Source organism: Zalophus californianus, chromosome 16 (assembly GCF_009762305.2).
Source record: "Zalophus californianus isolate mZalCal1 chromosome 16, mZalCal1.pri.v2, whole genome shotgun sequence".
In the NCBI taxonomy this organism is placed as follows: domain Eukaryota; kingdom Metazoa; phylum Chordata; class Mammalia; order Carnivora; family Otariidae; genus Zalophus; species Zalophus californianus.
This window is the reverse complement of record NC_045610.1, coordinates 29,160,500-29,230,909: the sequence shown is the minus strand read 5'-3', so window position 1 is coordinate 29,230,909 and position 70,410 is coordinate 29,160,500. Positions and strand designations below refer to the sequence as shown.

At 47.6% G+C, this 70,410-nt stretch overlaps 2 protein-coding genes across 6 annotated transcripts; both read left to right on the top strand.

The window, feature by feature from the left end:
• Positions 1-6,654: 6,654 nt before the first annotated feature.
• LOC118356383 (60S ribosomal protein L36a) lies at positions 6,655-7,061 on the top strand. Its single transcript, XM_035724680.1, has one exon. It carries the CDS (start codon positions 6,679-6,681, stop codon positions 6,997-6,999), a length of 321 nt encoding a protein of 106 aa, XP_035580573.1. The 5' UTR covers positions 6,655-6,678; the 3' UTR covers positions 7,000-7,061.
• A 25,003-nt stretch (positions 7,062-32,064) lies between these two features.
• AKAP1 (A-kinase anchoring protein 1) lies at positions 32,065-69,274 on the top strand. 5 transcript variants are annotated; one of them, XM_027625452.2, is made up of 12 exons: positions 44,678-44,885; positions 46,157-46,219; positions 51,036-52,659; positions 55,182-55,315; positions 58,038-58,164; positions 58,758-58,885; positions 60,757-60,934; positions 62,374-62,524; positions 62,971-63,038; positions 64,291-64,364; positions 64,600-64,662; positions 65,234-69,274. In XM_027625452.2, exons 3-12 carry the CDS (start codon positions 51,060-51,062, stop codon positions 65,306-65,308), a joined length of 2,598 nt encoding a protein of 865 aa, XP_027481253.1. In that variant the 5' UTR covers positions 44,678-44,885; positions 46,157-46,219; positions 51,036-51,059; the 3' UTR covers positions 65,309-69,274. The 5 variants fall into 5 exon arrangements, with proteins under 5 accessions (XP_027481254.1, XP_027481251.1, XP_027481253.1 ...); XM_027625451.2 differs by having other exon boundaries at positions 46,154-46,219; XM_027625453.2 differs by lacking the exons at positions 44,678-44,885; positions 46,157-46,219 and adding an exon at positions 32,065-32,172.
• Positions 69,275-70,410: the final 1,136 nt, after the last annotated feature.

Below are 70,410 nucleotides of genomic sequence, written 5' to 3'. Positions count from 1 at the left end.
TCTGTCAAACCCTAAACCCGGCATCCCTCATGCCTGGATCAGACCATGCCGCTATTGCATTTGTACATGACTGTGAGGAGGTAATAGAACTAGTCCCTTCCAGCCATCCAGATCTAAAAGATCAAGCCAGGGACACCTGTCATTAAGTGTCCGCCTTTGACTCAGGTCATGATCCCAGGGTCCTGGGATTGAGCCCCGCATTGGGCTCCCTGCTTCGCGGGAAGCCTGCTTCTCCATCTCCCACTCCCCCTGCTTGTGTTCCCTGTCTCGCTGTGTCTCTCTCTGTCAAATCAATAAATGGAATCTTTAAAAAAATAATAAATAAATAAATAAATAAATAGATAAATAAATAAATAAATAAATAAAAGATCAAGCCATAGACAACACTGACGATAGTTGGTTTATGGGCAGTAGTAGTTTTATAGAAGGAGGACAAAGAAAGCCTGGCTACACAATTGTTAGTTTAATGAAAACTATTGAGGCCAACCCATTACCGATCAATGTTTTTTTTTTAATGATTTTATTTTGGGGATGGCTGGGGGCGCAGTTAGTTAAGCATCTGCCTTCGGCTCAGGTCATCATCCCAGAGTTTCAGGATCGAACCCCGCATCAGGCTCCCTGCTCAGCGGAGAGTCTGCTTCTTCCTCTGCCCCTCCCTCTGCTCATGCTCTCTCTCAGATAAATAAGTACTTATTTAGAGAGAGAAAGAGTGTGCAAGTGGGGGGAGGGGCAGAGGGACAGAGAGAAACTCAAGCAGACTCCCTGCTGAGCACGGAGCCCTCCTTGGGGCTCAATCCCATGGCCCTGACATCATGACCTGAGCCAAAATCAAGAGTTGGATGCTTAACTGACTGAGCCACACAGGTGCCCCAAGATTTTATTTTTAAGTAATCTCTACACACAACCCCAAGATCAAGAGTCATATGCTCCACTGACTGAGCCAGCCAGGTGCCCCCTGATCAATATTTCAGCTCAAAAGGCAGAACTGATAGCTCTCCCTCAAGCTCTTCAATTAGCTAAAGGCCTGAGTTAATATATATATAGATTCAAAATACACCTTCCTTGTACTACATGCATCCAGTGTCATCTGGAAAGAAAAGGGGATTATTAACTAGTGATAATTCCCCTATTAGATATGGACCTGAAATTGTAAATCTATTAAAGGCAGTTCATCTCCCTAAAGAAGTTGCTATAATGTATCTTAGAGAGGACATCAAAAGGGAAAACATTTAGAATCTAAAGGAAATAATCTAGCCGATCGGGCAGCCAAACTGACAGTTCACACTAAACTATTTATGAGTCTACCAGTCTCTAATCCCTTAAGCACTGTTGTTCCCATGTAGACTATAGATCTACTAAAACTGCCAAGGGATGGTATAAGAGTGATAAAGGAAAAATCTTTGTCTCTAAGGAAAAACAATGGAAATTAGCAACAGGCCCACACCAGGCTACTCATATGGGAAGAGAAGCTTTATGGGATTTCACCAAATCCTCGTTTGATGGAATAGGATTAAGAGCCCTTTTACAAAAGGCATGTAAATCTTATGCGGTATGCACCCAGGTTAACTGAGAATGTTCATAACAATCACCCCCCCCTTTTTAAGGTTTTTAAAATTGTTTATTTATTTATTTAAAGAGATTTTATTCATTTATTTGAGAGAGAGAGAGAAACAGCATGAGAGGGGAGAGAGTCAGAGGGAGAAGCAGGCTCCCCACTGAGCCGGGAGCCCGATGTGGGACTTGATCCCAGGACTCCGGGATCATGACCTGAGCTGAAGGCAGTCGCTTAACCAACTGAGCCACCCAGGCACCCTTTTTATTTATTTCTTTATAAGTTTCTTTTTTAATTTTTTTAATTTTTAATTTTTTTTAAAGATTTTATTTATTTATTTGACAGAGAGAGACACAGTGAGAGAGGGAACACAAGCAGGGGGAGAGGGAGAAGCAGGCTTCCCGCAGAGCAGGGAGTCCGATGCGGGGCTCAATCCCAGGACCTCGGGACCAGGACCCAAGCCCAGGGCAGATGCCTAACAACTGAGCCACCGAGGCACCCCTATAAGTTTATTTTTTTAAAGATTTTATCATTTATTAGAGAAAGAGTGAGAGAGAGAGCACAAGTGGCAGGAGGGGCAGAGGGAGAAGCAGGCTCCCCTCTGAGTGGGGCTTGGGACGCGGAGCTCCATCCGAGGACCCCGGGATCGTGACCTGAGCCAAGAGTAGATGCTTAACTGACAGAGCCACCCACGTGCCCCTAACATTTTTATTTTTAAGTAACCTCCACACCCAACATGGGGCTCAAACTTGCAGCCCCAAGATCAAGAGTTGCATGCTCTACCAACTGAGCCAGCCAGGTGCCCTGATCAGCACCTCTTTTAATACTTGAACAAAAACATGGAACATATCCTAGAGAAGACTGGCAAATTGATTTCACATAAATGCCACCTTGTAAGGGATATAAGTATTTATTAGTCTATATAGATACCTTTACTGGATGGGTGGAAGCTTTCCCATATAAGACAGAAAAAGCTGCTGATGTAACAAAGACTTTATAAGGAAAATTATCCCTGGTTTGATCTCCCTTGATCTCTTCAAAGTGACATTGGTTGAGCCTTTACAGCCCAAGTAACTCAACAGGTACACCCAAGCCCTTAAAATTAAATATTTTTTGCATTCAACCTGGCATCCATAATCATCAGGCAAAGTTGAAAAGATTAACCATAATTTAAAAAGATACCTTACAGGGCACCGGGGTAGCTCAGTCAGTTAGGCATCCAACTCCTGATTCTGGCTCAGGTTGTGATCTTAGGGTCATGGGATTGAGCCCATGTTGGGCTCCACACTCAGCACAGAGATTTTCTCTCTCCTCCTTCTGCCCCTCCCCCTGCTTGCTCTGTCTCTAAAATAAATAAATAAATAAAATCTAAAAAAAAGAGAGATCTTACTAAGATGAGTCTGGAAAGACAAGAAAACTGGATAACTCCTTTACCAAAAGGTCTCTTAAGAATAAGAACCACCCCATGGGAAGGGTGCCTGGGTGGCCCAGTCAGTTAAGTATCTGACTTTAGCTCAGGTCAGAATCTTAAGAGTCCTGGAATAGAGCCCTGCGTCAGGCTCCATGCTCAGCAGGCAGTCTGCTTGTCCCTCTGCTCCTCCCCCCACTTGGTCTCTCTCTCTCTCTCTCTCTCTCTCTCAAATAAATAAATAAAAAAAAAAACCCAAAACAAAAAACACCCCGTGGGAAAGATTGGGGTTAAGCCCTTTTGAATTAATATATGGTAGACCTTTCCTTACCATTGACTTATCCTTGGACCCAGATTATAATAACCTTTTAAATTTTTCATTAGAAGCTGGATTGATCCATAAAACTCTCAACGGATATAATAATAAGGTACTGCCAAAACCAGACCTAAGGAAACTCAAATTTCTTTGCACGTAAGCCCTGGACAACTAGTCTATTTAAAAGATTGGAAGGCAAACAACTCTGGAGAACTAATTCCTAAATGGAAAGGACCTTACAGGGTCATATTAAGCACTCCCACTGTGGTAAAACTAGAAGACCACTTGACATGGGCTCATATTTCCAGAATTAAACTTATACCCCCCCTTCAATACAAGCTGACAACAAACTGGACAGTGTGCCCTCATATTCTGTGAACCAGTGGAAGACCTCAAACTCTTCTTCAAACAATAAGAAAAAATGAAGGTCTTTTTTCTTCTGCTTGCTGTCTACAAACCATACCTAAATGGTAACTCTTTTTTACAATGGGCACAGCATTACTCTGAGCTCCAAAACCAATCTTCGTGCTGGATTTGTGGCTTACTGCCCATATCAAACACTTCAGGCCTCTCTTGGTTGTGGTAACCTACGTGACAAGGTACAGATCGGCATTATTTACATCAATATGTTGCCAATAGGTTACATCATCCTAATACCAGCACATATAAGGATATTTCTATCAGTAAAAAGATGTTTCTTGCTGGCCTATGTTACATGGCAAATGTTACATGGGACTGTCCAGGCCATAAGAGACCTTTCTCTTATTCTCAAAGTATCAGAATTTCAACTGAATATGCCGATCCACAGATAGGCTCCTGACAACGGATTCCCCGACTACCTAATCCTTCCTATCGATATACTCAGGAAGGATTATATCAGATATAGGATGGATATATGTGGCCTACTCACACAGTAGGACACCTAAGCCAAAAGATCCTTTTATGCTTGGAACAGAAAAACCATACCCTTGATTCATGGTCCAATAATACTTGCCAAATGGCATGGCTCCCTCCAGAAGCCTGTGACCATACCATTATTTTAAGGCAAACATTTGGTTTGCTACTGACTGGACAAGGTGACCAGATATCAGATGGCTAGCCCCTAAAGGAATACAGTGGTTATGTGGGTCAACTTAATGGCCATGGCTGCCACCCGGCTGGAACGGAAGATGTACTGTGTAGATTATGCCTGGACACATGGCTGTAGCAATAAGACTATCGTAAGTCCAGCTAATCTTCCATATCTAAAACAATGATGGACAAGGTCTGCATTCCATGGGTGTGACCATCTGACATCTATTTTTCTTCCATCAGTAGGTCTGTAAGATGTTATATGGCACATGGAGGCCCTTGATAAATACACAATTAAGGCCTTAAATGGCTCTCAAAATAGCATTATATTATTAAATAATAAAATGACCCAACTGAGTAAAGCAGTTACAAAATAAAATGGTATTAGATGTCTTCACAGCAGTACAAGGAGGAATATGTGCCATTATTAGAGCAGAATACTGTGTCTACATTCCAGATGATGACAAAAATATAACAGGGTTACTTCCTGATATGAATAATCAAATGGGTGCTCGTAAAGGCCTCACATTGTCACTTAATGATTGGTCACATTCCTGGTCAGGAGGTGGACTATGGTCTACACTAAAGGCTCTTATTACTCTTCTTATTTTCATCACTGTAATAATCCTAATGTGTTGTCTCTTTCGCTTTGTTCTCTCCTCTTGTTGAGATACATGCAAGCAGTTCCTGGCTCCTTTGCCCAGCCAACAGATGGCCCTTACTACTCTAAACAAATTCACCCTGATGTCTCCTCTGGACTCTACAGCAATGGCCATCCGTTATAGTTACTTGTAAGGACAGACAGTGACCAATTTTGGTCCATAGGTAGGAATTTCTTTCCAACTCCACCAGCTTGAAGAAGTTATAGGAAATGAGCCCTTTGTCCTTCAACAAGCTTAAATATTTTTTTTAAGATTTTTTATTTATTTATTTGACAGAGAAAGACAGTGAGAGAGGGAACACAAGCAGGGGGAGTGGGAGAGGGAGAAGCAGACTCCCCGCTGAGCAGGGAGCCTGATGTGGGGCTTGATCCCAGGACCCTGGGATCACAACCTGAGCCAAAGGCAGGTGCTTAACGACTGAGCCATCCAGGCGCCCCAACCTTAAAGATTTAAGGACTGAAAATTGGTCAGGGGAGAAATGATGAGGGATAGAAGCAGAAAAATGTTCACCTCTAGCCCAGAAGGCTGGCCTAAAGCCTGCATAGTTTTGATAAGGATCAAATACGTGCTGGTTGCTGCATTCTTAAAGGGTCTCATGATCTGCCTGTACATCTTACCTATAGTTAATATCGAACTAAATAATAAGCACCAGAGAAACCTTGAGAAAGTAGTTTTAGTAGAAATTTGAAGACATTTATGATCTAATACTCCCTGCACATCCCTTTCCCCTTGGGCACTAACATCTGGTCACCGACTTCATACAGCGAAAAGTACGGCTGTTTCAGCCCACGGGTCCTGCCCCCGTGCTACTTAAACTTACTAAGTTGCACCATAAAACGTCTCAAGAATTCTTTCTTGACCATCACGCTCAATGATCCCGCAACACATATACTTGAATGTTGCTAAGAGAGTAGATCTTAAATATTCTCACTACAAAAAAGAAGTGGTAATTATGTGATGGGATGAGGGTGGTAGTTAATACTATGGTGTAATCATTTTGCAATTTATAAATGTATGCAGTCAGTATGTTTTATACCTTAAAATTACACAATGTTATGTGTCAATTATTTCTTAATAAAGCTTGGGTGGGGGGGAGGGGGAGGGAGAAATGAGCCACCAAGCCAGGAAAAGACATAGAGGAAACTTAAATGTGTATTTCTAAGTGAAAGAAGCCAGTCTGAAAAGGCGACATATACACGGTATGATTTTAACTATATGACATTCTGGAAAATAGTGGTTGCCAGGGGCCAGAGAGGAGGGATGGAAGGGAGGAATGAATAAGTGGAACACAGGGGATTTTAGAGCACTGAAACTATTTTGATACTGTGAATGATGTTATACATTTGTCAAAACCTCTAGAACTATAAGGGCGCCTGGGTGGCTCAGCCGGTTAAGCATCTGCCTTCAGCTCAGGTCGTGATCCCGGGTCCTGGGATCGAGCCCCACATTGGGCTCCCAGCTGAGCGGGGGGCCTGCTTCTCCCTCTCCCTTTGCCCCTCCCCGCCCTGCTCATGCTCTCTCTCTCTCTGTCTCTCTCAAATAAATAAATAAAATCTTTTTAAAAAACCGTATAGAACTATATAACGCAGGGAATGAGGCTTAAGGTAAACTGTGGGTCTTAGTTAATGATAATGTATCAACTTTCCCTGCCGATAGCGCTCTCGCAAACATGGTGAACGTTCCTAAAACCCGCCGGACTTTCTGCAAGAAGTGTGGCAAGCACCAGCCCCACAAAGTGACACAGTACAAGAAGGGCAAAGATTCTCTTTATGCCCAGGGAAAGCGGCGTTATGACAGGAAGCAGAGTGGCTATGGCGGGCAGACTAAGCCGATTTTCCGGAAAAAGGCTAAAACTACAAAGAAGATTGTGCTGAGGCTTGAATGTGTTGAGCCCAATTGCAGATCTAAGAGAATGCTGGCTATTAAGAGATGCAAGCATTTTGAACTGGGAGGAGATAAGAAGAGAAAGGGCCAAGTGATCCAGTTCTAAGCTTCATATTTTGTTAATATTACGAAGACAATAAAATCATGAGGTTATGTTCAAAAAAAAAATAATGTATCAGTGTTGATTCATTAATTGTAGCAAATATACCACACCAATGCAAGATGTTAATAATAGGGAAACGTGTGTACTTGGGTGAGGGGACATATGGGAACTCTCTATACTTTCCCCACAATTTTTCTATAAATCTAAAACTGCTCTAAAAAAAAAAAATCAAGTTTGTTAATTTTTTAATGTTTTTATTTTTTTTTAAAGATTTTATTTATTTATTTGTCAGAGAGAGAGAGAGAGAGAGCGAGTACAGTCAGGGGGAGAGGCAGAGGGAGAAGCAGGCTCCCCACCGAGCAGAGAGCCCGACATGGGACTCGATCCCAGGACCCCGGGATCATGACCTGAGCCGAAGGCAGCCGTTTAACCGACTGAGCCACCCAGGTGTCCCTCAAGTCTGTTAATTTTTAACAAAATAAGGGAAATAGAAGAACAAAAAACTCAAATTGTATGCTTTGGAATTTCTCAATAAGGGAGAGTTGCTTTTTAAAAAATCATTTAACTTACATTTGGTTGAGATAACTATGAATGACAGGAAGAAAATTATCATCTAGAAGGACTTTACATTCAGATTTCCTCTAAGTGACTCCAAGTTCTTGCTGCACTTTAACAAGGAAAATGGAAATCCTAAAAAAATGTAAAAGACAGGCAGAAACATCCAATCATTCTACTCTGCAAATGTGTCCTCCAATCTCTCTCTTGTTTAGCCCAGCAGTATTATTATATGTAACCACCCCTGTATTTGCTGCCTTTGTTTTCTGGTTCCAGGGGAGGGTGACTCATATCCACAAAGGGTGGGTGTGCAGGGAGGCCCTCCAGAAATCTGGGGAGAGTGAGGAAGAACTTTGAAATATTAATTACAGCCACATTTACAAACACTGCTGATATGGCTGGGAATTGCCTCCAGAGGTTGGGATACGGTGCTGTTGGATGTGGTCTCAGTTTTATGGTTTCTTTCTTTTCTTTTCTTCTCTTTTCTTTCTTTTTTTTTTTTTTTAAGTAGGCTCCATGCCCGACATGGGGTTTGAACTCACAATTCTGAGATCAAGAGTTGCAGGCTCTACCAACTGAGCCAGCCGGGCACCCTGGGGTTTATTGCTTCTTAACTGTTGAAAGCCAGCTTCCCGCCAAGTGTCTGGGAGGACACACCCAGTTCCCCAGCTCTGGCTAGATTGGAAAGTGAAAGGTTCTCACTGAGCTTGCTGGCTGGGAACTGAGCCACCTGTCAGGAGGGAGAACGGGTCGCGCTTAACTCGAGGGTGCTCCCAAGTGGCTGTGGACCAGCAACAGTCCCCTGCAGAGAGAGGCAAGATGTGTGAGCCAAACTGTAAGTATAGAAGTTATCAGTGGGTAGAGAGCTGGAGAAGTCCAGGGTGCAGAATCCTTGACTGTAACTTCCATTAGTGGGTTGGATATGCCAGCATCACAGGGTAAACCAGGAGCTTAGAACGACTCATCAATCACTAATATTTAGTCAGCACTTAATCTGTACCAGGCATTGGGCTAAATGCTTATATGAGATATCTCATGTATTCTTCGCAATGATCCTCGAGGCAGGCACTCTTTGTATCTCCACTTGACCGACGAAGAGTTGAAGGACAGAGAAATTAAGTCACTTGCCCAGGTCACCAAACTATTATGTGGTAGAGCAGGGAATTGAGTCTGGTTTGCTGGACCTGAGACCTTGTCCTCTTGCACGCCACGCTAGTGAGGAGAAGGCAAAAAGATTAGGAAGAGCAAAGATTCCTTAAGTGGCTATGGTGGCTTTCAGCTATAACTGCTGGATATGGGCTACAGATGGGTCTACTGATAAAGCAAGAACCTAAGTGGGGCCGGCAGGGGTAGGGGTGGGCAGGCTAGGATGGCGGAGAGCTGTGATGAGGGCTCTATTGCCGGAAGAAAGCTTTTCAAGGTCAGAAGCATAGTCTTAGTACTACCAGTGCCTAGCATGGTGGTGAGCACATAGTAGGTGCTCAATAAAAGTTTGCCAAATGAATGCAGGAAAGACCTTTTTTGGGCCATCACAGCCATTTACATGGAATTACCCTTAGGGCGCTGGTAAATATCCAATTGCCTGCTGATGACACTCTTTTTTAAAAATTATTATTATCATGGTAAAAATATTGATAGCATGAAATTGACCATTTTAATAATTTTTAAGGTTATAGTTCAGTGGCATTAAGTACATGTTGTGCATGCTGATGATTTTTAAATGATACACAAATTAAGAAAGCAACAATGCCTTTCCTCCCTAAACTAGTCAGCATTTGTATTGGTCAGGATGTCACAGGTTATGCTGTGGTAACAAAAGACTCCAAAATGGGGGCGCCTAGGTGGCTCAGTCGATAGAGCATGCAACTCTTGATGTCAGGGTCAAGAGTTCAAGCAAGCCCCACACTGGGCATGTAGCTTACTTAAAAAAAAAAAAGTAAAGGTTTATTTCTTGCTCATGCTTACATGTCCATTGCAGGTCGCTGGGTGTTCTGTCCCATACCATCCTCACGTTGGGAGCCAGGATGACGGGAGAAGTAATACTTTTTAAGGGTATAGTTCAGGGGCATTAAGTACACGTTGTGCATGATGATGATTTTTAAATGATACACCACTGGGGAAAGCATCTGGAGGGTTGCTGGTTGCTATGGCAGAGAGAAAGTAGTGGCCAATCTTGTACCTGCTCTTAAAATGCCTGCTCACATGTTACTGGTCAAAGCAGATACCATAACCGTACCTAACTTCAAAGAGAATGTGGAAATATGCTCCTATCATGTGTCTGGAAAGAAGGAAACAGAAAATTTGTGAAGAGCCCTGTGAATGAGTACTACTAGTCTCTTTTGGTTGCAAATGACAGAAATTAGATTTGAACTGGGTGATGCACTTGATCCTGACACCTGTTTGTATGTCAACGACTGGCCGGGTAGGTGGAGGAAGAAGCTGGGAATTGGGGTGACCACGACTTGGCAACTGATCCCCATATCTGAGAAAGTCAAGTGGGTGGATAGCAATTGGGCCTACTCCCAACATTTTTTGGGCCCAGGTAAGAATATGAATACTCATGTATTCATGAGTATGAATACCATGTCTTAAATAACTAAAAGCTTAAAATCAAACAAATAAATGGCTCAATAAAATATATTCTCTCTACTTTAACAAATATAGCTTCATCACAATAAAACATACTTTCATGGTGAGAGAATCAGAAAACATCCATAAGGGGCACCAGCTGACTCAATCAGTAGAGCATGCGACTCTTGATCTCAGGGTTGTAAGTTCGAGCTCCATGCTGGGTGTAGAGATTACTTAAAAATAAAATCTTAAAAAAAATCCATAAATCTTTAGTTTTTATATGACTGAAAACCAGCAAAATAGCAAAGATAACTGAATGTAATTATTACTGCAGATGTAAAGCCAATGTATATTAACTTCAATTTCCTTTTTTTTTCTTTTTGGTGATTCATGTATATATAATACACATAAATTGTCTTCTATGGCTTTTGAAATATATTACTTCTAAAATAATAAAGAAAAATATAACTTTTAATTATATTTTGTAATATAATCTAGGTAAATTGAGTAACAAAGATTTACTTCTAATTATGTTGTGTATGATTTCTTCTCTTATGTTGAAACACATTAAATTAATAATCTCATTTTTTAAAAAAGATTTTATCTGTTTATTTGCCAGAGAGAGAGCAAGCACAAGCAGAGGGAGTGGGGGGCAGAGGGAGAAGTGGGCTCCCTGCTGAGCAAGGAGCCTGCCACGAGGCTTGATCCCAGGACCCCGGGATCATGATCTGACCAAAGGCAGAACACTTAACCAACTGAGCCACCTAGGTGTTCCAATAACCTCATTTTGAGTTCTTCATTTTATATAGTGATCATTTGGTGCGTTCTATCTATCATCTATCTATCTATCTATCTATCTACCTACCTACCTACCTATCTATCTAGGAGGCTCCATGTCAAGCATGGAGCCCAGTGTGGGGCTTAAACTCACAACCCTGAGATCAAGACCTGAGCTGATATCAAGAGTCAGATGCTTAACCGACTGAGCGACCCAGGAGCCCCTCATTTGGTGAATTTTATTTATTTTTTATTTTTTTTAAAGATTTCATTTATTTATTTGAGGGAGAGAGAGGATGAGTGGGGGGAGGGGCAGAGGGAGAGAGAGATGCAGACACCCCACTAAGCAGGGAGACCGACATGGGGCTTGATCCCAGCACCCTGGGATCATGACCTGAACCCAAGGCACAGGCCTAACTGACTGAGCCACCCAGGCATCCCCATTTAGTGCATTTTAAAACGTATTACATGCTGAACATTGTATCACATTTTGGAATAGTGTCTATGAAACCTAGAAAATTTCCATTGTTTTCTATACATGTTGAGCTGCCATTGCCACAAGAAGCATCATTATCTTCGATTAAATACTAGACACACATAATTTTATAAGAACATCATACATCACAGAAGAACACCATTTGGTCTTTGTTGAATAGTACTTTTGTTTTGCTGTTTATTCAGTCTCTTAAAAAATTAATTCTAGGGGCGCCTGGGTGGCTCAGTCGTTAAGTCTCTGCTTTCAGTTCAGGTCATGATCCCAGGGTCGTGGGATCGAGCCCCGCATCGGGCTCCCTCCTCCACGGGAAGCCTGCTTCTAACTCTCCCGCTACCCCCTGCTTGTGTTCCCTCTCTTGCTGTGTCTCTCTCTGTCAAATAAATAAATAAAATCTTTAAAAATTAATTTTAATGGTCATATAAGTATTTTTTGTGTCTACATTAAGTTTCACTTTAGTCAAGAACCTGCATGTTTCGAGACAGAAACACCTTAATTGGCCAAGGCTGCTCTTCAGGATCAGTTGTAAACTGTCACAACAGTAGTAACAAAATTTATGTTTTGGGACCTAGCATGTACAGACATAAAAGCTATTTCTACAATTTCTTTCTCCATCTAAAATAATTCTGCCATAAAGTGAAATACTAAATTTTCTGCCATGTTCATGTGATTGAAAATTATAACCATTATTTTTTTTTTAAGATTTTACTTATTTATTTGACAGAGAGAGAGAGAGCACAAGCAGGAGGAGTGGGAGAGGGAGAAGCAGGCTTCCCACTGAGCAGGGACCCAGATGCGGGGCTCGATCCCAGGACCCTGGGATCATGACCTGAGCCGAAGGCAGTTGCTTAACCGACTGAGCCACCCAGGCGCCCCTGTAACCATTAATTTGAATTAGATTGCCCTCTGCTAGGGACGTATTTACACTGTCTGAAAGATGTGACAGGCATTTTTCAGGATCACTACCCAATGAGCATAGTAGAGCTCCAGAGGTTTTTAGTTTTCACATTCAATTGCAGATTTTATAAATGCAATTTTCTTCATGTGCAGATGGACTGCCCAGAATTGCATTTGGCTTTCTGAGTCATGATTTTGTTATGAATAATTCTTTTTTTTCTCATTGTTTTAATCAATAATTAAGTCTTCATTTAATGAAGATTGAGAAGTTGCAGGAACTTCATCTGATCTTTTCAGATTGTGGGTTGCAAGATTTTTTTTGTTTATTTTCATTGTTAGTTTGATTAATAATGAAATCTTTGTTAACTAAAGATTTGTAAAGTCCTGTCTGCAGTTTTTATGTGGGTCATGCTCAGCTCACTTTTACTGTTTCCAGTTTTTAGAAATTTAAACAGATGACTTTCTATTTCCTCTTCTTTCAGGCTTTTTCTTCTCTGAACTCCACTTCTGCATTTTCTGTTTTGATGATAATCTTGACTTGTACTCACTTTCAAAATTATTTCAATAAAGCTGAAATTCATATCCAAACTTTTGGAAAATTTACATTCTTATTAAAATTTTTATAAAAACTCATAATTCTAGCATTCACTATGCATCTAGTTGCTACTGTATTTGTCCATCCAGTTGCCAATTCATATAATGTTTCAAGAACATTGCATCTAGACCTACATATATACACATTCAAGAGTAACATGAATTATTTAGTGTTACAAAATATTCCTTAGCTGTCACTTGCAACTGTTGCAAATACCAAAACCTCTGCACCCCTGGGAAATGATACTTTGTTATGTAAGAAGCCATTGCATTCATGCTAGCTAGGAGGAAGGGTTTGACAAGTTAATTGATTTGTCTTTTGTTTTTTCTTAAATGCTTCCTCCTCCTTGTACTCTGGAGCAGTGTCTAGCTCCGTGTTACCAGCAGCACAACTTCTTGGCATTTGGTCTCAGTCCCTTTTTGTTTCAAGGATATAGGGCTGGAAACGTGACAAAGCAATTTCTTGGGATCTGAACAGTGTTAGTCACGAGAACAAATGTTTAGGGTTTATAGATTGTGTTGTGCCAGCACTGAGTGCTGAATCCCAACTGGTAGGCACCCTTACGTTCCTTAACATACCCATCTGTTGTTTCCTGTTATGTGGTGTCCTCCAAAGTTCAAGGGCTGGGCCTCTTTTGCCTGGGTTAAGGGCAGTGGTGGCCACTTTGTATGTTGTGTTAGGAAGGAGTGAGAGATCTTTGGAAAGTGGGATCCCTGGCAGACTAGAAACTAGGGAGGGACACATGACTGGCTCAGTCAGAGGAGTGTTCGACTCTTGATCTTGGGATTGTGAGTTCGAGCCCCACGTTGGGCATAGAGACTACTAAAAGAAATAAACTTAAGAAAGAAAGAAAGAAAGAAAGAAAGAAAGAAAGAAAGAAAGAAAGAAAGAAAGAAAGAAAGAAAGAAAGAAAAGAAAGAAAGAAAGAAAGAAAGGAAGGAAGGAAGGAAGGAAGGAAGGAAGGAAGGAAGGAAGGAAGGAAGGAAGAAAGAAAGAAAAAGAAAGAAAGAAAGAAAGAAAGAAAGAAAGAAAGAAAGAAAGAAAGAAAGAAAGAAAGAAAGAAAGAAAAAGAAAGAAAGAGATAGAGAAAGAAAGAAAGAAGAAAGAAAAGGCTAGGAGAAAGGAATCAGTCCAGGTGAGATTTGGGAGTGAAGACAGAAGACACGTAGATTCACTGTAAGGCTAATGAAGCTTGGAGGTCCTTCACTTGACACAGAGTACTCCAACACCCATACCTAATTCTGTGTTCTTTTTCTTAAAAAATGGCCTCAGCCCTTAAAACGTAAGTTTGAAAAACTTAAAGCAAGGTACCAAGGCTCAAGTCAGGCAGGTTCAGGGTAGTTCAGGGCATGTCCCTTTCTGGTAGCGTCCTGGAGTACTTACTAGGAACCAGAGGCATACGAGCTGGAAGTGCAAGACCTGGGCCGACTCAATCAGGTTGCACAGTAATGTCAGAAACTGCAGTAGCAAGACTCATCCCAATCTCTGATCAATAGAAATATGATGCAAGTCACACGTGGAATTTCTAATTTTCTAGGGGCTACATTTAAACAAGTAAAAATAAACAAATGAAAGTATTTCTAGTATATTTTATTTACCCTGATGCATCCAAAATAGTAATGAAGTCCTTAAGATATGGTATGTATTTCACACTTGTAGTTCATCTCAATTCAGACTAGCCACATGCCCATTGCTCAACAGCAACCTGTCGCTAGCGGCCACCATGCAAAGCAGTGCTTCTCTCGATAACCTACTGTCTCTGCCTTTCGTCAATGCTGGCTGGGACACTGTATTCTTTTCCTATTGCTGCTGTAACAGATCACCCCAAATTTCATGGAGTAAGATGATACAAATTTATTCTCTTACAGTTCTGGAGGTCAGAAGTCCAAAATGGGTCTTACTGGGCTAAGATACTGATCAGGCTGCCTTCTTTCTGGAGAAACTGTTACCTCACCTTTTTGAGCTTCTAGAAGGCCGTCTGCATTCCTTGGCTCATGGCCCCATCACTCCCACCTCCGCTTCCATATTCACATCTCCTTCCCTGACTCTAACCCTCCCACATTCCTCTCGTAAGGACCCTTGAGGTGATGCTGGGCCCACACAGGTAATCCATGGTAATCTCCCTATCTCAAGATCTGTAACTTAATGACACCCATCAAGTCTCCTTTACCACGTAAGATAGTGAATTCACATGTTCTGGAGATTAAGATGGGACAACTTTTTGAGTCAGTATTTGCCTACCACAGGTGCTTAGGAGAGGCTGAGGCTTCAGGGGAAAGATGCTCGGGCCTTCAGCCAAAGTAGGGTCAGGGAAAGAAAGAATGGCTCCATTTTGTCCAGAGTAAGAGCAAGAATAAGTTGAAATTCCATAGGAGAAATATGGAGGAAGCTGAAGGTGTTGGGTCTTTGGGATAAAACCAAAGGTTCAAGGTTGTCCCAACCAGCAGGCTTCCTGTTTTCTCTCTTCTCCTCTCCTCTCCTCTCCCCTCCCCACCCCTCCCTTCCCCTCCTTCCTCTCTTCTCCTCTTCCCTCCTCCTTCCCCCCTCCCTCCCCCTCCCTCCCTTCTTCCCTCCCTCCCTCCCTTCCTTCCTTTCTTCCTTCTCTCTCTTTCTTTTCTTTCTTTCTTTCTTTCTTTCTTTCTTTCTTTCTTTCTTTCTTTCTTTCTTTCTTTCTTTCTTTCTTTCTTTCTTTCTTTCTTTCCTTCTTTCTTTCTTTCTTTCCTTTTTTCACCTTTTAGGAAACTTGTCATAGTTTCCTAAATGGAGCTTCTCCTCAAGGATCATATCCATTCCACACCACCCCCTTCCTCCCTGTCTGCTACACACATACCCACCCTCAGTGCACAAATCAGGCAGAACTCTCACGATGTGCTCAGTGGCAGAGTGGATCATTCAAAAATTAAAATATTCGGGGCACCTGGCTGTCTCTGTCAGTAGAAGATGTGACTCTTGATCCCAGGGACATGAGTTCAAGCCCCATGTTGGGCATGGAGCCTACTTTTTAAATTTAAAAAAATGTTTAAAGTTAAAAAAATTTTTTTAAGATTTTATTTATTTGAGAGACACACACAGAGAGAGAGAGCATGCACGAGTATGGGGAGGGGCAGAGGGAGGGGGACAAACAGACTCCCCACTGAGCATGGAGCCCTACTGGACATGTGGCTCAATTCTAGGACCCTCAGATCGTGACCTGAACCAAAATCAGATGCTTAACTGACTGAGCCACCAAGGTGCCCCAATTTTTTTAAATTTTAAATTTTTTTAGAGAGACAGAGACAGAGAAAGCATGAGCTGGGGAGAGGGACAGAGGAAGAGGGAGAGAGAGAATCTCAAGTAGGCTCCACCCCCAGTGCAGAGCCCAGCTCTGGGCTCAATCTCACAACTCTAAGATCATGATGTGTGCCAAAACCAAGAGTCGGAGGCTCAAACAGACTGAGCCAGCCACCCAGGCACCCCTGGAGCCTACTTAAAAAAATTAGAACATTCATTGAGTGAAAAAATAAATACGTATTTCATGTTCTCATAGGAATAGTATTACAATAGGACAGTGGACTCCTGACCGAGGACTTGGCACTGAATAAGTCAGAGAGATGGCCAAAAATACATCCTAAAAGATTATAGAATCTGTAATCACCTAGAACAATAGAAGTGTGTGACTCCACAATTTCTATTAAATGGACTTAAATGTACGCTCTGCAATGATTACACAAGGAGTCCAATGAGCTGTGGAGTATATAAAAGTGCCATTGGATCATATATTTGATCTAGAGCCCAACTGGATGGCTAGAATATGGTCAATGAAAGTCTTGCTCAGTTTGTTAGAGTTTAGGATGGCTCATATGAGATGATTTAATGATCCAAAATATCTCGTAGATGCCTTTATTTTCTCTTGGTATTTTTCCCTGGAGCCAGCAAAGGTATTTGAAGCTATTTCCATGAGTCAGTACATCCAGTGCTCAAGTGCTCAATGTGTGATTGGTAACAGTGGTCATCTAGCCAACTAGTCCCAGAGCACTGAAGGAAGACACATGGGAAGGGGTGGGGACCTGGTACTTCATTCACTTGCTCAGTAGTGCCTGCCTGGCTCAGTCGGTAAAGCATATGACTCTTGATCTCAGGGTCATGAGTTTGAGTCCCATGATGGGTGCAGAGATTACTTATAACACACACACACACACACACACACACACACACACACACACACACACTCACTCAGGATATACCCAGGGAAGATGATCCACAGGTGTGGGTTCTGGGAGGCTGTCCAATTTGCAGGCAGGGCATGGAATCTGGGGACCAAGACAATTGATGATGATAAGCATTTTTTTTTAGTAAAGCAGGAGGTATCAGGGTCATCTGATATGACAAGAGGTTAATAGAGGGTAGCAACAGAACAAGTAATAAATTCATACCCTTGGTACTCTTGGATGCCACACTCACGGCTTAAGATGCCTTGGAATGACCCCCAAAGATCTGTGACATGTAGTCATTTGTCATTTTGCCAGAACAATCACCTGACATATGGGAATCAGCTGAATGAATGCCCAGCATCCTATCCCACCATGACTCTGGTTCTTACCTCATGATTGGGCCTGCAGAAACTTTCCTTAGGTGATAAAAAAAAAAATGACAATAACCACAAATTTTTTTCTTTGGAAAAGAAAGTCAGCTGCTGGTGCTGGTATTAAAGTAAAGAGAAATTAGGTCAGAAAATGAAATACAACTGAATGTCGAAATCAGCTGTGCTGGGCTCAAACGGAGGAACGTTCCCATTGAACTCTACACACACACACACACACACACACACACACACACACAAAATCGAAGAAGCTGTTTGAATATGCCACAAAAGCTGGTGATCGAGGGAAAGTTACATCTTAGTGAAAGTTGAAGAGAAGGAAGTGATGAGGCCATGCACAACAGGCAGGTGACTGCTTCTGGAGAAGAAGAACCACTGGTACAAACAATGTAGAGGTTCAGGGTGTCTTGGAGGAGTATTGCTTAAGCATGTCATGAGTTGGCTGCAATCGGAAATCAAACTTGAAGGAGCTGGTATCAGGAAAGCCTGTTTGCAAGGAGTGCCCCTGGCTCCCGGCTGGAGTTCAGAGGACTTGGGTGGGGTTGATGGGTACAGCAAGTCAGGGACTTAGTCCTAGGAGGCCTAGAGAGAATGCTCAGCCGACAGTCAAAAGGGCATTTTCGGCTCCAGGAGCAAGGCAGAAGCCAGCCAACAGAACCTACGACAGGGGCAAGAAGTCAGAGGTGGTCTCTGAGCAAACTTAACTTTGTATTGTGTTCTCAAGCAGCAGACTTAACATCCTTAAACTTCCTTTTCCAAAGTTAGAATTGGTCCTAACAATTATTATGGGCCTTGTTCTCCTCTGCTCCTGACTGGCCTCTTTCTACCAACTGCTGACCCTATTGACTGACGGTGGCCCCAGACTCACTGCCAGACGCTTGACAGTGATCCTCAAAGTAAGTAACTACACAGGGGCACAGCTTCCCACTGACCTCCCGTGAGCTTGCTTTTGCCATCCCATTTCAGTGCTGGTTGTGTTTAGCTTCTCAGATTGACCAAAGAGTGACCTCTTCTCTGATCCCTGACTTCCCGACTGGTCCTAGACTTCCTGAGCTACTCCCACCACTGTGCACGCTCTCCTTCCTGTAATAAATTCCTTATTCCATAACTTGTAGAATTTCTGCTTCCCTGAATAACCTCGGACTATATTACTAGCAACCTGTGTAGACTCCAGGGCAATCGAAGCATGGAAGCTTCCACCTGCTTACTCATTATGAAGATTCTTTGGTTGCAAGAGACAGAAAGCCATATTGAACTAATTTAAGCAAAAAAGGGGGACCTTTCTTGGCTCATATCCTCAACCCATGAAAGTGCAGGGATGATGAGAGCCAGGAGTTCAAAAATGATTGGTCTCTTCTGCTCTTTCCTGTTAGCTTTTTTCTTTCCTCTATCAGGAAAAACTGATCAGCCTAGCCTGGGTCATGTGCTCACCACCTAATCCAGTTACAGGCCAGAGGAATGAGGCATTATAATCAACCCAGCCTGGATCACCTCCTCCCCACGTTTATGATTTACGGTTGAGTCTATTATCAGAGGGAATGTAGCACAAATGTGGCCTCTGTGGATTTTGCTGTGAGCTGGGAAGCCACCTTCATTTACATCGACAGCACCCCATTTAGTAGATTAAATTGGGCAATTGTGAGCACAGATAAAGCCCTTCTTAGCTAAGGTATCCAAAGAGGTATCTAGTAGTTGGAAGACACAAAAAAATTGCATAGGCTGCTCAGAGAATCTGATAGTACACTAAAATGCTTCAGGACCTTTTTATACTGTACTGGAAATCCTACAAACAACCACCAGGATGTTACGGGCATCTTTCTTCCTTGCTTGCTTGCTTTCTTAGATTTTATTTTTTAAAATTATATATATTTTTAAATCAGAGAGAAAGTGAGCACAAGCAGAGGGAGTGGCAGGTGGAGGGATAAGCAGACTCCCTGCTGAGCAAGGAGCCTGATGCGGGGCTCCATTCCAGGACCCTAGGATCATGACCTGAGCCGAAGGCAGCGATTTAACCAGCTGAGCCCCCCAGGCATCCCTTAGATTTTATTTTTTTAAGTAATCTCTACACCCAACGTGGGGCTCGAACTCACAACCCCAAGATCAAGAGTCGCATGCTCTTCCAACTGAGCCAGCCCGGTATTACTGGGCATCTTTAGATGGAGCTCTGAAACATGCCTCATGAGAGGCTCACTAAGACAGGCAGAACACATTCTGACAATGAAAGAGCGGAGACCATCTTTGTTCTTAGACATTACAAGAAACAAGAGAATGAAGGGTAGGAGAGAAATAGAAGTTTTAATCAGGAAATGAAGTGAAAGATGGCGACCATTACACGCTTACCACGTTGACTCTCCCTAATCACAAACATGGTATATAATCTCTCTGTTTGTTTAGGAATTCTTTTATGTCTTTGAATAAAGACTTTAGTTTTCTCTATAGTAGTTCTGACCATATTTTGTTAGACTTCTTCCTAGAGAGTGTATAGATTTTGGCCCTATTATAAATGGTATTTTTAAAATTAAATTTTCTAATCGTTTGCTATTGGTGAATAGGAAAGCAATTTGTGAGTGAGGGCAATGATCTTATGTCTAGAAACTTTAGTGAGCTTTCTCACCAGTTCTAAGAGTTTATCTGGAGAGGCTCTTGAATTTTCTCCTAATATTATCTCTTAATTTTCACATGAAAGTTAATTTTCCTTAGGTGAAAAATCCAAATGAAATAATGCAAATCTAGGACCATAATACCCTGTACTAATTTTCCTTGCTTTAACATTTATACATAAACTAGTATTTATTTACCTCTGACTGGAGTCTTATGGTCTATGGAAGTGTTTTGCAAAGTGTGTTGCATCCACCAACATAGGGTTTGCCTATTTCATACTATATTCTTTCTTAAAGATTCACAAAAGCTCGGAGAAGTCCTGCAAAGAAATCTTTCTAACTTGGTTAAATCCTACATTCCAAACTGATTTTATCATGAAACCCCTTTTCAAGCAAAATCTTCCAGTCCCCTGAGGAACTACTTTTACAAAGGGCACACTTTGGGAAATGATGGTCTTAGGAAACATAGTCACCATGAAAATCCTGGAGATCCAGGATTTTCTCAAAGAATCTACTGTCTCTTTCACTATATTCTCTGGAAGCTGAGTTGGGTAGAACAAGGCTCTACTTGGCTTTTTCAGTTTCTACTCCTCAGTCTTTAACAATAACTCCCTATGGGTTAATGCCAGTATTAGAAAAGAAAGAAAATATGCATATTAAATCTCACGAGACTACCCACTACTTCTATTCCTCAGGAAAGGTCCACAGCTGGTCACAGTGGGAGATCATCCTTCAAATTCCATCAATATATTTTGACTGATATGGAGATGAGATCTTTCTCTGCTTCTATTGCTCTTCCTGCTAAACCCCAGGCCATCAGCTCTTATGCCATTTTTTTCCCCCTTACATTGTACAGAACCACGTGTGTTTATTGAAAGCTGTCCTTTCTGTGTTCTGGATTACATACAAAGTCTACAAATTTATCAGAGTACAAGTAAATAAATGAAAATAGAAAAGGCCCACAAGTAGGAACATATTTTATTAGGGGAAAAATGTTTTAATTATGTAAATCTTTCTTATGTTACTATTTATTTATTTATTTATTTATTTTTTAAAGATTTTATTTATTTATTTGAGAGAGAGAGAATGAGAGATAGAGAGCACAAGAGGGAAGAGGGTCAGAGGGAGAAGCAGACTCCCCGCTGAGCAGGGAGCCCGATGCGGGACTCGATCCCGGGACTCCAGGATCATGACCTGAGCCGAAGGCAGTCGCTTAACCAACTGAGCCACCCAGGCGCCCTGTTACTATTTTTTTTAAGTAAAATCTACACCCAACGTGGGGCTCAAACCCATGACCCTGAGATCAAGAGTCACATGCTGTAGCACTGAGCCAGCCAGGTGCCCCTTGCATTACTCTTTCTGATCAGAGTGTTTATTCTGTCATTTGAAAGGATAATGATGTATCCATCTCAGTGGGTCTCACCCTGGTGTACATCAGAACCATTTGTGGAGCTCCGAAAAAATATAAATAGCTGAGCCCTACCTGAGACCCTCTGAATTAGAATCTGTAGGGAGAAGCTTAGACACTTGTATTTTATTTATTTGAGAGAAAGAGAGTGAGAGTGAGAGAGAGCACGAGCCAGGGGAGGGGCAGAGGGAGAAGCAGACACCCCATGGAGCAGGGAGACTGATGTGGGGCTCAATCCCAGGATCCTGAGATCATGACCTTAGCTGAAGGCAGATGCTTAACCGACAGAGCCATCCAGGCGCCCCTGTATTTTTTTTTTTAAGATTTTATTTATTTATTTATTTACTTACTTACTTACTTACTTACTGGGGGGGGAGGAGCACAGTGAGAGGGAGAGAGATTCTCAAGCAGACTCCCCGCTGAGCAAGGAGCCCAACTCGGGGCTTGATCCCACGACCCTGAGATCGTGACCTGAGCTGAAACTGAATTGGACACAACTGACTGAGCCACCCAGTGCCCCTAGGCAGTTGTATTTTTAAAAGCTTTGCAATTTATTCTTACCATTTACTCTATGGCCTTTCTTTTTAAATAAAACATTTTCCATACGACTTTACCTAAATTTTTCCTCTGATTTTGATTTTAAATAATAAAATTCAAAGAAATAAATCAATTCCAAACCCACTTCCCAAACCCCCGAAAAATTGTTTTCCATGTCTGGCTCTAGTCCTTTTTCATGTAGAGACATTTTTGAATTCTGAATTTGTCACAGCATTTTATTTATAAAAATTTCCATGCTATAGTGTAGTGATAAGAATTGCCATTTTAGAAAATATATAATATTCCAGAAAGTATTTATTTGTATCATATTTTAGCTAACCATTCTCTTACTATTGGATGTTTAAGCTGTTTCTCTATTTTTTTTAAGTGATCTCTATACCCAATATGAGGCTTGAACTCACAACCTTGAGATCAAGAGTCTGATACTCCCCTGATTAAGCCAGCCAGGTACCCCTGTTTCTCCATTTTAGATTGCTCTAGAGAAAATGGCAATGAAGAGTTTGACATGTATGTTGCTTTTCTTTTGAATCAATTCCCTTGAGATAATTTTCTGAAAATCTAGTTATTGGGTCAAAGGATATGAACGTTTTTTATGAGTCTGTTAATGATTACTAAATTGCTTTCCAAAAGGTTGAACAAATTCGCAAAGCCTGCCCCAACTCCATGGCATAATTGCTGAGGTTTTCAGGGAGGGGCAGGCAATACTAGAGGCCTGTTGGGTGTTCCCATAACAGGTGCAAAAAAGTGTTTCCAAATGTAACAGTCATATTACCTTACTTAAGAAGTAAGTCAAGAAAACAAATAACAACAGTATTCTGTCACCCCTCAATTATCTCATCTGCCATGTGCCAGTACTTTCCTTGCATTCTCTCTAATTCTCAAAAACAACAACAACAACAACAAAAAAAACACCTGGCAAGTTAGATCTTACTGCCCCTCATTTTACAGATGAAGAAAAGGTGGAAGAGATTTTGAGTAACTTGCTGCCCAGATCTGGGTCTAGGTCTTAAGACACCTGGCAGCCTCAGCCTTCCTTCTCTTGGAGCCCCCCGCTCCTATGTAGGGAGATCCAGCAAAGCGGGAGGTCTGGAGAGATAACAAAGAGAGAGAAAGAAACACAGGGCCAGCCCAAGCTGTTCCAGCCATGACAGCCGAGGCACTAGACATGTGAGGGGCGCCATCTTGGATCCTCCACCTTAGTCCAGTCATGCAGCCAACAACATATGGAGCAGAAACAAATCATCCCAATGAGCTAACAAGCAGTGGTTGTTTTAAGCCATTTCAGTTTTGGGATGGTTTGGTATGCAACAACAGCTAATGGGAGCAATATATTTTATTCTGGCAAATGTCAAATGCAAAAAGAGTACCGGGGATACATTCAGGCTTCCCTAACTCTAACACAGGCAGAATATAACTCACTGACATTTACCACCTTTCATCCCACCTCTGTACTTACCTCTGTCACAGCACTGACCCCGCTGCACATGGCCTTCATGTATGTTCACGTCTGCCTTCTCACCAGATGGGGGGCATTCACCTTGGTAACCACAACACCTTACACAAGATCTAGCACAAAATAATTGTTAATACATATCTGTTGAGTGAATCTTGACTTGCTCTTGATTGTTTAATAAAAGCACTTGAAATGGAATAATAGCTTTTATTTCTTGGGCTCAGCACTGTGCGAAGTATTTCATATGGATTATCTCACTTAATCTTCACAAAAATCACATGAAGTAGGTCCTGTTATTACCCTCATTTTACAGATGAGGATACTGAGAGGCTAGGTCAAGTTACGTGAGGTTACAAGTGTTTTTTTTTTCTTTAATTAACTAATTAACAAGGAGATAGAAGTTTATTAAATATACTGCAAGGGAGCATGGGCAGGACAACAAAGGAGAGACTGCCTGCCAGGAGGTGGGGGGGGCCTATTGTTATTAGGGGGAGTGAGAAGTTATAGGAACATATGGAATTTTCTGGTCCCTGTTCCTGGTTGTAAGTAGCCCATTGGTCAGCTAGGGCCTGTGGCTATTTTGAGGTGGGTCACCTGCTGGGCCTGTCTGTATTTAGTCTGGTGGTCACTGTGGGCCCTTCTGCCTTACTCAAGCTTCCATTGCTCAAGCCTGTTTGCCTAAAAGCAGCCTCTACATTCCTCCCCGATGGATTGACAATGACAAATCTTTGGCATTTGGGTGGAGGTCTCATCTTCAGTAGCTGCTTCCTGCTGGATGGGGGTGGGGGCTATCCATCAGGGGTTCTGCGCAGTTAGAGACCAGAGCATGGTATTAGATTAACGTGCTGAGAGGAGATCTGAGTGAGATTCTCTGGTGGCCAGGTCCATGGGATTTGGGGCAGGGGATCCTCCGATGGCACAGGCTGGAACCCTTGTGGAATCATCATTTGTGTATGGAATTGTCCGGATTCACTCAGACCCATAGGAACGTGTGGTGCCTGTAGATCAAGGTGGCGGCTGGACCCATGGGAACAAAGGAAAAAAGGGGGTGCAGAAAGAAGCAAGGTGGCTGAGAGTCAGCCGGCTTCGGGAAGGGTCCCAACTGAGTCTGCAATATGTGCGGATTCGCCCTGGACGAACTACCAATTGTGCCACACACTGGGAACAGAGGCCTCAGGAGGACCAAGACAGGGAAGCGAGGACATGGGCAGTCCAACCTGTCCACCCTCAGACCTTCGGACCAACAGCAGAGAGTCGCCCTGGCCAGAGACCATCAGTTGCCCGAGGAGTACGAGGGTTAGGCTGCCAGAGGGCCAAAAGGAGAAAGGAGAGGGAGGGAAGGGGGAAAATCCCCTACCCTTTAGGGCAAGGGTGATCTGGCAGGTTCCCCCTGGGGCTTCGGATCCTCACGGAGGAGTAACCTCAGCTAGAGGTCGTCAGATCCCCGGGGAGTACTAGAGTCAGTCCACCAAGGGAGAGTCCCAAGAAATTCCCAGAAAATCCAGGGAGAGTCCTGGCCCCGCACGGCAGCAGTTCCCTGTGAGGGCCACCGAACAGGGGGTAATCCGGTCGGACGCGCAGTGAAAGGATTCACCCCAGGCAGAACAAAGGAGATAGAAGTTTACTGAATACACTGCAAGGGAGCAGGGGGCGGGCCAGCAAAGTAGAGAATGTCTGCCGCAAGAGCTTTTTAAATACCAGTGCTGAGGGGCTCCTGGCTGGTTCAGTTGGTGGAGCATGTGATTCTTGATCTCAGGGTCGTGAGTTCAAGCCCCATGTTGGGCATAGAGATTACTTAAAAAAAAATCTTAAAAAAACAAAACAAAACCGAAACCAACCAAACAAAAAACCGTGCTGAATAGGGCAATACTTTAGGCTTTGGCAGCAGTTAAGTGAACGAAGCCATCGCAGTGTGGTACACAAAATCCCCGGAGGTCTGGTTGGCTGATTGTTGTCGTAGTAGACAGCACTTGTTCTGTTAGGACTCACTCCCAGCTGCAGGAATGTCATGGAGGGTTCTGCAGGTTATGTCCTGCACAAGGACATCTAGCCCAAGGGCAAGTAGAGGCTGAAATCCAGCCTGTGCTATTGCACTCTGCTCACAGTGGAGCCTGGCACAGATCTGTGTCTGTCTGGGGGAAGGGACACCTGTTACCTAATTTGCACAATGCCACTGTGTGGCCTAATGGCAGTCCTGGGTAGAACGCGTCAGTTTGTAGGAAACTGGAATGTCTCATCAAACGGAAGTCAGAAACTTGCCATGTTTTAGAATAGACAGAGCCGAGAAAACGGTTCCAGAGGACTCGCGGGGGGTGAGTGGAGGTTGGGGACAATGGAAAATGTGGGTGCAGTGTCTGAGCTCCCATATCATTATGTGCTCTACCCCATCACTCCTAGAGGTGGGTCACCTTGGCAAAAGGTCTCATCCCCACGGAAGTTCCCATCCCCGCGACTTATCTGAGACTTCTAGATCTTGCTGTTGCAGACGATCCCAGCTGCAGTGGCGCACAAAAAAGTATGCAAACTAACAAAATAAACACTGCACAACAGATTATAAATCTTAGCAGAGAGGGCTCACTGCAGCGTTCTAGAGTCTAAGCAACTTTCACATCCCTACACAGACACGCAGCATGGTCAGGTGGCCTCCTGGGAGGATCACGACAGTGGGCCCAGAAGGAAATCCCTCCCGTGGAATAAAATGAAGTAGGTAACAATCTCTGATAATTAATCGCTTCTCTATATGCATGAGCTTGGCTACAGGTGAAGGACCTAAATTGCTTTTGTGTACAACTCCACACTGTCTGAAGTAGTTTACAGAGTTTCTTAGGCTCTGCTTCCCAATTACACTGCCATTGGAATGAGCTGAGAAGAGTGGAGAGGGCTCTGGGAAAGAGCCGACTATACCCCCGCAGGACCACAGAACAGAACCCGAATCAAGGTCTTATATATGTAGCCGAAAAATTCCCAGGAAATATATGGTGGCGATGGTTCCAGAGCCTGGTTACTGGCTGAGGTCCCTTCATGATTGCCACTTGGATGGGGCCTCGGCTCTGTGAAGCCAGGACACCTTGGGTCCAGAGGAGAGGAAGGGGACAGGCCCCTTTTGTCACCCACTAAGTAACTTCACATTCCCTTTTACCAACTGGCTCCCATGGGTTCCAGAAAGAAAGGTACTGTATCAGTGTCTTAGGGTTCCTGGAACAAAGTATCACAAACTGGGTGGCTCAAAAACAACAGAAATATGTTGTCTCACAGTTCTGGAGGGAAGAAGTAAAAAATGAAGGGGTTCGAGAAGGGTTGTCTCTTTCCCATTCCTGGTAGCTTGCTGGCAGTCTTTGGCATTCCTGGGCTTACAGATGCATAAATCCAACCCTCTCTTGCCCCATGGTGTCTCTCCCTGTGTTTCTTCTCTTTCTGTGGCTGTCTGTCAGATTGCATTGGGGTCAAAGCTACTCTGGCATGACCTCAGCTTAACTTAAATCTGCAACAGCCCTATTTCCAAATAAAGTCACCTTCTGAGGTACTGGGGTTGGGACTTCAGCATATCTTTTTTAAGGGGACACAATTCAAACACGGAGCAGACATGTTCCTGTATGAAACCGCTTGCTGATTCTCTAGGTCTGCCCCCAGTAGTGCTGTAGGGAGTTGGTTAGTCCGTGGGCTCCAAGCCAGATTTCTGAGGTTAAAACCTTGCCTCTCCGCTGCTGTGTGACTAATGGCAGCAGAATGGGAATGCAGTAGAATGAGAGCGTCTGGTATTTGAGGTTGGTGGAGGACTAGGAGAAAGTACTTTGCACAGTGCTGGGCATTAAGTGCTCATTAAGTAATAGCTATGGTATTATTATTCCCCGTTTTTTTTTTTTAAGATTTTATTTATTTATTTGACAGAGAGAGAGAGAAACAGTGAGAGAGGGAACACAAGCAGGGGAGAGTGGGAGAGGGAGAAGCGGGCTCCCTGCGATGCGGGGCTCGATCCCAGGACCCGGGGATCATGACCTGAGCCGAAGGCAGACGTTTAACGACTGAGCCACCCAGGCGCCCCTCCCTAACTCTATTGACTTCTTTAGGAGTAGATCATTTACTCTTCTCTGTAGACACACATGATCCTGGAGTATAACCAGTGGAGAATGGGAGGGGTTTAGTTTCACTTGTTTATTCAGTGAAACCGAAGGTGCTAGGACACTCCTTCAGTGTATTGCCCATTAAGGAGACAGTTCATATTTGCTAGCACTGAAAACGTTCCTTTTGTAGATGTTTCCGGTAGGAAAGGCAGGACATTTCTCAAATATGTGCCCCCTGAAGTTGAATGTGCTGAGAGAAGACACTGGTTGACTTTGTAATAGCCTCACAGGGGCGCCTAGCTGGCTCCGTTGGTAGAGTTTGTGACTCTTGATCTCAGGATTGTGGTTCAAGCCCCACGTTGGGTGTGGAACCTAATTAAAAAAACAAGAGCCTCACAAGATGACGTATTGGTGATGTTTTGATGAAGGTTGCAGTGGTCCTGTATCAAGCCCTCACTCAGCTTTATGACAGGCTCAGCAACTCCACTGTGTTTGAGTTTCAGAACTGAAACCTAACTCAAACAACAAACCTTCACAAGGTCTATGAGATGGAGAAAACGAGAGGGCCATTTATGGAACTTACAGTGACCAAAATCTACCCATAAGGTGGACCGGCGCCTGCCACAGGTCCAGCCATGGCTTCTCTCCTTGGAGAGAATTATCAGAAGGTTGCTTGGTGGGTATGGAGTCAGAATGAGGAGCAGATTTCTACGATTTAAATGAATAATAGCATTGGGTTTTGCTCTGACCATTTCCACTTACCAGAGAGGACAGTGTCTTGATTAGATTGGATTGAGTACCTCGTCCCTTAGACAGGCACTACTCACTCCCCAGGTTTTCTTTTGGTTTCCTTTGTCACTTCCTCCTTCTGACTGACATATTCCTTTTTTTTTTTTAAGACACAGTGTCCTTTTTATTTTTAAGATACAGCATTACCTTCTGTCTTGTTCCATTTACCAGATTCTTATTCTTTTATTAAAAAAAATTTTTTTTTATTAAGTCATCTCTATGCCCGATGTGGGCCTCGAACTCATGACCCTGAGATCAAGAGTTACATGCTCTACAGACTGAGCCAGCCAGGAGCTCCTGTTATTATTTTTTACATCAGGACTAGAGAATCTGATAGAAGCTATCCATGTCTATTTTCACAGAAAAACATCATACTTAAAAAAACCATGTGAGCAATTTCTGGGGGGGTTGTAAACATCCTTAAAGCTGTTTTATGCATCCTAGCTTAAAATCCCTGCCTTAAGCAGACTTTTGCCCACTTTGAGCTGATGTTAAAGTTTAAGTCCCCTCGTCAGGGCCAAGTTCTTAAGATGGCCTTCCATCCTCACCTCCCTTCTCATTCCTCCACCTTCTCATCTCATACTAGGGCCACCTTGTGACCCGTGCACTGCCCTGACCTTGTGGCCACCTCCTCCTCAGCCACAGCTGCCGGGTTGATCTTGAGCTGTGATTATAGTTAATCCTGTGTGTTCAGCTTCCCCCCTGTGAATTGTGTCTTGCGCTTTCCCTAGTATTCCAGTTACCCCACTTCGCCTCTTCCTTCGCTCATGTGCCCACACCTAGGGTAGGACTAACATATTGATCTCCTTTGCCCTTGCTTTTCTGCCCCGCCTCATAACCATATGCATACTCTCATCTCCCTCTTTCTTCTACTTCCTCCCTCTCGCCATTTTTTCCTACCAATGCTTGGACACCATTTTCCCAGGTTCTCCCCTGTAGACATTCCATCCCTCCTCTACCACCAAGGCATTGTCTTTCTTTAGAATATCCACTTTTTGGGGTACCTGGGTGGCTCAGTCGTTAAGCATCTGCCTTCGGCTCAGGTCATGATTCCAGGGTCCTGGGATCGAGCCCCTCATCGGGCTCCCTGCTCAGCGGGAAGCCTGCTTCTCCCTCTCCCACTCCCCCTGCTTGTGTTCCCTTTCTCGCTGTCTCTCTCTCTGTCAAATAAATAAATAAAATCTTAAAAAAAATAAAATAAAATATCCACTTTTTATATGATTTTCAATACACATTTGTATCTCCAACGTGGGCCACTTCTCTGACCTCCAGACTTGCACATACAACTTAACTACTTATTTGCACTCGAATGTCACAAAACTCTATATATGTAGGGGGTCCCAAATGAAACTAATGATTCACTGCCCCATCTTCCTTCATCTCAATAAATTGTACCCCATTTAACAGTGATTCAAGCCAGAGGAAGCATTGTTCATTGTTCCCTTTTTCTTGCCCGCAACAACATTGAGTGAAGTAGTCTTTTTTTTTTTTTTAAGATTTTATTTATTTATTTGACAGAGAGAGAGAGAGAGAGACAGTGAGAGAGGGAACACAAGCAGGGGGAGTGGGAGAGGGAGAAGCAGGCTTCCCGCCGAGCAGGGAGCCCGATGCGGGGCTCGATCCTAGGACTCTTGGATCATGACCTGAGCTGAAGGCAGATGCTTAACGACTGAGCCACCCAGGCGCCCCTGAGTGAAGTAGTCTTGTTGGTACTTCTTCCAAAATATATCTTGTGTCCAAAGCAGTCTCTGCATACCCACTGCCATGACTCTTAGCTCAGGCCAGTACCATTTCTCATCTGGCCCATTGTAGCAGTCTCTCTTCTGGTCTCCCTGCTTCTGTACTGGTCGTCTTCTAATCCATTCTTTCCGTAGCAGCTTCAGCTCCCTTTAAAAACAGAAGTTATGGGGTGCCTGGGTGGCTCATTCGTTAAGCGTCTGCCTTCAGCTCAGGTCATGATCCAAGAGTCCTAGGATCGAGCCCCGCATCGGGCTCCCTGCTCTGTGGGAAGCCTGCTTCTCCCTCTCCCACTCCCCTGCTTGTGTTCCTTCTCTTGCTGTGTCTCTCTCTGTCAAATAAATAAATAAAATCTTTAAAAAACAAAACAAAACAGAAGTTATATTGTATCTCTCGCTCTCTCTTTTTAAGTAGGCTCCACACCCAATGCAGGGCTTGAACTCATGACCCTGAGATCAAGACCTGAGCTGAGATCAAGAGTCAGATGCTTAACACTGAGCCACCTAGGTGCCCCTAGTATTACTCTCTACTTAACCTTTTTTAATGGCTTCCCGTTCATTCATTAAACACCTTTTTTACTGAGTGCCTTCAATAATATCAGCTCTTGTGAATAAATGAAGTATATAGACTGTAGATAGTGATAAGTGCTATGAAGAAAAATAAAGAAGGGGTGAGGGACAGAGAAGTGTGTGCGTGTGTGCGCGTGTGTGTGTCATTACAATTTTAAATAGGGAGAACAGGGAAAGTTTCACTGAGACTGAGTAGATGACCATTGAGCAAAGGACTTGAAAGAGGTAAGTGAAGTCTGCAAGGTTCTGCAGAATATTCCAGTTGGAGGAAAAAGCCAGTGCAAAGATCCTGAGGTGGAAACATGCTTGGCTTTGGGGCTGAACAGAGTAGAATAAAACCCAAGCTTTACTATGGTTTATAAGGTGGTCTAGTTCTCTTACCCTCTCCCCACAATCTTCTTCCCTCTGCAACCTTCTTTTTCCAGCACTGCTCCCAACCCCTACTGTATTCCATCCGCACTGATCTTCTAGTTCACCAGAAGCTGTTTCCTCCTTTTGCCTGTGTGGTTGCCTCTGCTGGGAATACTTCCTAATCCTTATTCCCAAACACTATTTGCAAGGCTGGCTCCTTCTCAACCATTAGATTTCAGTTTAAGTTTTATTTTATGCCTTTGGAACCATAGAACTTTGCTATTTCTTCCCTAGTTTAACTTCCTCTTTGTTTCCTTCATAGCACTAATCGCAGCATGCAATTGGGATTCATATATATATATACACACACACGAATATATACTTAAACCTCAATAGTAAATGGTATCTCATTGTCATTTAAATTTGCATTTTGGTCACTAATGAGGATGACGCGTTTTCCCAAGGAATGGTTAGTGGTTAGCATGATCTATTTGCCCAAATGTTTAGTTAACGTCCCTATTTCTTAAGACTGAGGACGGGCCTAGCCAACTGCGACCCCATCCTGTTCACTTGTCTGGGGGCAATTTATTTTCCCGTTTCCTGGCAGAGTTAGTGACTCATGGTGACCACCTCTTCGCAGGGATTTTTCCAAAACCCAAACCCATTTAGAAGAAAGTGTTTGTTTTAGTTCAACATCACCGAATGTGAAAATGGGCAAAAAAAGTTGCATTTGAGTAGTGCCAGGTACTCCCTATTATGCAGTCATTATTGAAAAATTATTAATGGCCACCTGATTATGCATTACAAGGTACTGAGAGTTCCGGGGGAGCAAGGGGAGCCCTGCCCCTCACCGGCCCCTCCGCCTTTTCCAGGGCGCTGTCCGCGACAAGGCACGCAGATGGCCTAACTGACGCAGGGAGACGGCCCAAAGCCGAGGCAGGGGACCCCACGCTGCGCTCGCGGGGTAGACGGGTAGACCTTTGAGATTCCGCGACGTCTCCCCGGCTGCAGCCAGGCCGCTCTCCCCAACCCCGCCGAGATTACAGCTCCTCTCGCGAGAGCCCGAGCGAGACCAGGCTGCGGGCGGTGGCTGCGGGATGTTGGCGGAGCGCTTCAGACCGCGCCCTCTCTGGCGCAGCTGGGAGAAGCGCGGGCGGGAGCGGCAGGCGGCGCGCACGCGCAGGTGAGTGGGGCGGTGCGGGGGCACCAGGGCGGGGGGCGGAGCGTTGCGTCGCGCAGCGGGCACGTAGCTGCGCGTCCTCAGTATTTAATGTCTCTGTGTTCCTCCGGCCTGGGCAAGCACGTGGGGGAGCGGCCGCGGCGCAGCGGGGCTGGGCTGCTGGGCTGCTGGGCCCGGGGGCCGGGGGGGGGGGGCGGCGGCGGGCGAGGACTCTGCATCCCGACTGTCGCCGAGGACCTGGTGAGTTGGGGCCGCCGGGGCTGCTGGCCCGAGGACCACCTGCCAGGCCCCCGAGGGCGGCGCCGTCGGGCGCTGGCGAGTCTAGGGTGCAGGTGCGGTGTGCGACGTGCGCTCCAGGTGTCCCGGAGGCGGGAGGCTGCGGACGCCGAGCGCGTGCGGAGGGGCTCCGGCCCGCCGCCTGCTGTCAAGCAGGCCCTTTCGCTGCCGTCGCCTGCGCGCCCCCTCGTCCTCCCCCGCCAGGGTTGTCTGCCAGCGGGCTCTCGCTGACAGGTCGCGTGTACGCGGCTGGGGCCATGGTCTGCGGCCGCGTGGTGCCCCCTACGCGCGTCACAGCCCTCTGGGGCGGGGGAGGCGAGGACGCGGCGCCCGGGGCACCCCTCTGCGGCTTAACTTTCCCCGAGCGCGCACACGCTCCCGTGAGACAGACCCGAGCGTGTCCCACCCAAGGTCGCCCAACCCCACACGCGTTTACTTTTCAAAGGTCGTGTGTAGCCAAGTCTGACCCGGGAGAGGCGGCGGCGGGGCGGGCTGTGGGCAGGGCCAGGTGCTCGTGAGGGCGAGGAGGTGTCCCGAGGCCCGCGGGCACCCCTTTCTTCCTCCTGAAGGGCTAGAGTTGAAATGGTCACTTCAGGAACCTTACTCAACTTCTGGGCCCCTTTTAGCTCGCGCTGGGTTGCTCCCCACCTAGGCCCAGCGGTGGCAAGCCCGTGCAGGTAGCCTAGCCCCCGGGAGTTCATTGCGGCGAACCTGGGAAAGAGGCTTGGTTTGCCGAACTCGAAGGATGGCTAGGACATGGTGGTGATTGGAACCCTGTTTCGGGGGCAGGGACCTTTTGAGCCGAGTTAGGGTCCTGAGGTCAAAGGCTGGGTGTTTCTCGAGAGGATTAGCATTTGCAGACCCTTCAAGGGTGTCGGGAGAGGTGGAGGCTGTCCTGCCCGTTGTGCCCGCTGACTTCATGCTTCGGGGCGCGTGGGTCACGTGTCACACTCCGCCTGCACCCCGCCCCCCCCCCCCCCGGGTCCGTGGTGTGGAGGGACCACGCTAGTTTCGGGGTTATGGGTCAAAATGTGTTTGGGAAGACGTGGTCTGAACGCCTCGGAGTCAGGCTTCCACCAGTTCCATTGTGCCCTAGGGTATAGTCCCTCCCTATCCCCCTCCTAGGGAGGCTTAGGGAAGGAAAGGCGCTGTTGATGGTGGGCGGTGCCGAACCGACCCGGGACTGCTGGAAGCCCTGGGGGTTTTGAGATCTTCCTCTCCTGCAGGGATGCCCGGGTTGGCGGGTGCCTTCCTCCCGCTTGGCCGCCGCTAACAGAAACCCGGTGCTCTTCACTCCAGGTGTAAAGTGGAGGCCGCTCAAGCCGGGTAGGGCATACGGGCAGAGCAATTAGATTAAGCGAGCTATCTTTTCCCTATTGAAGTGCAGGCTACTTTGTGTTTAAATTTATCTCCTGCCGGGAAATTTGGGCTGCTGGACACCTGGTACGGTCATATTTGTTGGTTTGCTATCCCTCTCCCCCCTCCCTCCTTTGTCGCAATTACTGATCAAAGAACACCATTCACAAAAAGCTGTTAATTCTGGCAACTAGTAACCTTACTGTGTTGTAACCAAGTGCTTCCCAAATTAGTTTTTCTTTTTTTTTTTTTTAAATTCTATTCAGAAAGCAAAGCTTGGACTCTTAGTAAGCACCACCCATCCCCTTTGCTCTTAAAGGCATAGAGCATCTTAGAAATGAGTAGAGGGTAGCAGGAGCATGATTTGATCATTTATCAGATTTCTCTGTTTCTGGCATTCAAGTGGTTCACCTGCTGATTATTTAAGACTTTCGGAGGGGTGCCTGGCTGGCTCAGTAGGTACAGCATGTGAGTCTTGATCTTGGGGTTGTGAGTTCAAGTCCCACATTGTGTAGAGATTACTAAAAAATAAAACTTAAAAAACTTTCTGAGCACTGGAAACCAGGGAAGTTACGTTTGGTGGGGGAGCTTTTGTGTTGAACTTTAACCCTTTCACACCTAACTAGTTTTGTGGGTTTTGGGTATTAATTCCTGGGTGTATTTTCAGACAAAATATGGCTCCAGGACTGAAGAGGGCCTTTTGATCCTACAGTTATGCAAATCACTGAAGCTTCAATGCCTACCTGGATTAAGCTGGCTCCTTTGTCATACATATTGCTAGGTGATGGCCCAAAATTTGCAGAGAACTGATCCCATCTAAGCCCTTGAGTGAGACTTCTGAGTCGCTGGAGCCTTTTGTATGAATATCCTTTCCTCCTCCCAGCTCTTTGTAGGAAGTACATCAACCCTTGGCTACTGCAGGGTGAGCACATGGGTGTGTGTTGTCAAAGGGGCCTGCTCAGGTGCCAGGTGGCTGTGGCTCCAGTGTGAGATTGCTGAGTATCAATATTTTAAAGCAGTTTGTTTTGCTCTAGCTGGTAATCTAAATTATTTGTGCTGCTTTGGACCCAGGCCTGGCCATAGCCATCGTTTGTGGGTGAAGGCTAGTTTTAGCCTTTACAGTGTTCCTCTCATCCTAAAGACAGATTGAGATTATATTTTAGACTGGGCACTGTGCCTGGTTCATGATGGCTGTTCAAGCGTTGCTTTTTTCCTCCTCCTAAAGAATCTCTGAGATTAACGTTAAGTTTCTCTTGAATCACTTGAGTGATTTGGATTTTATTAAAAATAACCCTCCCCCTAGCCTCTGACCTGGAAACTTGGTTGGAAAGAAAGCAAATTGGTTTCCCCACACTGCTCCCAGCCTCCTGGCTCTAGCCTGCAACAACATGATTTGGTCGAGTGCACGTTTCAGGGTTTTGAGGAGTGGGCACCCCATGTGCCTGGCCAGCTTGTGCCTTCCAGCCCATTCTCCCCAGGCCACTCCTTCCTGATCTTCCCTGTGAGTCTAGAGTGAGAGGACCTCTCTGTAGCTTGGTCTGTTGTGCTGTTGTGAGGAAGTCAGTTTTGTGTATGAGTTAACCACCTTCTGTTTGCCATTCTGTTTTCCTCTGCTCCGGGGAGGCAGGGGTCCTCTGGGCCTCTTGTCCTGCTGAAATCCTCTCCTACCGAGTTGCTAATCTGCGTGGGATGTATTTAAATCCTAAACTTGGCTTTCTAAGGCAAGTTCTTTTTTCCACAGCCCTTTCTGGTGTAATGCCTCATGCAGATTTCACCTTTATGATCATTTAACATTAAGTACCCATTGTATGTGGCACTCCACGGAGCAGCTCTCCTGGCTCCAGTACCCGATTTTATACTTGGGCTGTGGAAAACAGGATCAGTGACGGTGTTTTGAGTGGGACAGAGTCTGGCTGGAGAGGTAGCTGGTGGGGATGTGGGAACTATAATTTTAGAGGATGCCTTTTCCTTGACAGTTACAGTCTTGTGCTGGGAGAGTTACAAGCAAATACCTTCCTGATCCTTTAATTCTCACACCTCTGAGTACAATTGAGGAGGGTGACTGCTGGAGGTCAATCGGGATTGTTTCAATGGCTAATATAAATACAAATTGAGGGGCAGAGATACTGACAAGTATGGCATTGTGCTTTAACTAGGTCCTCTGGAGAGCTTTGGTGAGAAGAAGGAATAGTCAAATCCGTGGGCTTTTCTCCTAATCTTTCTGTTGCTTTCTAAGCAGATTGTTGCAGTGAAGGAGTGTATGTTATGCAGCATTTTGAAGACTGGCCTTCAGTAATAAGTAGCTTTCAAGGTGTCCTCTTTACTTTTCCTCCTACTAAATGGTCTTCGTTCTGTCCGATTCCTGGCCGTTTGGATATTTCTACAGCTCAGTTTGGTAGTTTGCAGCAATTGATAGTAAACATTCTGTCCCCATCTGGTAATACTGGCAGCCTGCCTTCACTCAGCCCGGTGTTACTGAGGCCCAAACATTCAGTAACAAAGCAGAGCCTCAGGTGAGTCGTGGAAGTAAAAATGTACAGTGCTGAGGGCTCATGAATGAGGCTTGTTTCCATGCTGGGTTTAGCTGGCAAGAGCCCTGGTTTGGGGGGTAAGCCCAGTTTTCAGGGCTGAAACCTGGCAGTGGTTCTAAACCCTTCTGGGGTCTCAGTTTCTTCAGCTGGTAGAAGGAGGGTTGGTTAACATCAATCAAAGGTGTTCAGATTCTGCTCCTTAGAGTGCCTCTGGGCTGCTGCAGGGTGGAGTTGCCTGCAGGGCTGTGTATGGGGAGGGGTGTGTTTGGGCTAGGAAGCATGGCTCTGTGGATAGTGTAAGTCAAAGACTAAAACAAAATGCCACAGTCCACTGTTTTAAGTGCATCTCAAGTTCTCTTAGCCCTGAGATGCTACAGTGCTAAATATTTTTTAAGTTTTTAATTTATTTAAGTAATCACTACACCCAACATGGGACTTGAACTCCCGACCCCGAGATCAAGAGTGGCATGCTCCTCTGACTGATCCAGTCAGGCACCCCTTATTTTTTTATTATCTCTCTATTCTTATCTCCTAAATCTATCCTTAAGGGAGAGGGTCTAGAGCTGCCTTATCCTATAGGGTAGCAACTAGTGTGTCTGGTTCAATTTAAACTTAAGCATTAGGGGCACGTGGGTGGCTCAGTTGGTTAAGCGTCTGCCTTTGGCTCAGGTCGTGGTCCCAGGGTCCTGGGATCTAGTCCTACATCGGGCTCCTTGCTCAGTGGGGAGTCTGCTTCTCCCTCTCTCTCTGCTGCTCCCCCTGCTTGTGCTGTCAAATAAATAAAATCTTTAAAAAAAATAAAACTTTTAAGCATTAAATACAATTTAAAAATCCATTCCTTGGTGACATTAGTCTCATTTCAAGTGCTCAGTATCTTCATGTGGCCAGTACTGGACAGTGCAGGCTTAGAACATTTTTCACCATCACAGAAGGTTCTAGTTGGACAGCACTGGTCTTAGCTTTGGTCCAACTGTAAAAGCTTAATTGTCTCACCTTGTAAGGCATCCCATGTTTGGGCTTAGTCCTCTAGAGTCCACCAACCCACAGCTTTGGTGACAATTATTTATCAGCTCTATCTATGGCATGTTAAGAAGCAAGTTCTGGTTTGCCAGTTTGGAGGGCAGTGACCAATTAAGAAATGGTTCTAGAGAGGAGCATGGTGAGGAGTCTGGGGATGGGAGCACTGAAGCAGGAGGGGCAGATGCTAAGCCCTCGGAAAGCTGTTTTGGTTTGAAAACTTACTTATCATCTTAAAGGCCTTTGCTGGTTGTCTAAGGCTACTGTCCTTGGTCTTCAGATGTTAGCAGATTTGCTGCTTGGTCCTTCACTCATCCACCTGATGACTTCCTGTAGGATCCCACTGTGAGACCAATGCTGAACCAGATTTGCAGACACCTTACAAACAAGCGTCCTTTTCATTCTGCCCCTCCAGTCCATCTGGGTGTTAGGAGGCCTATTTTTTTTTTTGGGGGGGACAGAGAGAGAGCACAAGTAGGCAGAGTGGCAGGCAGAGGGAGAGGGAGAAGCAGGCTCTCCGCTGAGCAGGGAGCCGGATGTGGGGCTCGATTCCAGGACCCCGGGATCATGACCTGAGCTGAAGGCAGCCGCTCAACCGACTGAGCCACCCAGGCGCCCCAGGAGGCCTGTTTTTATGAAGGCGTTGTGAAGAGTTGGGCCACAGTGGTGGTCTTGAAGTGTTGATGTGGGGCTAGCTTTGGGGAGTGAGCTTTATTTCCAGATACCCCCTCACCTAGTCCTGGGCATGCCTAGTTTGAACCCTGCTTGACTGGCATATAATGTGAAAGCTCTCTTGTGTTGGAGCCAGCCAGCATAGGATGCATAACAGGTACCTGTTAAGCACCTGCTGTATACCTGGCATCTTAGGAGGGTCTTCCCCCCCAAACTATAGTTGACCCTTGAACAACGTGGGGGTTAGGGGAACCAGCCTGCACCCCCACCTTCTCCCCGTCCCTTCCTGTGCAGTAAAAAAAAAAAAAAAATCCACGTATAATTTTTGACTCCCCAGAAACTGAACTAACAGCCTGACGCCAACTAGAAGCCTTATGGGAACATAGTAGTCAATGAACACATATTTTGTATGTTATGTGTGTTCTATTCTGTATTTTTTTTTAAGATTTTATTTATTTTTTGAGACACACACAGTGGGAGAGGGAGGGAACAGAAGCAGAGGGGGTGGGAGAGGGAGAAGCAGGCTTCCCGCTGAGCAGGGAGCCAGATGCAGGGCTCGATCCCAGGACCCTGGGATCATGAGCTGAGTCGAAGGCAGACGCCCAACGACTGATCTACCCAGGCGCCCCTGTACTGTATTCTTACAAAAAAGTAAGCTAGAGAAAAAATGTCAAGAAAATCATAAGGAAGATAAAACATTTACAGTAATGTACTGTGTCCCAAAATCTGCATACAAGCAGACCCATGCAGTTCAAACCCGTGTTCAAGAGTCAGCTGTGTTCCCTTTTTATTTTATCTTAACCCTACAAGGTAAAGTATTTCTTCTTTGCATGAGGGAGCTGAGGCCCTGAGTAAACTAAGCGGACCCCAGGACGCAGGGCTGCTTTGTACTTAGATGAGGGTTCTCTCTCTAGCTGCTTGCTTAGAGACAGTTTCTTTCTTACTGCCCTGTTATCCTTCCATCCTCATCTGGAAAATGAAACTGGGTTTTTAAAAGATCGAAATGATATATCCCACAGTCAAGCTCTTCGGTGTTTTGAGTCATCATCCTCATTACCCTCCTGTGGAGGTATTAGTAATCCATTTTACAGGATGTTTTCATTTTACGCGAAACTGAAGTTCAGGATCCTGCTCTAACACTTGTCTTTCCAGAGTCATGTTTTAGCTCCAAATTATGCAACTTTCCAGTGCCTTTGAGCAGCACAAATAATGACTGTGACTAAGACAGCCTTGTAGGCCTTGTAAGACAGCTGTGCCTTAGGGCCTGGAAACGGGCTCTGCAGACTCTGGTGTAGCTCAGTCACCTGGTTGAAAAGACAACCTCAAGTCCCTCATTCCTTGGCTCATAATAATGCAGCCTGTCAGACCTCACATGGAGGTCATGAGACCCATCCCCGAGCCCTCAACGGGCTGTTGCCTGGGAGTAGCTTGATCTGTCTCTGCTGGGGGAGGCACAGATCTGGTCAAGCCCAGCCCTCAGCACACTGCCCTGCCACCCCTACCCCTTCTCCAGCCTTGGCCTGGGACCGTAGACCTCCATCCTGTCCCTCCACAGAGAAAGGAGCAGGAGAGACTTGCCGAGCAGCCTTGGAAGGAGGCCTGCACCCTGATGTGCCTTGAGCTCTGGTGAGAAAAGGCTGTGCTGAGAATAACCTCCCTGCTTTGTCCTTTGACTTTGGTGAGGCCCACCCAGCCAAGCTTCTCTGTGCGCTATTCTTAGCAGGTGGCATCCTTTAGGAAGGCCAAGTACATGTGGTTTCAGCATGCAAGCAGGTCCTGGTGCGGACGCTACTGCTATCTCCCAGTCGGGAGGAAGGAGAATAAAGTCACCCTAGAAACTCTCATGGGGTGTGTGTGGGGGGCGGTGGCTGCCTAAGAGGTCCCTGGGGCTGCCTTTTCTATTCTGGATCTGTGGCAGAGGCCCAGTCCTGCCTCCTGGGCCAGGCAGGTCCCTAATACAGGCAGCCCAGGAGCCAGGAAACGCCCTAGTTTTAGGACCTCTTGTTGCCCTAGCGGCCAATTTCTCTGGAAATCACATTATCCCATTTTCATGGGAAGTCACCCGACTCAAGAGCAGGCCTTCACACAGGTACTAAAAATTCTGTAAAACTGTGGTTTTGTTGGTAGCCTGATTACTGGCATCCTCTGGCTTAAAAACGAAAACAAAATCGAGAGGTGGTAAGAGCCATGCCCCTTACTAGGAGTTCTCACGGGGCGGGGGGGGGGGGTCACTGAAGCTGAAGAGATATGAAGGAGTTTGATGAATTCCGCTCCTCACCACCATCCTGTCTTCTCCCCCTTTTTTCTGTTCCTTCCTTCCTCTAACTTGGAGCTGCCAACTCCAGCCCATCTTTTTCTGATTAAGAAACCTTCGAGCCGTATAAGGCCCTCTGTTGCCTATGGTTTATGTTGGCTGGAGACTGAGGTTGTTTTTGCAAAGTCTGATTCAAAGAAGTAGCAAGGGTGTGTGTGTGTGTGTGTGTGTGTGTGTGTGTGTGTGTGTGCGCGCGCACACACACACACACACACACATGCATGCATGCACATCCATTCCCATCTGCTCCCTGGGGCTGGACTGCCTTCTTGGAACAGATTCATCTGAGAGGGTGGGGGGCTAGAGTAAGGGCCTCAGATTGGCTCCAAGGCTAATTAATGAGTGGTGTGACTGCGGGGCTTCCTGGCAAATGCATTTGCTGAGAACTCCAAGTAGAAAGTGAGCCCCTATTGGACTCACGTAGTGTGTACCTGCTGGTCTACCAGCCAGAGAAGCACCCTATTTCTGAAATAGATTCCAGAATTTGCTTCTGTTTATTAATTAAGAAATTACAGGGGCACCTGGCTGGGTCAGCTGGAAGAGCATGCAACTTGATCTCAGGGTCATGAGTTCGAGCCCCATGTTGGGTGTAGAGATTACTTAAATAAAACTTTAAAAATAAAATTTAAGGGGCACCTGGGTGGCTCAGTTGGTTAAGCGTCTGCCTTCGGCTCAGGTCATGATCCCAGAGTCCTGGGATTGAGCCCCACATCGGGCTCCTTGCTCGGCGGGGAGTCTGCTTCTCCCTCTGCCCTTTACTTCCCCTCATACTCTCTCTCAAATAAATGAATATTCTTAAAAAAATAAAATTCAAAACTGCATCACTCAAAAAATTAAAAAAAAAGAAAAAAGAAACAAAACTACAGCCCCTTGTCTCTTTGGGCAAGTCCGTTCTCCTCTCTGGAGGAAGTTGGGTGAACCTGTCCCTCTGGGTTCTTGACCTTCAGCAGGGCTTCGGCTCGGTGATGGTGGGGAGCGATTTCTATGGCAGCAGCCCTTCAGCCTCATCTTCACCTCCCCCCTTGTTGCTGTCGCTTGAGTCAGCCAAGTTTGTTCCTGCCTTAGTACTTTGGCACATGTTCTCCCTGCCTGGAACTTTCTCCCCCTCTCCTTTCCCTGGCCTCCTAGATCTTGGCACGGCTCCTCCTCAGTGTTCCAGCCCTGCTGCCACCTTTGGAGAGGCGTTCCCTGGCCATTCTGTCTGAGGCTCCCTCTCTCCCAGGTACACTTCACCAGCTCTTCTCAACCTGGGTTCCCCCTCTAAACACATGACTGAGTGACTAACTCAATGAGTACCCTTCCAGATGCACAGGAGTATAGTTAACTCGTTATGTAAAAGGGGTGCCTAGGCTCAGTTCTCTGAATACCTTTTGAGAGGCTGCAAGTTTATGCCGTTGGGTTGCTGTATCTTCACAGTGTCTTCTCTGAAATGTGACTCCCTACCCCTCCCGCTATCTCTGCTTTCTGAGGGCTCTTTCCACCACCTCAGCCCCCTCTCTGGTGGAACCTGGCTCACAGTGGGAATTAAAATCTTTATTAAATGACTAGCCCTGAGGGGTCCTGCTACCTGATGCTGGTTAGCCCTCAGTGGGGTGGGGAGACCCAGTGCCTTGGCTTGAAAGGCTCTTACCATCAATAAGCCTCTGCTCTTTGTGATTACTACTGTTAGGTCAGCAGGGCAGTTGGGGGGCTCTGAAGCAGAATTGACTTCAGTTACTAGAAAACAAAAGCATTACATGTTTGTACGTAGATGAGTTGACACTCACTACATATTATACTGGTTAACAAGAATCCTAAAACTCTGTGGTAATAGAGCATCTCTTGCTATTTAATAGTTAAGAATGTATTTTTTTTTTTTTAATTTATTGGAGCGAGAGAGGGAGCACAAGTAGGGGGAGCAGCAGAGGGAGAGGGAGGAAACTCCCTGCTGAGCAGGGAGCCCAATGCGGGGCTCCCTCCCAGGACCCTGAGATCATGACTTGAGGGTGAAAGCAGACGCTTAACTGATTGAGCCACCCAGGCACCCAAGAATATACTTTTTGTTCTATCAAAGCACTGCTGGTAGAAAGAGTTGATACACAAGTTATACACAGTTGTTCTTTGAAAGAACAGCCCTTTCCCCGACCAGTCCTCTCCTCTAGAGGCAGCCGCCCTCAGTTCTTCTAGGCTGTCCTCCCTGCCATTTACGTCTGTATTACTAAGTGGGATGCTTTTCCTTGCTTGCCTGCCTGCTTTTTTTTTTTTTTTTTTTTAATGTTACCTGATTTGTTTTTCTACTCTGGAAGGTAAGGACTTGGCTCATTCCTACACTTTTTTCCTCCCCTCATCTTCTTGACACGGGCAGGTAGCTAGCACAACTTCTGGTCAAGCTGCTGAGAATGTATATTATGCTGTAAATATTGCTTATGGCCTCAAAGTTCTTGGTTTTCCATATTTCCTTCCTCGTGGCCCCCCCCGCCCTGTATTTCTTTCACTCCGTTGTCTGTGTCTCATGCCATCTCCAGCTCTTCACTGTGCCTCAGCAGTTACTCTCAGAGCGCCTCATTGTGCTCAACACAGCAGGTGCTCAGCTGTTCGTGCTGCTCCTGGGAAGCACCCCCCTCCCTTGCTCTGCTTCCCCTTCATCCTGGGACTCCATGCTTCCCTTCTTTGGTGTTGCTTTGTGCATGGGTGCCCCCTCCTTTCTTGGTTTACCCCCTTGTCTTGGTGGAGTCCATCTTTTAGGAGCTTGCTGAGAAAAAGCGGGGGAGGGTAAGCAGCCAACAAGAAGCAGGCTGACTTGGTCCTAACAGACAAGGACAAGTCCTTCTGAAGGCATGGGTTTGGGGTGTGGCCCAAGACTTGGTGGGAAGTCAGCAAAGACAAGGAGGCGCCTGCAAGCCTTTCACCCTGCCAGCAGAGTATCTGGTTTCACTTTATGGAATAGTTAAATGAGAGGGGTCTGGATTTGGGCATCAGGTGCCGAGGAAATGGGTATGGAACGAAAATCTGCATATTGAATGGGACAACCCAAGCCCTCTTGGCTCTCACGGTGCTGGCATTCAAGCTAACAACCTCTCCACCCCAGGACATTAGAACATTCTAATCTGTGGAAACTGGCAGCCTGATTCCTGTTTGTCCCCCACCCCAGCCAGGATACTTGCCTGACTCTTGGACCAAAATTGTCCATTGGTCAGTGGCAGAGGATGGTACCAACAGGCCCATTGAAGAAGGTCATTGGTTTTTTTTTTGGCCCCAAAAGAAACTGTTGAGACTTGAAAGTGCCTCGAAAGGACGTTCTGTCTGTTTCATTTCTGTGTTCTGCTGTGCTTTGTACCTGTAGGTGCTCCTCAAGATTTGTTGGATAGAAATTACCTTAGGCCTTTATGTGATTTCTGAGTTGGTCGTATTCCACTCTCTGCCATTTGGAAAATCGGTGTCGCACCTGTGACTCTGTTCACCTGAGGTGGTGGCGTGAAGGGCTGCTTGCCTCACACCATCCTTTCTGATTCCTTCTGAAGGAGTGTGTCGTCTTCATTAGCTTTTTGGGGGATGCTTGTTGTCAGAGCACAACTTCCTATCTTTGGGGCAGTCTTGGGTAGTCTTCTGTGGTCATGGGTGGGAACACTGTGTACCTAGGAACACTTCCTTGGTACCTGCTTTATCACTGTCCTCAGAAATCCGTCGGAATTTACTGGTAAAGCGGTCTGGTTGCCACGCGCTGGGGCAAGGGACAGGATGGAGGTGACATCGTTGTTTAAAGTTTTTGAAAACCACAGAAACTTTGAAAACCACATTCCTACCCGCCAGACAAAACAATGGGAAGACCTTTGTAGAAAATACTGACACCCCCCCCGCCTTTTTTTTTTTTAATCATTTGAAACCTAATGAGACTGGATCTGCCAGATATTTGGTCAGCAGAGCAAGGCAGTCTGGGCATGTCACCTTTGTATGGAGTTTTTACCAAGTTTTCCAAACTGGGAGTTAGTTTAAACATCTCTTAACTTGGGACCATGTCCAGAGAGGGGATTTTTTGCTTCTGGCTCTTCTTACCTGGAGCTCCTGGGATTGGGCTCTGGGTCTCCATTTTGGCTGGAGAAGGCTTCACTGAGCAAGTGCTCCCACCCAGACGGTACCGGCACCCAGACGGTACTGGGTTAAGCCTCCAGCTTCCTGGAGAGCAGCCCAGGAAGTGGTCTGTGACTTTCAGACAGCTGATCTGCTGAGAACAGGGAGTGGGGCTGAGAAGAGCTCACCTGGCTGCTCTGTGGGGCCATCACAATGAAGGGTGTGGACACAATGAAGGACAGTATGGGGCAGGACCTCACAGCCCCACTGTGAGCTAATTTGGAATCTTTAGGGTGCCAGCCAGCGTGAGTCACAGCCCACACAGGCCCCCTACAGATGAAGGTGACAACTGTTTGACCATCAGGGCTGGGCTGAGACCTACATCCCTGAGGCATGGCTCCAGCACTCTGATTCCTGGGCCCCAGCCATGCTGCTGAGGGCGAGTGGCCCAGCTTACCATCGTCCTCCACCCTCAGGGGCAGCACCAGACACCACCCAACAAGGTAGGCCCTGGCTGTCACAGCATTTACCCAGCTCTTGTGTTTGTTTCCCGTCTGCTCGGAACACCCTCTAGGACTTCGCTGTCTTTGAATGTGGCTATTTAAATTTAAATTAATATTAAATAAAAAGTTACACGGGTCACATTTCAAGTGAGTAAGTAGCCGCCAATATTGGACTCTAGTTGCCACTTGGAGATCACCCGGGCCTTTGCCTCTTGTGACCTGCTCTGCTTTGGCCGTGTTTCAACTGCTGCCACTTGCCCCCATTGCCTTGACAGTAAAGGTCACACTCCTTTTGTCTGGCCCCCTACCAGCTTTTCAGCCTCGGCTCCCAGGACTTGTCCTGCTCTGCTCTGCTCTGGGACTTGCCGCTCCCTTCTACCCCCGAAGGCAGCTTGGGTTTAGAACCTTAATTTATGTCATTAACCCACGCTTTCAACCTGAGCAAATTCTGGCTGCCTCTGGGACAGGCTTCTTTGGGTTCTGTTTGCCTGCTTCTGAAATTGGGCTCAGCTTGGTGCAGGTGTGTGTGTGAGAGAGCAAGACATACACAGATTCTTCAGTATGCGTTATGAGCTTCTGGTGGACGGAATCTTTTTTTCTTGCAGCATCTTAAACATATTTATGTGTAAATTATTACATGAGTGAATGTATGTGTGTACCTCAACCGGATGAGAAACCAGGTAAACGCATCCTCTGGAAACCAGGAGGCCCTCTTGTGGTCTTGCACAGACCTCTGTGTATGGTCTTCCTCCAGCGGACTGGTGGGGGTGGAATGGGAGGGGGACCTTGGCCTGGCCCGCAGCCTGCTGCTGTTCCTGAATGCAGTGGCAGCAAGTGCTAAACGTTCTGCATCATGTAGCTGTTTCCTCTCCTTTGAAGACCCCCCTGCAAGGGGAAAAGCCCCTCAGCAACAACTTGACGGGCTGGGCATTCTGGAGATGGGAGTATCTTGAACACCTGGGGATAGTCTTTGATGTAATGTGAACACATAACCGTGGAATAATGGAAATAATCAAATTTCCACTTGAAGGGGGGGGTGTATAAAAGTCCATTCAGAATGCTGAGTCAATGTGACTTCATTGACCAGGCCCAAGTCCACAGTGGACTTGATAGCCACTTCGCTCCTAAGTGCTTGTTGTTATGATCAACTTTCCCATCAATTAATTATATGCAGCTCTTTTTTTCCCACAATAACTGCAGCCAAATGGGCTTAGTCACTGGGACCAACACTGTTTGTACTGTTCCCAGAAATTTGTTTTCTTGTTTAGCAGAAGGCTCTAGACTGCAGTAACTGGGTTCGTCATTGGTGCTGGGAGTGAGGCCATTCTCCAGAGGTAAGCTTTTCTGAGAAGCCGCAGGTTCCTCTGGGAGAAAGGAGAAGAATCCTTTTAGAACCTGGACAGAGCAGGTGAACCTAAGGCTTTGTGGGGCCGCGGCACGTGCCTGCCTTCCGCTCTCTGCGACCACTGGACAGCCAGCCAGCATGCGTCTATTCCTGGGCAAATGGGCCTGCTAAAAATAAGCAGGCAGCTATTCCAGCAGATTCAAAATAGCCACGTCTCCTCCCCACCAACCCTCAGGCAGGGCTCTGCATCCTTCTGCAGGGCTTTTCTCTGGCTTGCCTGAGTGTCTGGGGCCTCGGGAGGGGGAGGTCCTTGGGGGAAGTGGCTGCCTTCAATTAGCTTGTGAGTGTGAAGGCTTTTAGACCAACGGTGTTAAATGCCACTTATATCTTGAAGTTCAGGTTTTTTACAGGAAACAACAACCTAAAAACCAGGGCAAAGAGAGTAACTCGAGAGTCTGTTCCCAGAGAAGGAAGGTGGGCATGTGGGCCTATGTGTGGATGCACAGGTGAAGGCCGCCCTGTCTGAGGATTCAGGAAAGGTTGGGGCCTCTTAGAGCACCTGTCTAGGCCTATCAGACAATGTAAAGCAGGGAAAATGGCACCCTCCTGATTCACAAGAAGTCTGTTTGAGGTGAGATTGGCTCCGGTAAGACCCTTGGAAGTGAAGGGCTGAGGAAGTGAGGGACTTCTCATGACTGGGGGGATGTGGGGGCTTAAGTCACCTGGCGCTCCCTGAGCAGTGCTTCCAGGCAGCGGTGCCTTCAGTGAGACCCCCCGAGGCTCCTTTGGATGGGGCAGCTGCTGACCCTATGGGCTCTTGGCTCTTGGCTCTGTTCTTGGTGGCGATGGCTAATATCTCTAATCACAGCCCCCAGGTAGCAAGGAAAAAAACAAAGCACCCCCTCTGCTGTCCGGGGATCTCATACCTCTTCTCTCAATTTGTGGGAGCACTTGAGTCGGGCAGTTCCTGCCCCCAAAGGTCCCCATGGCGGAAGGGCTTTCCCGGGAGGAGCAGGGGTCCTTCTCCTGACTCTGCAGCTCTAGTCTGAGCGCGGAGTGGTGGGCACTGGGGGTCCGGGGGGGCATTCAGTATTCCCTGGGTTGGGTGATGCCATGTCAGGGTACCCGTGTTAAATACTTTCGCAGGGGTCCTCGTGCCACAACAGCAGGAGGCATCTGCCTTGGAAATGGTGCCGAAACTGTTTCCTGAGCTGTAATTAGCCATGTAGCTACAGCTGATGATTGTCTTTAGAGGGCTGTGGAGGGTGGGTTTGGGGGCTCAGAGCCTCCATCCCTGGGGAACAAGTGGGCCGGGGTGGGGAGGGTTAGGCGGGGGGTAGAGGTATCCTGACAAGCTGCAGAGCAGTGTTGTGGCCCCAGGTGACTGGTCCTGTGCTCGGTGTGAACTAGGTCCGGGAGAAGAAGGGACGAAGTGGGGGGGCTGGGGGACAGTGACACAGGGCGGGGGCAGGGTGTGGGTTGTAGTGTGGATCCACTAGGGTACAGGACCAAAGCCAGGCTGGGAGGGTATGCTTGAGTGTGGGCCTCTGCCTTACAGCCGGTTCCTGGAATCTCCAGAGGTGAAACGGGGGTCAGCTGCTGGACCCTTAGGATCAACTTCTAGTACCAAGGGGGTGAGAGGCAGTTTGTATCTTGGGTAGCAGCTCCCTCCTTACACACCTCAATTTGAGTTTGGCCTTGGGCTCTTGGTGTGTAAAACAGGAGACTGCCCTCTATGGGTTGTTAAGCCCTAGGAGTCTTTATCTTCCTCTGCCCCATTGCATGGAATCTTGTTCCTGAGATCAGAGAATTGCTGGAAGACCATGGGAATCATAACTATAAACCCTGCTGAAATGAGATTGTCTAGTTAGTAGGGAATCAGAATCTAAATTGGCAAGAGGAGAACCCAGGTTGAGATGCAGCCACACTTACTGTTGCAGGTCACCTGTTGGGTGGGACTGATCTGACTGTAGGCCATGTCACAGGCATACTGCCTTATCCTGAGAGCACCCTTTCCCCAAAGCCTCTGTTCCTTTCAGATTTTATTTTTATGCGGAATACATTGAATACAAAGCAAAGACCCTAATGTAATCTACCACTTCTTGGGGTTTGTGCACATTGTTCTGGGAAAGTGATTCTCCAACTTGAGTGTACATTGGCATCACCTGGGTTGGGGCACCTGGCTGGCTCAGTCAGTGGAACGTGTGACTCTTGGTCTTGGGTTGTGAGTTCGAGCCCAATGTTGGGTATAGAGATTACTTAAAAAATAGAAAAATCTTAAACAACTCCCCCCGCCCCCAACCAAACAAACCAAAAAACCTGGTACCTTGGTCTCGCCCTCAGAGATTATGATTTAATTGATTTGGGTGCCACCTTGGCCTTGGGATTTTAAAAGCTTCCCAAGTGATGCTATGTGCCACTAAGTTGGAGAACCACTGAGAGAGAAGTTTAAATCTCCCCAAAGGGAAGAGATTTTTATCTTATATTAGCAGATAAGAAAAAAAAACTACTGGAAGTAATAAATGAGGTCGGTAAGGTTGTAGGATACAGGATCAATGTGCAAAACTGTCCTCCTCTCCCACAACTGAAAGGCTTGGCATGTATCCCTCCTGGTTTTTCAGTAGGATTATGTGGACATAGACATTCCATGTATGGTGGTCTACAGCTTTTATTTTCTGTGTCACGGCAGTTTTTCCATGTCTGTACGTGAGATCAGCCTACTTCTCTATCACTTATGTGGAATAGAACCCAAGTTCGGGTCCTTGGCTGTATGACCTTGAGCTTTTTTTTTTCTTTTTTAAGTATTTAAGTAATATCTACACCCAACTTGGGGCTCAAACTCGTGACCCCAAGATCAAGAGTCGCATGCGCCACTGACTGAGCCAGCCAGGTGCTCTGATCTTGAGGGTTTTTTTTTTTGTTGTTTTAATTTAAGCAGACTTCATGCCCAACATGGAGCCCAGCTCAGGGCTTGAGCTCAGGACCCTGAGATCGAGACCTGAGCTGAGATTAAGTGGAATGCTTAACTGACTGAGCCACCAGGCACCCTGCCGACCTTGAGCTATTTTAACCTTGATGATGGCAATACATTCCAGACCAGGTGGTTGAGGATTAAGTGATACAAGGGAAAGCATCTAGTGAGGTTCTGTGTTTGAATTTAAAGTTGTGAGGAGTGTCATCAAACTTTTTGCCTAGAGGGATTGATAGGATCTTCTGAGCCTGGCCACTGCTTAGCTCTGCTTGATATTTTCCAGTCCCACGGATTCACTTTCAGATATTAGGAAGAAGGTTTATAGCTTTCCCCACCCCCTCACTTTGGGGCAGAACATGTTTCCCAGTGTTCTTCACTAACTCTAATGTGTTTGTGAATCCCCTGGGGGTCTTTTTAAAATGCAGCTTGTGATTTAGTAGGTCTGGGATGGGGCTGTATTTCTAGCAGGTTCCCAGGTGATGCTCAGTGCTTCTGGACCGTAGACCGCCCTCTGAGAAGCAGAGTCCTAGAGCATTGGTTCCCAGTGGAAGCATAAATCCAAATTAAGCATAATAAAGCACAAACCCAGATTAAGGTATAATTCACCATATCAGTGGAGGATTTTTGGTTTTAAGAAGGCTTGTGATTTTTGCAGACAGAATAAAATTTACTGGCATGGGAGGTACTGAATTATAAGCATTCTAAAATAAGTCTGTCACAGACCTCTAAAGAGAGCTAACCCAGCTTTGCATAGCACTTAATACATATCTCAACTAATCCTCGTACCAACCATGCTTTATGAGCTGTGTCCCCAGCTTAGGAGGAAGAAAACTGAGGTTCTTATCTCCTTTACGTGTCTGCTGCCTGCTCCTGGCCCTTTAGTGTGTCTCCTGGCCCGGATCCAATTGACTTAGGTGTCCAGGTTCCTGTCGATTGATAATGCTCTCCCTCCTGCTCTCAGGATCACCTGGGAACACGGTTTGGTGCGTGGGCCTCGCAGACCTCCGCTGGCTCTCTGCTGCCTACAGGATAAAGTCCAGACTCCACAGGGAGGCCCCAGAACCCTCACTGAGTCCACTGAGCAACTTGATTCTGAAAGCATGACCAGTTCCTTGCCACTGTATGTTTTGCTGGTCCCTCAGCTTGGAGCCTCCCCCTCATCCTTTTGAATTCTTACTCCTCCTTTGTTCCAGTGCTTTCTTGCCGCATAACTGTTTGATTGACTTACGGTTTTGTGGGTAATGTGAGGGACATACATACGTGTGGTTTCACGGGTCTTTAAATATACTCCAATGTCGGGGCGCCTGGGTGGTTCAGTCGGTTAAGCGTCTGACTTGATTTTGGCTCAGGTCGTGAACTCTCAGGGTTGTGCAATTGAGCCCCACGTTGGGCTCTGCACTCAGCGGGGAGTCTGAGATTCTCTCTCCCTCTCCCTCTCCCCTGCGCACTCTCGCTCTTAAAAACAAACAAAAAACTCCAATGTCACCTGAATAAGATAAGTGTTCTGGGAGTTTAGAGAACTAAAACGCTAAACACACTATCCCCTTGGGGCAGCATGGAATTTGGCATTGAGAAGTGATGAAGGAAGGGATTTGGGTCCAAGAGAAGGCTCATCTTGTTTCAAGGGAGTGTGCACGGATGAGGGAGCAAAAGGGGGCTTGTCTCCCTGCCCACCCGCCTCCAGTGGGTCACGCTCTGGGGACGAGCAAGGGGAGGGGTGCCCCTTCGAGGGGCAGGGAAGGGGAGAGAGAGCAGCTGGTTGTCTTTCTTGTGCAGTGTCATCAGGGTCCCCCTACTTGGCTCTCATAGCATCCCTCTCTCTCCTCCTCTCCAGGTGTAATTTCTTTAGGCCTCCAGGATGGCCATCCAGTTCCGTTCACTTTTCCCCTTGGCATTGCCTGGAATGCTAGCAGTCCTCGGCTGGTGGTGGTTTTTCTCTCGTAAAAGGCATGTCAGCAGCCAGGACAGACAGGTGGAGGCCAGCGCTATGGAGCTGAGGGCTGGCTGTACCATCAGAGAGCCACGCCCCAGGGAGAACCTCTGTCCTGGAGTAGTGTCCACGCCCCCCAACGTCGGACTGCTGGCGGAAAAGGAGCCGTCTACCGTGAGCAAGCCTCCCGCAGAGCCCCCAGCCTTGCTGCGGCCACATCCAACCTGTCGCAGGTCCGAGTCCTCAGGCAGCCTTCCTAACACCACGGACACGAGATTTCGACCAGGAACACGCAGAGATGACAGTGCAAAGGTGGAACTAGCCCTAACGGGTGATGAAGCTGGGTCCGTTCCTCCAGAGTGTCCCCTCCCGACCCCAAAGAGTGTTCCTTTTGCCCACGAAGTGGCCGAGGTGTGCAAGCGAGAGTCCCCGTTCAGTGCGACGGGAGGGGGGGGCTGGCAGGGCCAGGCTGCGGCCCCCCAAGAGAAGCCAAGAGAGACGGGGGGGACCGAAGGCACCGGTGACGCAGCGTCAGGAGAAGGCGTGCTGGAAGAGGGTGTGCAGTCCCCGGAGCCCGACTCTGAATCGGACAGCAGCAAGGCGCCCAGCCCCGCTCCCTCGGGAGCAGTGGGGGAGAGCGGGAAGGTCAGCCCACCGCAGACGGAGGAGGAGGAGGAGGCAGTGGGGAAGCTGCTGAGCAGCCTCATCGAATCGGCTCACACGGAGCTGATGGAGGATGACGAGCTGCTGGTGCCACGGGTCAGCGGCGGAGCCTGCCACGCAGATGGCACAGGGGGGCCAGGCCAAGAGACAGTGGAGCAAAATGAGAAGATCGAGCAGGCTGCCTACCAGATCATCTCCAGAGTGATCTTGGAGGCAACTGAAGAGGTGCTGGCCACCACCGTGGGCAGGATTGCAGATCGGGTGTATCAGGCTTCAGCTGGTCAGCTCCAAGGGCAGGAGGAGAGCTGTGTGCCGGTCTGCCAGAAATCTGCCCCGGGGCAAGATGCTGAGGAGCCTGCTCCAGCCACCAAGGAGGCAGAGGCAGCCTCCGCCGCAGATGCCACACTCCCCTTGCCACACCTGCCTGCAGAGGACCTGCCACCACCAAAGACCTACAGGAGCTGCCTGAGCAGCCCTCTGTCCAGCCCCACCAAGGACAGGAAGCCAAAGAACTCCGCACACCACATCTCCCTGGCGCCTTGCCCACCTCCAGCCGTCCCCCAGGGAGAGTCGCTAGATGAAGCCCGAGTCCTGGTGGAAAATGCCGGATGCATCCCCTGCACTTCTGACACCAGCCAGGAGGCCCCTTCAGTGGCCTCTGAGCAGTGCTCAGATTCCATCAGCACTTCGGGGCTTGAAGACTCGTGTATAGACACCAACTCAAGCCCCAGGAGCAAGGCCGTCTCCCCGCCACCGCTGCTAGAAAGTACTGTACCCTTCAGCAATGGGGTGCTGAAGGGGGAGCTATCAGACTTGGGGAATGAGGATAGATGGACCGTGGATGCAGAAGCAGATCATTCGGGAGGTAGGAGGGTCTTGGATGTTCCTCGCTTAGAGGACGGGGTGGGGGTTCTCCCTTTGTCCTGTAGGCGAAGGCTGCTGGTCTGCCTCTCCCTCTGCTGCTCCTGCAGTAGTAATGATCTTCAACTCCGAGTCCCAGCTGGCCTGCAGAAAGTCGGGGCCCAGCGGAGCGCTGGCTCTCCCGAACCCCCCAAAGCCGCGGGAGCTATAACTTGGTTCGGCAGCCGAGGACCCTCCCCAGTCTTCCCGAAGGAGCCAGCTCCATGTTGGGTTTGGTGATTAACCTCCATATGCCTCTTTGCCTCTCTTAAACCTAACCTCTTAAAGGTGTTTGTAACAGAGAGGCCTCCTTAGCTTTAATTCCCAAGTCCCAAGAATGGGTGTGAACTTTTTTTTTTTTCCCAATGGTTTATTTCCTTTTAATCATGTGCTTGTTCCCATGTCTTCACCTGCCTTCCTTCTCCAGAAGCTCTTACCGGGTAAGTGCCCAGAGAGCGGCCACAGCCTTGACACTTGAGGGAGGCTCTCGCTCTCCTGCCTTGTCGCCACTATTCCTCCGCAGAGAGCCTCCGCCATTTACTTTCTATGCAGCTGCAGTTCCGTCCCCAGGAAAGAGGGGCACTTTGGTCACGAAGTGTCCACTGGGGGTTTCGAGTGCTGACCCCAGCATAGACAGTTCAGACCGCTCACATACAGGTCAGCAGCTCCTGACCCTGGTTTCGCAGCCACCCTGGGGTACTTTCAGTTATCTCCTGCAAAGAGGCCGTGAATTCCCCTTGGGGGTCTCTGACTTGCTTGTCCTGGAGCCACTCCCTACTGTCTCCACTCCAGGAAGGTTGGGAGTCTTTAGTGGGAGTTTCACTGCTTCCAGCTGCATCTGGTGTGTATCCCACACCAGTTTTGTCACCTCTAAGATGGCTGTTGAATTAAGACACCACTGATTTCTGTACCTCTAAATGAAAGAAAACTCACCATTGTGATCATGATCATAGAAGGCCAGAGACTATAAGATGCATCCAAATTTCGGGGATGTTAGAATGTTTTTGTTTTTGTTTTTTTTTTAAAGATCTTAAAATGGGTAGACAAAAATTTTTCTAAGAATGAAGGAGTTTCCCTTTATCCGCTGGCCCTCAGCTGAATTAAGCCCATCAGCCATGTTGTGCCACCTGTAGATGGATCGTGGCAGCTACGCAGGTGTGGCGAAGGCCTGGAGTTGAGGCCTCACGGGAGAGCAGGCTGATGGTCGGGACGTATAGGGACAACAGACGGGAGGCTGGCGGTACCATCCCCTCAGCACTCCGGCGTGCAGAGCACAGGCTCCTGCCTCCCTGGCATCTGCACCTGAGTGTGCACAGCCCTGCCTGTGCCTGAGGAAGTTGAAACCAGGGGGGGCCCGGGGACCACCGGCTGAGGAAGCTGGCTTTGAGGGCGGCCTGCTAGAGTCCCGCGTCGTCTGAGCCACCTCTGGGTGTCCCTGGGGTGACCCATATCGGCCAGTCCTGTACTGTCCAGAAGAGGCTGGGGCCCCTGATGTTGAGGGACAAGGTTACTTTGAAGGTGACTTGTCCTTAGCTGGGGACGGAATCTGCATCCAGACAGTACATGCATTGCTTGGCAAAGGATTATGTCCAGGGTTTGGAGAAACCATGTGGATAATAACCTAATTAGTAGAATCTCAGGAGCAATCTATTTCTGGCAGTTAAGTCGTCCATATTTAAGGTAGAATCCTTCCTCATGAGCTGGTCTGGACCCGCGTTTTTCTGGGATAGCCCCTCCGGCACACTCTTGAGTGGGAGTGGAGCAGACCACATCGATGCCAGGGTCCTGCTTCCTGCTCTGTCTGGGGCATGAACTTCAGCCCAGTCTTTTGATCAGGGGGTAAAGACACACCATGAGCCCAGAAGAGCATTCAGAGTTGCACAAGTCAGTCCTAAGCAGAGAGAGAGGGGGCCTCCTTCATCTACTTCCAGTAGGGCCCTGGGGCAGGATAAGAATGGGGCCGTCGGATGAGCCAGCAAGGGAGGACTCTTCTAGCTCTGCTTGACTGAAGTTCACCGTCCATGAGCCAGGGTCGGGGGCTGTGGGGGACTAGAGTCCCTTGGTCTTGAGGGGCTGGTGCAGTTGGAAGGGCGTGGGCCCGTTGTGACTGGTCGGTCTCTGTGGAGGCCAGCCCTGATAGCTGGCTCTGGGGACCATTGGACCTATTGGCCTGCTCACCCACCCTGTGGACCCCCCTTCCCAGCTCACCACTTGTCTCTGCTCCAGCAGCTGTGGCTGGGCGTGGCCGCCAGTTCAGCAAGTGGGGCTGTGAGTGACAGGCTAAAATTAGGTGTATCTACACCCCCAGGCCTCCTTTCATTGGGGTTGTTCTAAGCCTTCTAGATTTCGGGTTGACAGTCACCTGCCAAGCTTGAGGAGGGGGTGTGGGGCGGGGGCCTCCTGGGATTATGGATTTGGAAGTGCTGCGTTTTTGACTGCTCTTGGCTGGTGTCTGGGTGTCTGTGCATGCTGCTTCCTCCCCTGCAGGCTCGGACGGGAACAGCATGGACTCAGTGGATGGCTGCTGTGGCCCCAGGAAGACTGACAGTTTCCAGAACGCCCAAGCAGGCTCCAGTCCTAAGAAGGTGGACCTCATCATCTGGGAGATTGAGGTGCCCAAGGTAAGGGCTGCAAGTTCCACATCCCCTCAGACCCAGGGTCATCGGGCTTAGCGGGGAGGGACAGTAAACCCGAAGCAGCCCCTGAGCAAGCCAGAGGCTGGAGGGAAAGGGAGGGCCACACTCTACCAGGGCCCAGAGAGCGTCCTGCGACGTGGAGCTCCCACAGCTGCCTTCAGGGGGGACTTGTTCTCGTCTCCTTGAAACTCACAGGCTACTCACTCTCCCCCTGGGGCTTCCTTGTGTGTGCTGGAGCTCCCATCTATTTGGAGATGCTAGCAAAAACCAGACTGAGGACGTGGGCCAGGCGGGAGTCCCTTCGCCGTGCTCTGCTCTAAAGCTCCGCAACGCAAAGTATATTTGATAATTGAGCACAGCAAAAATCCATATTTCAGAGAGCTTGAAAAGTATAGACATGTATGAAGAAAATAACAAGCTGCTCTAATCTCACCCCCGGGAGTGACTGTGAAGACGGGTGTTTTCTTCTCGTCTTGCACCCTGTGGTTTTTAAACAAAACTGAGATGATGTTGCTTTAATTAATGCTTTTAAATATTTAACAATTTAATTTTCCTGTGTTATGCTTTGAAAATATAATTTTAACTGCATTATTCATTGTGTGAATGTCAGTTTACTTCACCAGTCTTCAAATCCAGGGTACCGAAGTGGTTTTGAGCTTCTTGCTGTTCTAACTTAACAATTTTATTAGCTTGATCTTGATGTTTATTGCTGGGGCTCAGAAATAATTGGCCAGCTGAATTCTCCTGGGCACCTAGCTCCCTCCGGTGGTGGAGACTTGGCTTCGTTTGAACTCTGGGTCAGGTGGGCTGCTTTGACCCCGGGGTGCTGGCTCCCTTGGTGTTTTCTCCCCCCGTGACCCCGAGAGGCATTGTACCCTCTTTTCCAGTGGTTGCAAAGGGCATGGGCAGGCAGCTTCCGGGCAGGGCCACTCCCAGGCGCCTCATGCTTTGTCACTGCCTGCAGAGGTCTGTGCTGAGGCCTTATCGTTCATTCTTAGCTCTTACTGTTCTTTCTGAGCTGAAATGCTGCATTTAGTTTTTAACCAAATCATTTCTCCAATCCTGGCTTTTGTATTCTTCCCTCATACCCTTCCTAAACAAGATTTTAAAGATATGTGCTTGTTCATTGTAATTTTGAAAGATCCTTTTTATCCTTTTGAAATTCAGTCCTAAGAACTGGTGCTTGCCCCCCCCCCCCAGGAATGTTTAATAGAAAGGCAGTCCTGTCTGAAGGGCACCTCCTATCTAAGGGAGATTGGTACTTGCAGACTGGAATACTGGCACCATTGGGGATGAATCAATGGGAGATAGTCCTCAGTATATTCCTACCTCCCTTAACCAAGCCCTGTATCCTCTCCTCTCTCCCAAGTATATTTAACTAGCACCGTAAGTTTCCTATTAGCAAAGTGAGAGAGAAGAATTTTTCCTTTTTTGCACTTATCACTGCTGTCTAAATCCTACTTCTTCCCAAAGCCAGAACTGGACGAGTAAAGGAGTAAGAACCGTTGCCTGAAGGTCCTTCCTTCTCAGCTCCAATGTGTGTTCAATCCCAACATCGAATGTGTAACACTGGTCTTCAGTCGGTACTGTACACTCAGGCTTCCTCTGTTTTAACTGATGAATAGTATTTTCAAGGCCCTCAGCATATTTGTATAGTTGCTTACCTGATATAAATGCAATATTAATGCCTTTAAAGTATGAATCTATGCCAAAGATCACCTTTTGTTTTATGAAAGATTACTTAGAGGAAATAAGAAAAACCACGTTTGCTCTCCATGTTCTTCCAGTGCTTTGGCACTGGTTTACACTTTGTGCCGATGTGCTTTTCTCTAATATCAGTGCTCAAGACACAGTGAGGCAAATTAAAAAAAAAAAACAAAAATAAAAAACCCCTGAAGACTGATTAGAGACATCACCACTAAAAAACTACATTTCTAAGCTAGGATTTGTTATATGCAAATATTTTCTGCCTCTTCTTTTGTTCTGTTTAAAACAATAAAGTGCATTTGTATTAAAAAAAAAAAAAAGCTCTGCAGCTCTGGGTGCAGTGCGACGGTGTCCCTGGGGGCTCTGCTGGGGCGGGGTCGTTTGGGATTGTCTCAGAGCCTGTCTTACTTACATCATGGCTAAGTTGGGCTTCTTCTGTCTGCCTTGAGCTCTTGGCACGCCGGGCACTTCTGCAGGCCTCATGCTCCAGAGGCTCTGGGCCACTGTCAATTGGCAGCAGAAGCCCAAGGGTTCTTTCTTTGACTTTTATTTTCGCATGGAGCCTCTTTATCTTCGAACCCGGATAGACTTGAGGAGGTGGAGGAGTTGTAAATCGACCTTTGTGCTGGTGAAACCTCTCCTAGTATAGATTTGGGAGGAGAAGATTCTGGCTTTGCAGCTTTCTGGATGTGGGCCATATTGTCGGGGAAGAAACGGGAACTGCTGAGAATGGGGGTCAGACTGTAGTTCAGCCCACTTAGTAGCTGTGTGATGTTGGGTGAGTTACTTAGCCCCTTTGAGCTCGTTAACTTCATCTGTAAAATGTTGATAAAAGTATCTGTTTCAGAGCTAAGCGCTCAGAACAGTGGCAGATGACTGCTGGCATGTTTACAGTTAATGGTATGTTTGAGCTTGACCTTGGGTAAAACAAAGGTAGGTCTTTGGGAACATAGGGAATTGGTTTCCTATTAACACCCCCAGTTGTCTCTTTCTCTCTCAGCACTTAGTTGGTCGGCTAATTGGCAAGCAGGGGCGGTATGTGAGTTTTCTGAAGCAAACATCTGGTGCCAAGATCTACATCTCAACCCTGCCTTACACCCAGAACATCCAGATCTGCCACATAGAAGGTCAGTGGCAGCTGCTGGCTTGGGTTTCATTGTCTTCCCTGAAATGTAAAGCATTTAAGTCCCAATTGTTCCCCTTTTGGAATCTTAAAAGTCTCCGAATAGGAAACCCTGCTCATCCCAGGTGAAGGGAACGTGGTGCGGCGGGGGAGAGGGGCGTCTTCCTTTAGCTCTCCTCTCCTGTTCAGCTGCCTGAAGGAGCCTCGGCTCCCTCCCCCAGATCTTCTGGCCAGGAGAGGCGTGGGCACTCATATGGGCAGGTTGGGGGGCCTGGGTTTAGGGTGCCTGCTGCCTCACGTGGCTTCCTTGCAGAGCAGAACGTGATTGCCCTCTGGTCGGTGAGGGCTGGGCCTTTCCCTTCTGCTAGCCTCCTCTTGCATTCAAAGCATGGGCACAACGGCAGAGGTACCACTGGAAAGGTCAGTGGGTTTTAAGCCTCTTTAGATGCTTTTCTTCTTAAGGCGAAACAGCTTTTTGGCTCCGGAAAGATACACGTGAACTCTAGGAAAACTCTTGTGGAGTGGGGCATGTGCGGGAGTTTGGTTTTGAAGTTTGTCGTACCCACTGTGACTCTCCTGCCTCTATCCCCCGTTTAGGTTCTCAGCATCATGTAGACAAAGCACTGAACTTGATTGGGAAGAAGTTCAAAGAACTGAACCTCACCAATATCTACGCTCCCCCCCTGCCGTCACTGGCACTGCCTTCTCTTCCAATGACTTCCTGGGTGAGCATGCGCCTGGCAGACCAGACCAGACCTTCTTGTCTCCCTTTCACTCCAATCTGCCCCAAATAAGAAACTCCCAAGACTGTGGGCCCAGAAGGGCAAGAGCTTGTTGATGCCTGTGACCTCTCACCTCTGGCCTCCTCTGGTCAGTTTGGTTCTGCTTCTAGCCTGCATTCTCTGCGGCTGGGCTCTGGGGCTGAGGTGCTGGTACAAAGCCAGACGTGCCTCTGTCCCCACTTGGAAGGACCATTCTCCTCGGGCTCTGACACCCAGGCACCTTTTGTGTTTTCAAGGCATTTGCCTAGAAAGGATTATAGTCTATCCAGGAGACTGGGTGCACCCAGACTGGCTTGGTGATGTGTCCAGAGTCCCAGGCTAACACCTCTGAGGCCTGGATGGGACCCACCTTTGTGGGCCTGAATGGGCTTGGAGTGGGTCCTTGTGTTCCTTACTCCTAGTTGAGCCAGGTCTAGTGGAGGCCCTGGTGAAGGGTTCCCTTCCCCTTCCCCTTCCCTCTCACGGGGGGTACCTAGATTATAAAGGAGCAGAAATTCTCCCCACTTGACCCTGGGATCCAGGTGGCTCCTTGGAGATTGCTCCTGGAGTTTGGCAGGAGGGGAAGCTGACATCTTGGGGCCTCTGTGTGCTGGGGTCTCTGGGGTCTCTGGGGCCTATTGCTCAAGATCCTGCAGCATGCCTCCAGCTCTATTTGAGCCTTCTCTCCCTGGTAGGAGAATTGTAGGGTTCTGTAGGCCAGAGATGATGACGGCACTTCACATGTGGGCTGAATGTGCTGCTTTAGGAAAATTGTCTCCCTGGTGTTGGTTTGGGAGGGTTGACTTCTTGGTTCTAAATCTTGCCGCCTCCGAAGATGCTTGTGCCATGGGGGGAGGGATGGGTGTCCAGTTACTGTCCTGTGGATATTGGGGAGCGGGCTGAACCCGACTCCATGCTTTACTTCTGAACGCTAGCATTTTTTTCCCCAGCAGGCTTGGACCAGACCCACTCTTTAATTGTAAATAATTGAGCGGCTGGGATGGCTTCCTTCCCTTGTTCTCTGTGTGGCTTGGTGGAACTGGAGAGGAGATCCCAGGTGCCTTTCAACCAGCTGCACTGGGGGGAGGTGGGGAGGTCAGGACTCTTAGCCAGAGGCCCAGCCACCTGACTGGAAGGTGGCCTCAACATCTTCCTGTGTCCAGGGCACCTAGATGTTGCCTGTAACTTGACATCAGGAGAACTAGTGTCTAGGGACAAGTCATTTTGAGAACAGTCTTGGCCTCTGCTAGGGCCTTTAATGTTGGGCCTGGCCACTGAGCAAACCTACATTCCAAATCCCAGAGCGGGGATGAGTTGGGAGGAGGTCTGTGGAGTGCAGAGAGGAGGAGACAGGATGACTCAGACTGTTGCATTCTTGCTGGCAGGAAAGCAGAGTAGAGGGACCCTGCCGGACTTAGAGCTCCTGGGGTCAGCTGCAGGGCCCAGGTTGCTGGCTGACAGGCCTGGGGCCTGCCCACCTCTTACTCTCTGGTGGCTTGTTCTCTGTGGCCCCTCGTTCCCTTGCTTCGAGAGAGGCTCCTGCCCAGGCCCTACATGGTATGTACAGCTGGCTCCTCCCTGCCCAGCCCTGGGACGAGGCCTCCTCTAGAGGTTACTCTTGGCATTGCAGGACAAGGGCCGCTGGAGTACGCTTTCCATGGCTGAAGTAGTTGACCTTGGGCTTCTGCCATTTGGGTGCCGTGTCGCTTTGGGCTGCCACGCCCTTTTCAGAGATGTGCCAGCTCAGAGGTTTGCCCTGGGGCCTCTGGGCTTACCTCAAACCTGAGAAGGGAAGGATCGCTGCAGTGCCTGCTGCCCCTTCCCCTTCCCTACAGCTCATGCTCCCTGATGGCATCACTGTGGAGGTGATCGTGGTCAACCAGGTCAATGCCGGGCACCTGTTCGTGCAGCAGCACACGCACCCTACCTTCCATGCACTGCGTAGCCTGGACCAGCAGATGTACCTGTGTTACTCGCAGCCCGGAATCCCCACCTTGCCCACCCCGGTGGAAAGTAAGTGCTGCCTGGGGCTCAGTTGGGGAGCCTTGGGCTCTGGCCAGGCCAGGGGGAGGAGTTTTGGGAGTGGCCTATCCTTCCTTTGGTCTTGACCCAGGAGGAGGATGTTCTGGGATCCTTCACATGAACAGCATCCCTGAGTTCTTGCCATCAGCGTGGAGTTAGTCTGGGCTGAGTTTCCCAGCTTTCCTAATGGAAATGGTCTTTCCACTGGCTGACAGAGTCCCATGGCGTTGGAGTGGGTTTTTGACACATGAGTTCAGATCCCAGCTCTGCCATTTATCTGTTGAATGGGGCGATGCCCACTTGTTTCAGGAATCAGGGTTGGATGTATGTGTGTTATATGTAAAGTACCTGATCCAGATGATGGTTTTCGGAGACGCTCCCTGAGAGCAGTAGACCCTGCTGTGGGGTGTCTCACCTCCATGTGACAGATGAGAAAACAGGCTCTCAAGTCAGATGGCTGGCCCAGGTGATACCTGAGCAGGAACTGGGCTCTAAACTCAGTTGTGCTTCTGAGTCTGTGCTTTATCACTTTTTCTTATTGCTCTTGTTGGCAAGAATCCAATGTCAGAACATCTCTTCACCCACCCCTAGCAGGTACTCCTACCCTGGAGCACCCTGATGGGCTTTTAAGGATTTAGGGAAACCTTTGTAGCAGAAATAAGGATTTAATTGTCATCAGAGTCTCTTAACGTTGCTTCAGTCCATCAGTGAGGACCAAACTGGGGTCTGAGAGGACTGTACCAGGGGCTCCCTTTAAGGGTCAGGGTGAGGACATGGTGAGGTCAGCTCTGTGTGCAGGCCCTCACCCCGTAGTTCCATGTGTCCGGTCCCTGCTGCCGTGGGGCGGGGTAGGTGACTGCTGACGCACTTGCTCCCTGGCCATGGCTGCCTGGGAGGCCTGTGTTCTTGGCACCTTCCTGAAGCAAAGGCTAGAAGAGGCGGCCTTAAGCCTAGGGGTCCTCTTCTGATCATTTAAGAGTCACCATGGGCCGGAACAGGCTAACAAGATCTGCTGCACTTGGGAGGTTCTAGATTCTTTATGGGACTTTCCCTTAAGAATGTAAGTCCCCATTCCCTGAATTTTGGATTTTACTTGGTTCTTGGTTTTTTTTACTTTGTTCCTTCTGGTCAGTCCTTGTTCATCTCAGGCCTTAGGTTTCAGAGAGTAAGTGGATCTGGAAGAATGCTTTTTGGTCTAGAGAGCTTTTGGGTGGCATACATGGGAGGCCAGATTTCCCACGTTCAGGTCCGTCCCTTGGCGCCGGTCTTGGCCTCCAGGGCAGCTTTGGAGACTCCTGGCTATTTCCCAGCCCTGTGGAGGCACAGGCCTCTGAGAAGTAATGTGGGGAGGTGGGTAGCATCGACCGGGGTGACCCTTGGTGCCCTGCCCTAAGCCAGGAGTATCCACACGCTCTCTTCCTGACCTGCAGTAACGGTCATCTGCGCTGCCCCTGGCGTGGACGGTGCTTGGTGGCGAGCCCAAGTGGTGGCCTCCTATGAGGAAAGCAATGAAGTGGAGATCCGCTACGTGGACTACGGTGGATATAAGAGAGTGAAAGTGGACGTGCTCCGGCAGATCCGGTGGGTCCGCACTCCTCAGACATGTACACACCCCATGTGTCAGGGGATGTGGGATTACTGCAGAGCTGGCTCAGTTCTACCAAGCCTGGGACATAGGTTGACTCTTCTGCTGCCTACTCTGATAGAAACAGACTGCACTGCTTGCCTCAGCTAGAAAGGCCTGTCTTGGGGCAGAGGTCCCTCAAGTATCCTTAGGGCAGAAGTGAAGCAGGCTTCTCTCTGGGATCTTGATGCCAGGAGTCCCTCTGAGGTCAGGCTGCTGCAGGGGGGGAGGCCTGCATTCAGACATGCTGGGAGCTGCGGCCTGCTGCCCATCATATATGCCTCTGCTTGGTTTCGTTTTGGGTTTGCTGAGGGCTCACAGCGCTAAAGCACAAAGTAAATATTGGCCTGAAATGGAATCAGCCTTCAGGTTCATAAACAGTGTTCCTTCCTTGCCTTTCTAGATCTGACTTTGTGACTCTGCCATTCCAGGGAGCAGAGGTTCTTCTGGACAGCGTGATGCCCTTGTCAGGTAACAGATGGGGCCCCTGGCAAGGTGGGAACCGTGGTTGAGAGTATGTCTTTCTCCTTGAGAGCCTTCGTTTGTGCCTGGGGGACTTAGGCTAACACAGCTTGCTGCCTCGGTCAGAGTTTGACTGGATAGGTCTGGGCCGAGGCCTGAGGACGTGCCTCTCTAACAAATACTCAGCTGATGCCACCAGTGCTGCTGGCCCATGGACCACCCTTCCAGGGCCGCCGTTCTGGACTTTCCCCAGGCCACCAATTCGGAGAGGTTTCTAACACAGGACGTAGCTGAGACCCAGGGTCCTAGCATCCGTGGCCGAGGGTAGGTGCAGAGGCACGCAGCACTGCTCATCTGGGCCTCTACCCCTGGGGCACCGTGGGGACCGTGCTGACACTCACGGGTGTGGTATCCTACACTGACCCCGTCCCCAGACGGAAGGGACTAGCGGAGTGATCTGGGCGAGTTAGCCTCGCCGGTTTTCTAAACCCTCTGGAAAATGGGATGGTGTCTGTCCTTCGGGCTGGCCAAAGGAATTACATAAATCCGGGAACTGGTATGTGGACGGTGGTCAAGTTGCAGCTGCCCATGATGAGGAATTTGGTATTTGTAGGTGATAGTCCACTCATCTTGTTCTGGTCTGCATCCGGGAAGTGCTCTGGAGACCCTGCAGGCTTGCTGCAGTCTGGGCCGCCCGAGTGCTGGGCGACAGCCTCCTACTGTTTTCCCGTATTGCTCTTCTGTGGTTCCATCCGTTTCTGTCCGTCTCCGCAGTCTGTCCAAGCCCAGCTGCAGTGCCCCCCCGTCACCCCCCCCAGACCTTTGTGGCCCTGCCTCCCCATCCTGCTGTTTCTTGCCTCGGCTGTGTGCTTGCGCCTAACCGTGTGAGGCGGTGGGGGGTGCCGCCCCGTGCCCTGCCCCGCTGCGCTCTGTGGCTTCACCTTCGTCGGGTGTCACCGGAGGAAGGTTCAGCCTGGTCAGCGCCCAGATGAGGTGGTGGCGGCAGCAGCGTTTCCCTTGAAGACAGAGTTTCTGTCCCTTTGCTCCTGTCCCCCGGCAGTAGCCTGTAGCAGAGCCCCTTTGAGTGTACCCGCTTAGAGCCCCACGGAGGCCTGGCCTCTGTCCCTGCCACAGGTGGCTCTTCCAGATGGAAGTTCTCCGGTCCCTGGAGGCATCCGCTCGGAAAACCCCTGGAAGCTGTGTGAGCAACAAGAATGCTTTGCCTCCATGAAAGCCTAAATGCTGCCTTTTCCTTTTAAAGATGATGACCACTTTTCACCTGAAGCGGATGCAGCCATGAGCGAGATGACCGGAAACACAGCGCTGCTGGCTCAGGTGTGTGCCTGGGAGGCGGGCAGGCTGGCCAGGGTCTGTCTGAGGAGCCTCCTGCCTGGCTTTTGTGCAGTGCCTCCCGGCCTCTTATCAAGGATCTTGGATTCTTGGCAACTGACCTTTGAATTCCTTTCTCCTTTGTGGCTTGGGCCCTGGGTTGGTCAGCAGTCTTTAACGAGGGGTGCATGGGCGGGGGGGAGCTTTTAAACATGCTTGCTTTCTTCTGTTGGTTTTCTAGGTGACAAGTTACAGTCCAACTGGCCTTCCTCTAATTCAGCTATGGAGTGTGGTTGGAAATGAAGTAAGTTCTGTTCTTTTCCTTTAAGTTATTGGCCAGCAGTCGCAGATTGATTTGGAGCTGATTCTGCCATTGTATCCTCTTGAGCTAATCAGAGGATGTAACTGTAGACCAGTGCACCCCCCCCCCCCACCTCGGGACATTTAGCAATGTCTGGAGACATTTTTTTGGTTGCCCCAGTCGGGGGTGGCGATGCTAGTGGCGTCTGGCAGGTAGGGGCTGGGGAGTGCTGTTGAATCTCCCACAGTGCACAGGACAGGCCCCACAACAAAATGTCAGTGGTCCTTCCTGGACCTAGGCCTTTCTGGACCTTGTGTCCACTGGGTTTTCCACCCCATTTCACGGTGTTAATGCTTAAATTTCTTTAGTGTACTGAAAAGCCCGCCTTCATGCCGACAGAACATTCAGTAAATGCCCTCATTGGCCTAGAAGGGTCCTGTCCCCCACCCGCCACTTCTCTGGTGCCCGGCATGTGCAGTGGTCATCTGGGACCGAGAGAGGGAGAACCGTCGTCGGCCTGACAGCCGGCCCCGAGGTGCAGTGGGTAAAGCTCTTAAGGGACTTTGTTTTCCAGGCGGTGTTGATAAACCGGTCGCTGGTGGAGCGAGGCCTTGCTCAGTGGGTAGACAGCTACTACGCGAGCCTCTGACCCCCGTCTCCCACAGACGCTTCTGGAGTCTTTATGCACTGTTGAAACCAGGCTTGGCGCTGAGGCAAAGACACTACATCAGAATAACAAACGTTATCTTCCCCAGAAAGTCGTCTTTTTTTTTCTCCCCCCCCACATTGTAGTCATGTTGAGAAGTCTCCTCTTTCAGACAAGGAAGGAACCATGGGTTCTTTCAAAGCCATAGGATGGTGTTTAACAAGCCAGTCAGTTTAGGCTGGTTCCAAGCCTTTAAAAAAAAAAAAAAAAAAGTGAAAGTAAAACTCTCAACCAGGTTGTCCTTGACCACCTCTGTTCCCATCTTCCTTCTTACCTGCTCCCCTCACTCAGAACCAAACCAACCGCAGCAGACGGACCAAGGGATGTGTTGCCTGAGAGGGTTTCTTTTCCTTCAAAATCTTTCTTCAGGGAGCAAGACATGAAATCACTAATTGGTATTGATTACTTGTACAGCTTACGTCAACAAATTTATGATGTTTGGCCAGTTTTTATAAACTTCATCTAGGTCTCTAGGAAGGCAGACTTTTTAATGCATATGTAAATACGAAGCAGTCAGATCTCCGGCCTTGGTCCGTGGGGGGGCGGGGGCGGGGAAGGGTTATCTTGCCAAGCCTGGTTGTAATTTGTAACCATTTTCTATTTGTGCAAACTCTGTAAATATATGTTTAAAAAAATGTAATATTTTGTATAAGATACACTGGAGAACAAAGGGAACTCAAGATTTTTCCACACCCCACATGATCAGTGAGCTACCCCTGCGGGCTCCTGTGGCTTCCAGCACACTGGACAGGGTGACTGTAGGGTATAGATTGTGAGCTGGGATTTTTTTTTTTTTTCCTGTACAAATTTGTTAAAAAAAAAAAAAAAATCAACTCATTTGAATTACCTTCCCGTGGTGTGTTTGATTCTTTTTTTAGACTGACTTTTAGCATTGGGCTGACATAAGAAAGTAACTTAATATAAATCTTGAACTGTGTACATTGTAGCTTTGAGTCCATTTCTTCCAGGGTGAGAGGGTTGGGGTGGGGAGTGAGGTGGTGCTGAGTGTGGAGGGGCCCCATCTAGAGGAGCCCCTTTAGCCAGAAACTTCCATTTTTTCCCTCTCCTTGCCCCACAAGGTGGCAGCCAAGCTTCCCTCTGGCTTCCCCTAGTGAGTGTCTCAGATAGCCAGGCCTGAGTTTAAAGCACTGATTTCCACAATTCCTTGGGCGTTCTCAATAGATCTTTGAAGTTATGTCATCTGTTGCGGTGGTAGGAGCAATATATGCCTACATGGGGAGAGCAGAGTGAAGTTTTGATTTTTTAAAGATTTATTATTTTTTAAGATTTTTATTTATTTGACAGTGAGAGCAGGAACACAGCAGGGGGAGTGGGAGAGGGAGAAGCAGGCCTCCCGCAGAGCAGGGAGCCCGATGTGGGACTTGATCCCAGGACCCTGGGATCATGACCTGAGCCCAAGGCAGACGCTTAACACCTGAGCCACCCAGGCGCCCCTAAAGATTTTACAAAGAGTATGTGCTTACAGGAGGGATGGGCAGGGGAAGAGGGGGAGAGAGAGAGAAAGGATCTTAAGTAGATGCCCCACTGAGCACGGACCCCAATATGGGGCTCGAGATTATGACCTGAGTGGAAATCAAGGGTCTGATGCTTGACTGATTGAGCCACCCAGGTGCCCCAGAATAACGTTTTGATTTAACAGACCCTCCAGGGCAAAGGCAGACTCGGGCCCTTTGGCCTGTGTCTCGGAGCTTACCGCTCCCCCCCCCCCCCGCCCGCCCCGCACCTGGGTTTCTGGAGAGTGGAGGCTGCCCAAGGTTCCTTCACACTGAAGGAATCCTCCCACAGAGCTGCAGCCACTCTCCCGGGCCGTGGGTAACGAGTGGTTAACAGCCCGTTTCCCTCACCTGTAGGATCAGATCATGGGACCAACCTCAAGGCAATGAAGGAAAATCATGGGAGTGTCCCCTGCTCGTACGGAGCTTGGCCCAAGGCAAGCTCTTATGGGGTCGTAGCTGAAGTCATCCTAAGTTCCAGCAGTAATTGGCTGTGACATTGGCCAGCTTGGGTTACACCCAGTCTCAGCTTTTTCTGTACAACTCTGTATCAGCTGGAGCAGACAAGGGTGTGTGGGAGCCTTCAAGCCAGTTTGGGGGAAGTCGCAAAGCCTGGTGCGCAGATTTGGCCTTCGGGAGCTATTGAAAGGTTTTGGTGGAGGGGGCCGCAGAATTCTGGTGCCTGGTGGGGGACAGGGTGGTCCAGACCAGATGAGGGCTTCCAGTGAGACGGCTCCTGGGGGCACGGGTCAGGATCCCTTTGACGAGGCCCCCAGGACTGGGGGAGGTGGGCAGTGGGGATGAGGAGGCGGGCTGTTCAGGGCTTATGGTCTTAGCCTTCAGGGATGGGTCCCTTTAAGGAGGTTTTGAAAGATGGGAGTAAAGTGAGTTTAGAGGTTGGCGAAGGTCATGTACTCTTTGAATTAACCCTTCTTAGATTACAGAGTTCGGAAAAAGTTGATTTTGACCATTTTGCTGGTAATCTTGTTCTTATGGAGGGGTAGGTTTAGGGAGGTCCTCACTCCCCCATTCTGGACGTCAGTACTCTGGGCCAGTGTATTTTAGACATCTGCTCGAGTTAACTGGGCCATCCAGGGGGCTGGTTTAAGTATGACTTTGAAAACTCATGGTGCTGGAGGGAGACTTGGTCACCTGCCCTGGGATATGGGGGAGACAGGTGGAATGCTGGGTGCAGGAGGCTAGAGCTTCCAACCTGTTCTTACTACAGGTGTTTATTTCAACTGCTTCCCCTCTGGTCCTCGGGGCCCTGCCAAGTGGGGCTGTTCCCAGTGGGGTGTCAGCATGGGGGCTGGGGCCCGGGTTACTGATACGCCTGGTACAGCCTCTTGCATGCCCCTTAACCATCACGGGCTTAAGATAAATCAAGATGAGTAGCTGGAGTGATGGAGAGCTTATTGTGTCAAGACAGTGTGCCGTTTTGGAGGAGATACTTGGTCCTCGTGAGACCCCAGTCAGAAGCTGACCCTGGAAATAGATGGTGACTTAGAAAGTGGTTTGCAGTTGGACACTCAAAGCCAGGCTCTTGTCCCAAGGCAGGTCGCAACCACAGCTACTCTGAAGTAACGTGAGAACTGATCATGCTTTGTTCCGCATCCCCATGTAAAGACTACGGTCGTTAAATCATCAGCCTGCGAAACAGTCTTAACAACTGAGAATGGGGAAAACACCATGGCAGGAGGTGATCAATCATTTTGCTTATATGGGAGATTAAAATTTGAGAGAAATGTAAATAAAGCCAGGAAGAACACGTAGCATCTAGGCCAGAGTGGTTTTGTTCTTTGATGATCTAAAAAGGAAAAAAAATCTCCACTGGGAAAGGTCATCAGGGATATGGACAGAAAAGAGAACATCTGGATTGTTTCTACACCAGCACTGTCCAGTAGAAACGTGAGCCACGTGTGTAATTTAAAATTTTCTAGGAGCCTCAATAGAAAGGAAAAAACCAGGTGAGACTGATTTTAGTAGTTTGTTTAACCTAACATTTCAACATGTAATGCACATTGGAAATATCAATGAGATTTTATAGTATTTTTCATACTAAGTCTTGGGGAATCCTATGTGTATATTTTACACTTCCAGCCTGTCTTTGCTGACTAATCACGGCTCAGGTGCTCAGGCGGCGACCTTGTTGGGTACCAGCCTCCCACCGATCAACATTATACCAGTACTGACGGCCTTATGTTGGTGTGTGTCCTTATCTTATTCAAAAAGCTCTAGGTTCCTTTGCACATTTATTTTTCCAGATGACCTTTAGCATGATTTTTTTTTGAGAGGCAATCATGGTGAATGTTTTACCAACATTTGGAAAAAATAATGCATGTTGTTGGTTTGTTATAAAGTTTTATGTAATATATTAAATTGAGCTTATAAATTATTCATATCTAGTTTTTCTTTCTTGCCCTCTCCCTCCATTTTGTTTTTGGTTTTTTTTTTTTTTTTTTTGGTCTGTACTTTCTGTCCATTCCCAAGAAAAGTGCACTAAAAGATTCTGGTATTGTCACATTTTCCTGTTCTTCATAAGTGGAAACTTCTGAAAGAAGCTGTTGTGTTGCTAGGTTTGAAAAAGCTCATGGGTGATATTTTCTCATCAATGTGAAGTATCTTTGGTATTCTGTTTGGTGCTTTTGGTTTTAAATTTTGTATTTTTTTCTGTCATTTAATGAGGTGGGTGGATGGCTTATAAACAGCACACTGCCAGAATTTTTTTTTTCTTTTAGCGAAATCTAAGAGGTCAGTAGGTGAATCTGACTTGTTCATTGTAGTCACCGTTGCAATATTATTTGCCATTTAGTTCATTTTTCTGTTTTGTTTTGGGTGATTTTAGGCCTTTTTTGTTTGTTTTTGCTTTTTTCATTTGCTTGATCAGAACTTTTCCCTGTAGTAAATTTAGCATTTATTTTTATTTTTTAAAAGATTTTATTTATTTGAGAGAGAGAACAAAAGCAGGGAGTCGGGGGTGAGGAGGAGCAGAGGGAGAGGGAGAAACAGACTCCTGGCTGAGCGGGGAGCCCAACGCGGGGCTCGATCCCAGGACCCTGGGATCATGACCTGAGCCGAAGGCAGCCGCTTAACCAACTGAGCCACCCAGGTGCCCCTCAATTTAGCATTTAACATCTTGTTTCTGTGTTATCAGTGGATATCAGTTATTTGCCAGTAACTTTGAATTTATGTTTCTCTTAATACCACATAGTTACATTTCCTCCTTTCTCCCCAAAAGGGAAACTCAGCAGAAAGATTTCTGCCTTTCTTCCTACAGATGTGCATGCACACACTTTCTCTGTCTCCTGGGTTTTGTTAGAATCATCTAGAATCCAGTTCAGAATGCCAAACTTTTTTCACATATGCTTCTATCTCAAGAGTTTTAGAATGGTGACATTAAACTTCAGTCACGTTACCGGGAAACATTTTCACCAACTTTGTTTCACTAGCTTTATTCCTACTATTTCTTACACACCTGCTCCTGAGGTCTTTATTTTGATTCACTTTTGTCTGGAGTATGACTTTGACTTT

What these genes read in the sequence shown, in the direction of transcription:
- LOC118356383 (XM_035724680.1), top strand. Translation starts at nt 6,679, where the DNA reads ATGGTGAACGTTCCTAAAACCCGCCGGACTTTCTGCAAGAAGTGTGGC.
- AKAP1 (XM_027625453.2), top strand. Translation starts at nt 51,060, where the DNA reads ATGGCCATCCAGTTCCGTTCACTTTTCCCCTTGGCATTGCCTGGAATG. An exon ending in AGAAGCAGATCATTCGGGAG is followed by an intron (nt 52,660 to 55,181) that starts GTAGGAGGGTCT and finishes CCTCCCCTGCAG; the next exon opens with GCTCGGACGGGAACAGCATG. An exon ending in CCAGATCTGCCACATAGAAG is followed by an intron (nt 58,165 to 58,757) that starts GTCAGTGGCAGC and finishes TCCCCCGTTTAG; the next exon opens with GTTCTCAGCATCATGTAGAC.